Source organism: Solanum lycopersicum, chromosome 12 (assembly GCF_036512215.1).
Source record: "Solanum lycopersicum chromosome 12, SLM_r2.1".
In the NCBI taxonomy this organism is placed as follows: domain Eukaryota; kingdom Viridiplantae; phylum Streptophyta; class Magnoliopsida; order Solanales; family Solanaceae; genus Solanum; species Solanum lycopersicum.
The window spans coordinates 23,363,667-23,435,755 of NC_090811.1; the positions used below are offsets into that span (position 1 = coordinate 23,363,667).

General features: G+C 35.5%; 2 protein-coding genes across 4 annotated transcripts; both read left to right on the top strand.

Moving 5' to 3' along the window:
• Nucleotides 1-1,587: 1,587 nt before the first annotated feature.
• Nucleotides 1,588-43,171, top strand: LOC101262093 (pachytene checkpoint protein 2 homolog). 3 transcript variants are annotated; one of them, XM_026028686.2, is made up of 15 exons: nt 1,588-1,906; nt 1,985-2,048; nt 2,493-2,599; nt 2,712-2,779; nt 3,234-3,337; nt 3,414-3,518; nt 16,110-16,199; nt 16,292-16,367; nt 30,510-30,579; nt 30,671-30,741; nt 30,871-30,961; nt 42,241-42,282; nt 42,366-42,493; nt 42,551-42,679; nt 42,759-43,171. In XM_026028686.2, the coding sequence occupies exons 1-15, from the start codon at nt 1,786-1,788 to the stop codon at nt 42,897-42,899; spliced, it is 1,407 nt and encodes a 468-aa protein (XP_025884471.1). In that variant the 5' UTR covers nt 1,588-1,785; the 3' UTR covers nt 42,900-43,171. The 3 variants fall into 3 exon arrangements, with proteins under 3 accessions (XP_025884471.1, XP_004252693.1, XP_025884472.1); XM_004252645.5 differs by lacking the exon at nt 42,241-42,282; XM_026028687.2 differs by lacking the exons at nt 42,241-42,282; nt 42,366-42,493; nt 42,551-42,679; nt 42,759-43,171 and adding an exon at nt 38,280-38,556.
• On the top strand, nt 39,379-41,274 carry LOC104645183 (uncharacterized). The gene is made up of 4 exons (XM_069292769.1): nt 39,379-39,623; nt 39,705-40,409; nt 40,494-40,587; nt 40,668-41,274. Exons 1-3 carry the CDS (start codon nt 39,521-39,523, stop codon nt 40,523-40,525), a joined length of 840 nt encoding a protein of 279 aa, XP_069148870.1. The 5' UTR covers nt 39,379-39,520; the 3' UTR covers nt 40,526-40,587; nt 40,668-41,274.
• Nucleotides 43,172-72,089: the final 28,918 nt, after the last annotated feature.

Genomic DNA, 72,089 nt, shown 5'->3' on the forward strand with positions numbered 1-72,089 from the left:
TAATAAATAATAATGAAGTAACCTTGATTGCTACTTGTAACCCCCACATAGATTGCATGAAATACGGTCGGGATCCACATTTGTGGACCTTGAGGGATGCCTAACACCTTCCCCTCGAGGTAATTTGAAATCTTACCTGATCTCTGGCTCGTTGACCTTACCTAGACTTAGTTAGGTTAGATTGGTGCCCTAACGCGCCTTAATTCGTTAGGTGGCGACTCCTTAAACTCAAAAAATCTCAAAACAGTTGTTAAGTCATGCATAAAACCCGTTTTCACGAAAAAATGAGGCACGACACTGTTAAAATAATTTTGATGAGTTGGGTGCTATGAAAACTGTGAACTGTTAGGTTGGGCTGAATTTTATGCAGGTTGTAATTGTGAAGGTTCGATTGTTATGTAAGGAGTATCCGTATTTTATCCCAAAGATGAAGAGTTCTCATACCTTGTTATTTGTTGAAGATTGATGGAGAAAAGCACCCTTCTTGCTGCCTTAGAACCCTTACACTTTGGTATTCTATGGAGTTTCCTTGGGAGAGAGAAACTAGAGAAAAGGAAGAACAATTTGGGTTTGGGAATTTTGGGGTGTTAACTTGTGTTTAGGCTTAGGGCAGGTTATATTGTTAATTAACTAACCTAATTAACCACCCCCTAATCACTAATTAAATTCCTGACTAACTAACTTCATTCAATGAAGTCTTTAAAACATAACAGTAAAATTGTAGGCTGGTCTACGAGACCTCGACCTACGGTCCTAGGGCAGTCGATGCCCATGCTCCCCTAACCGTCCTACAGGTCCGTAATTTTTGTCAGAGAATTTGCAATTTGGCCTTTTCGTGAAAACAGTTAAGTGTCCAACAACGGAGGGATCGACACCCTGTCGTTCTACCTACGCCCCGTTGTTCTACCTACGCCCCGTCGATGGCAAGCGTAGGTATCTGCTGCCTGCACTGCCTCATGTGGCAGGTTTGGGTAAAAATGAAAGGGTCCTCTCCAAGGACCACCCTAGGGTGGTCCTTGGAGAGTCGTACCCAGACGTTTCAATCCTAAACCTATTTTAATATATGTTAGACACATTTTCACCAAATTTCATCCAATTTCGATTCCTAAAAATCCTGTGAAATAGGCTAAGACACACTAGCACCTTTTGCACTAATCTCCGACGTCATGACCGTTTCTTGACGTTTTGACTCTAAAACGCCTTGAATGACTTTTATACTTTATTATTGACCTTAAAACAATGTTACAAACCTTAGACACTCATGTGGGCTCTACACTAGGTCTTGAATATTTGGAGTGTTACAACAATATATTGATTTTTTCTTATTTAGATTAAATGCATTAGTTAAATAGCAATATATTGATTTTTTAATTTTGAATAATGCATTAGTTAAATGTATTATTTAGACAATGAACTAAGTTTATATATTGATTTATTTATATAACTATTCTATTATAACACGTCAAAATGATAAGTAAATGTTAACATTCTCAAATAAACCTTTCAATATTATCTTATAATAAGTTAAAATTTTAAATTCTCAATCAATTAATATTTATGATGACATTTGTTAAGTAACCGCAAAATGCTCGGGCAAGTATACACTAATAACTAAGATAATTGAAATGTTCTTACCAAACAATCCTACATTGTTTATATATTTCATTCCCGGGATCTCTTTTTACTTTAAGAAAGAATTCCTCCTAGGGTTTGCCAATTCTTCTTTCATTTTCCATTTCTGCATTTTTATAGTAAAAACATTTTAGCCAAATTTGTCACAACAAAATGAGTGCTCCAATGGAAATCTCCATGGTCAACGCTGCTGAAGTCAACACCAGCGAGCAAAACGGTGACCCTTCTCCATTGCCATCACCCACATTACCTGAAGAAAAAGTGCTTGTTTCAGGTACTCCACAATATTATACATTTCTGACATTATTTTATAATCTTTTAGAGCTGAAACATTTCAATTTTGTAATTGTAGTTGAAGTTTGCTTGAAGCCTTCAAGTACAGCTCGTATTGATGATGTTAGGTTATCCGTTGAGAGGTATGCAATTTTCAACATTTCTATCTAAGTTAAGTAACCCTTGAAGTATATACAAAGTGCCCCTTGGCCCGTAGGGGGTAAGAGGACAGTTGGTGTATACCATGTGGCTGTTTCCATGCAATTAAATGCCAAATTTGATTTGTTGACTAGCAAATATAGTGAGCTTCTACTGTTAGAAAACCCCCAATTACTGAATATTCAAGTTTTAATTGGCCCTAATAGAGCGAATTGGATGGTGAGTACTCATATGGCCAACCCAACTACTAACTAGTTTGGGGTTGAAGCATAGTTTCTATTGTTATTTTTGCATTTGACTTCTCTGGGAATTGTTAACGCACATGCTCTTTTATTTGGTGACATTTATGGCTAAAAGTTACTTTTCTTGTTACTCAATATCTCATTCAAAATTATGTTTTGGTTATATGGGCAAATCATCTTGTACAGAATGCTGGAAAAAAGGAGTATGAGCTATGTGAATGGTCCAATTCCAGTTCCAATTGATGATCTCTTTCTTGCTGAAAATGTGCTACACATATGTGTGTGTGACACAGGTATATAATCTTTTGTCTCTATAGACTCCGTTAGTGTAGCAAAAAGAAGCAAGGTAATGTTTACCAAGCTTACCCTTGGGTATAATGCACTGCCACATTTTTGCTCTTGTAGATGTCTGGCTGGAGAACCGAGATATCCTTCTATTCTGGCAAGTAAAACCAGTTGTTCATGTATTTCAGGTCTGCTTCTGTTACTAAAGTTATGTTACTCAAAATCCCAAGCCCTCTTGGCATTCCTGTTTCCTACCCTAGCTGGACAGATAAACCCTAAAGGATTGTACAGGAAACACTAGAAGTTGCTAAAATTTTTATCAAGTATTGAAACTGAATTTGGTACTCCTACCTGAGCCCAATGTAACATAAGTTCCATCTGTTCCATTGTTGTAGTTATCATTATATTTAACTGTTTCTATGAAAGGGTTATTTGATGTCTTGTTGTTCATAAATCTTTTCCAAGTAAACAACTGAAAAGAAGAAAAGAGAGGAAATAAGTAAAAAAGAAACGAGGAGTAATTGGAGGTGGAGTGAGCAATTGAGCATAGCCAACACTTTACACCTAATTTTTTACAGTTGATTTGTTCAATTTTATGACTTCTCTTCTATTTGAATTTGAATTGGACATTTCCTTTGTCAGCTTAGCGAGGAAGGACCATGTGAAGAATTAAGTGGGGATGGACAGCTTTCTACATTTAATGAATGGATTCTTCCTGCAAAAGAATTTAATGGAATGTGGGAAAGGTGTGTCACTTGCTGGCTGAAAAGAACCTAGATTTTTCAAGGAACCCAGATGTGATTTATCTTTTTATTTCTACAGCTTAATATACGAATCTGGTCTCAAGCAAAGATTGTTGCGATATGCTGCAAGTGCTTTGCTTTTCACTGAAAAGAGAGTAAATTCCTTCCTTGTATCCTGGAATCGGTAAGAAACTTGTTGACCGAATTCACAAATATTTTATCATGTCAAGCTGTGCCCGTCAACCTCGTGTCTGATTGTGGTATTTACTGTGCCTTGTATTCTTTGCTTGGTGATTTCCAATCACCAGTTCTCATTGAAGCTTAGTTCTATTTTATGTACTCTAGGCAATTGGAGGAAATTACGATTATGTAGCGTAGTGTGCAAAGACAGGTCTCTGTAAAATGCCCTGCATACTGTTAAAAGTCATCACCAACTTAATCTCCAAAAAAATGGAGAATCTAGAATGAAAGTTGTTGTGTGAGAAGTCCAGAAAGATCTTAGAAAGAACAACTCTAGAAATAAGTAGGAAGTGTAATTCTAGAACTAGATAGTTGATAACATTCCAGAAGAGAGTACTAAATACTCTCCCTAGATCCTTCCGTTACCACCCATAAAAAGAGGTAGTCCATCTAAGTTGTAAGTGTGCTCAAGTAAGCAAGAAACAGGAAAGAGTGCGAGAGCAAAGGTGAGAAAATAAGAGAAAGCAACAAAATAAGTTGCTAGAGTGCCAATGAAAGAAAAAATTAGTTTAAAGATTTGTTAGACCGAAGCTGGTCTTTAGTTTACAATAATAAAATTTAAATTGTGAGCAAAGAGTACAAGGCACTCTAGCAATTATGAATGTGGGCAAAGAATACAAGGTCACACTTCAAATTGTGAGCAAACAATTGTGAAATTGCCATTTAGTCGATCTCTATGTTGCCACACTAGCTGTATCATTGTGCTTGCTTAAAATTTGCTTGAATCACAGAAGCGCTAATAAAACAATATACGGATTAGTAGCTTTATAGGTTTACTTTGCGTTTCACAGAGAGAACTTACTCCTTTGTGTATGCATAAAGAGAGTTATATTTTAACTTGACAACAGTCTGAAGTTTCATTGTTGAAAAAGATCAGCATTTTGTCGATTTAACCAGCCCGCTTTAACATTTGGACTCAATGTGTGGTAATAACACAGTTGACTAGATATGGTGTTATATTTTGAGTGCATTTTCAGTTCTCACTTTTTTCATCTGTGTCTGCTCTAACCAGCATGTTGAACACATAAGACCATGGTAAAAAAGGTTTGCTATAGGCTCTCTGCTTTTACTTTACTGCTTGCTTATCAGGGGTTTTGCCAAATCAGTAAGATTCTTTACCTTATAAGAAAGATAAATGCCTTTCATAAAAAATAATTAGATCTAGGGTGTGTTCGGTATGAAGGAAAATGTTTTCCATGAAAAATGACTACAATGTAATCATGACTTTTATCTCTTCCAAGAAGAAAATGATTGGAAATGATACTGATATGTTGGTGACTTTCTTCTGAAATGTGGGATCTGACTTTTACCCAAATAGACACAACAAAGCTAAAATAAACAAAAAAAGGAATCATGGGATGATGGTTGTAGATAGTGAAAAAGAAGAGCAAAATGAAATAGTAATGCCTAATCTGATGATTTCACTAGCCTTCACATTTTTGGCTAGTGAGGTGATAATATCAGTATCATGGGCAAGAAATGTGAAGGGGTTTCCTATAGAGACTAGAAATTCAATTTCTAGCTATAAAGTAGTTGTTTGTTATTCTTTGTGTGAGAAATATAGGAGAAAAATATCATTGAATTGTTGTATCTATATTATTATATTGAGATCCTATTTTTGTTACCATTCTCAAAAAAATAATAATATTGAGATCCTATTTATAGACACTACATTAGGCTCCTTTTCCAACTAGGACACTAACATACAATCCTTTTCTAAATAGGATTTTATGTACTATTTTTGTTCCTATTCCTATTCTAAGTAGTGTTGTATATATTATTCTTTTTCCTATTCCTATTCTAACACTCCCTCGCAAGTTGGTGCATACAAATCATATGTACCTAGCTTGTTACAATGTAATTAAGGGGGACCAATGAGGGACTTGATGAGATATCTGCAAGTTGATCACTCGACTTCACATAATTGATAGTTAATCTCAATGTGTTTGTCTTTTCATGAAATACTGGATTTGATGCATAATGCCAATCAATCTCAATGTGCTTGGCCTTCTCATGAAATATTGTATTTGATGCATAATGTCGAAAAAATACAAAGTGATAAAAGTACAGAGTTGGACTTCCCAAACGAATCTTGAGAAGACTGTTTCAGTGCATAGAGTGATTTACACAATTGACATAGAAGACTACCAGACTCCTCCCTAGCAGTGTTGTGGACGACAAATGGCGACAAGGGCCTGACTCGCCATGAAGCGAGATGAGCAGTGATGCGCTCACCTTATTGAATTAAGGCGCTAATTAATACCAAACTTTTTAAATTTTAATTGCATATATAGATATCCAAATCATAGTAGCAATAACATATATTAGCATTTAGCAAATATTTCAATTCAAAAACTAATAGTAGATACTAATGTCTAGAATTTGAATAACTCAATAATTCAAAAGATAATTGACAAAAGCAATACTAGAACTCTAAAAGCCTATTCTTCAAGATTATCCAAATCTTGAAGAATGTTGGAGTGGGTAAAAGTCTCGCATTGATTAGGGAATGGACTAGTGATCTTATTATATGGACTTGGGCTATTCTCCCTCATGAGCTAACATTTGAGGTTGAGTTAGGCCAAGTGTCATATCTTTTCATGGTATAATGTCAGGTCCATACCCGTTTGGGCTCCCGATCCACGCTCCAGTCGAGCCTGGGTTTGAAGGAGTGTTAGAGTGGGTAAAAGTCTCACATTGGTTAGGAAATGGACAGGTGGTCTTCTTATATGAACTTGGGCAATACTTCCCTTGTGAGCTATCTTTTGGGTTTGAGTTAGACCCAAATGTCATATCTTTATAAAGATCAACATCCTCTTCATCACGACTTTTTTTGAAACTGGTAAGGTTGAATTCTTCAGTATTCATGGCTACCTCCAAAAAGGGATAATTATAGATTTCCTATCAAATCTATAATATGATCTATATCGTTTATACAAAGCTGTTTAACACCAAAAAAGTATTGATACTATCAATCCCATTTAAATTTGTGGATGAAATTGGATCTATCTTTAAAACATCTTTCATTTCTTTATTTCCAGACTAACCACCATATACATGATGGTATTAGCTTCCACCATCTCTTTTGACTCTTACTGCCCCCCTCCTAATCCAGCAACTCAAAATATCTGATGTATGTTCTGACATAGTCTAGTTCATGCTTGTGATGTTGAGAAATAGTTTCCAAATTTGACATTGTCTAGTTTCCAAATTTGAGCATTAAAATGAAAATGCAGGAAGAGATGGTTATTTGTTTTCCCTGTTAAGTTGCATAAAATACACTTAGGGACCAACTGCCTGCCTGCCTTTCTTCAGTATATCTTTTTCTGTTAAACATGGTCTATTTATCACTAATCAGGTTAAACACTTTACTTTTGTAGGATTGTCACTCTTCTAAAAGTAATTCCAATTATATTTTGGTCCCCTGTCATCCCCTTTAGTCCTCTTTTGTAGGCATTGTTGACTAAGAAGACTCCATCCTTACTATGTTTCCACAGGATCTTGTCTGTTGTTGTAGTTATAATCATTCCAACTAGTTTTCCCAGTAGCGCTGCCACTCCACCTCCCAATTATCAAGTAGTCTTCTTAATGATATGTCCCATCCCTGTTCTGTCCAACAATCACTAACTCTAGCATTAAGGTTCTCATGGAGTAGAAATAAATGTGGGAAAAAGTTCCCTAAGAGAGGTTCGGTCTATCAAGACATCTTTCCAAAATTTAGTTTTGTTTCCATTACCCACCTTGATATACATATTTCCTTTCATTTGTGACTATAGGTCCCTGATTGTCCTCCATACCCCCACCCCATATGGTTCAGGTGATTTCTATACACTAGGGGTTTAGTTCTCCATATTTTGCTACTATAACCTCCTTTTAAGAGCGACATCTTCCTCACTGTAACTCTACAACCATTTTATAAAAAGACTTTCGTTTTGCAACCTCAAATTTTTGATCCATATACCCCCTCTGTCTTTGCTAAGAAGTACATTCTTCTAGTTGACTAAGTTATAACCCTTTCCCTTTTTATTGATTTCCACTGAAAGTTTCTTCTAAGCTTGTCTAGTTTTCTCACCACCTCTGCATGGATTAGAAATAAAGGCATGACATAGGTTGACAAAGAGTCCAGAACAGAATTTATGAGGATCAATCTATCACCTAGGGATAGGTATTGTGCCTTCCATCTAGCAAGTTTTTTTCAAGTCTTCACAAGAATACCATTCCATATCTCCGTTGTTTTGTGTTTGCTACCCAGGGGCATGCCAGATATATTGTAGGAAAATGCTCCACTCTGCATCCCAATATATTTGCTAGTTGCTGGATCTGAGGGACCTCATTTATTAGACTACTTTTCCCCAGTTTACTTTTCAATGCTTCAAATGAAACCAAAATCACTCTAATGTAGCGAATTTGTCATGTTGTAGGTTCACAAAAGATGATAGTGTCATCCGTATAGAGCATATGGCACACTTCTTTTTCTTCCCATACTCTATCTCCGCCCTAAAAGTCTCTAATCCATCTGTTTTGTGTTGCAATCCTCCTCATACTATCAGAGCCTTCCATTGCCAAAACTAATAAGATAGTAGAGAGAGGAACACCCTGTCTCAACCCTCTTTCTAATTTTAAAAAAGCCGAGGGCTTCTCCATTCACAAGGATAGTAAACTTGACTGTTTTTATACATACCTTAATCCATTTTATCATGTTAAATAAGGTCTTAGGCCTAACTAATACCCCAAAAGCTAGCTCTAAGAGAGGAGGATTGCCTAAGCCTTATAAGGAGTCCACCTATCTCATTAACCATCGATGTGAGACTTTTGTTATTCTTTAACACCCCACCTCACGCCCAGTGCTTACTATCTGGTGTGTGAACAATTTTGATTTTTGGGGGTCTCATGATGAAGTGTGTGACCATCTCATCTAGAAGCTTAAGTTGTTAGAGAGAACACACTTTTATTATTTAATTATATTGTCAACACACCTTTCTACGTGCAGACCTGTTTTTTTATGATCAAGCACGTGTAAATTCTTTTTGATTGGGTGGCAATAAGATTCGATTTCAAACCTCAGCTTGCTCTGATACCATGTTAAATTAGGTCTTAGACCTAATCACACCCCTAAAGCTAGCTCAAGAGAAAGAAGATAGCCCAAGCCTTATAAGGAGTCCACCATCTCATTAACCATCAATTTTAGATTTTTGTTATTCTTTAACATATCTATTTGCTACCATATCCCATTTGTCTGAGAGCATTCAGAAGGAAAGACCAATTCATGTGGTCATAGACATCCGGAATATCCAATTTGCATATTAGACTAGAGGCTCATCCTTATTCTTGAGTCAATACATTCACTAGCAATGAGTGTTGCATCCTTGATTTGCCTTCCTTGTCTTTTTCTCCTCGGATTTTTCATCAATTAGTGTCCAAGTCCTACTTGAACTTGTTAATGTAGTTTGTACTCCTTTGCCCTTGTCAAGTGCTCTTGATCTTGAAGAAAATCCCCTAAGATGATGGATACTCTCGTCAGCTCCAATTGCGGTAGCAACACTACCCCAAGTAAGATCACCTTCCTTGTATACTAGTTCATCTTCTTGATCTTCGGGGGCATCCAACTAACCATTCATTTGACTCATCAATATTATCCAAGAGAATTGGATCAATGTTATCACAAGCATTATAATGACGTTTCAATGTTCGATAAGTCATCAACAGCCCCTTAAACTTGTCCACATAATTTATTTAGACACCTTAACTAGGACTTGTACCTATGAACACCTAAATTGTTCAGAACATGTACCTATTCAACACAAAATGCTGATATGGCAAAAAATGTGTTTTGCACTTCCGTGAAAAAGTTCAAAATAGCGTTTTTTAATTATTTTTTTTTCATTTTTTCTTCTTTTATTGACACTTGACACTATAATTAACTTAAAAACTTTTTCTTCTTTTATTTACACTTTTTTCAAAAAAGAAGAGCACCCCACCCTCTACTACTCATTTTCTTCAAAATTTAGTTTGCAAAACTTCTCCATTTTAGCTCCAACATTGTTTCTCTCTTTTTATATCTATAAAAAAAATTTCTTCCAAATCTGAAGATACATGAAAATCAACTATGAAGAAATCATACGCAGATTTGAAAGAAAGACTTTATTTTGAATGATTTGTTGCAAAACTCATAAAAACAATGGAACAAATATGAAGAAGAGAAGAAAGAAGATAAATGATTTCTAGTATAAAAATGTTAGCCGATATCTTTTATCACAATTTTCGAACAAATAGTTTTACTCAAGTTGAAATATATAATCATAAAATTTATCAAAAATGATATTCCAAAATTTGAAAGAATTGATTTTTGAGCTATCAATTTTGTTTTTTGTCATTGATGTAGAAATGAATAACCGCCGGCAAAATTTTCTTTCTTCTTCACTCTTAGTATGAAAATGTATCTTTTTGTTTTTAAAATAGGAAAAATAATCTTCAAGTTAGTTGATAAGAAATTAGTTTTTGTGATTTGAGAACAAATATGTTTTGAGAGGAAGATGAAGATGAAGATGAAGATGAAGATGAAAGAGGGTTGGGTTCTTAGAATAGGTTGACATTTCATTATTTTTTTTTTAAAAACTAGATATAAAATGTGTTTGAAATAATTTTAAATAAAATTTTATTTTTTTACAATTTTGGGGTTCCAGTGCCACATGTCATTTTTAATTAGTTATTTGCCACGTCAACGCAAGTGTATCACACACTCTTCATATTTTTTGATGATTTTAAAAAATATGCCTAATAGGAATAATTTTGAATAGGTGAAAGTATTCAATAGGTACTAGTCTTAGTTGAGGTGTCTAAATGAATTATGCGGACAACTTTAATGTGCCATCGATGACTTAAGCCTTTTATTGTACTTAGGAGCTGTTTGGTTACTATGTAAGCGTCCATCTAATACATGAATAACCAAGTTATTCATGTATTAATTTTACACATTGTTTGGTTTGTAAATTGAACAAAAGTTATGCATGTATTAATTGTATACCATGTTTGGTTGGTAAGTTCCAAATGTTGTATTAAAGTTATTCATGTATTGATTTTGTACCGTGTTTGGTTGTGTTTTAGTAATTCTACATAACTAATACTCACATAACTTAGAATTTATGTATAATCTTATGCATGGTAGAACGTGGAGTAAGTTACGTGGGTATTAGTTATAGATGAATCAAAATAAGGCCTAACCCATTGGTGGCCCCCTAAAATTGGCACTAATTTTCACTTAGACACGCCAACTAGACTTTGTTCATTTTAGACACCTCATGTCATGTACCTCTCTATTATTTTGACACTTTTGGCTGACATGACACAATGAGTGTCTAAAATGGACAAAGCCTAGTTGAGGTGTCTAAGTGAAAGTTAGTGCCAACTTTAGGGGGCCAGTGATGGAGTTAGACCTTAAAATAAAAAATTACATGTTTACCCCTAATTTGTTTACTTGTAAATAGTGTTTTATTAATTAATTTACAAAATTGAGGAGGTCGATTAAGCTGTAAATATTCGTCATGTTTATGGTTTTGTCATTTTATCCCCAACTAACATTTTATTATTGCTGCATCATAGTAGTTTTTGGTTAGTGGTGATATACGTCTTTGCTTTCTAGCTTGTTTATGAAGTAGCATTTTTTTAGATTTTACAAATTTCACATTTAAAAAAAAAATTAATTCAAAACAAATTAAATATTAAATAAGAAATAATTTATGTATTGTAATTTTACATAACCAAATCCTACATAAATAATAACTGCATGACTAATACCTACATAACTTATACCTGCATAACTATTACTTATATAACTAATAATACTTACATAACTAATACCTGCATTACTTATTCCTACATAACTAATACCTGCATAACTTATTCCTACATAACTAATACCTACAACTAATACCTGCATAATTCTACCACTAACCAAATGGCCCCTTAATGTACCGTAGATCATTGAGACGCGATAGCGCGAGCCTATTTCTCTTTTTTGGAATGAATTTGCGCATAAGTTATAGATATTAACTAATAGATACTAATAAAAATATGATATGGAAATTAGGATATAAAATATCCTTCTTACATTCTGATTTTGCTCACATTCGGATGATCTACAAGTTAGTCTTGATACTTTCATGGCAAACATTTGCAAGTCTGAAGTTTGATTACCAAATATTGACCACCATTCAACTATAAAAAATAAATTTAAAGGTTAATGAGTATAATAAGTCAAATAATTTAAGTAAAGTGATAGTATAAAGTATAAACTATAAAGAGCTAAATCAACTCACTTAGAGCCTGTTTGGCTCAGCTTAAAAGCTGATCAAACTGACTTAAAAGCTGGTTTTTGACTTATTTAACTGTTTAGCAATACTCAAAATAACTTATTTTAAGTTAAAAAAAACTTATTTTAAGCCAAAAGTTAAAAGCTGGGGTAGGGGTGTTTTTTTTTAAGCTTTATAAGTTGTTTTAAGTTGACCACATTTTTATCTTTTTGCTCTTAATATTTTTATACAATCTCCAAATTACCCATATAACCCTAACATATCTTTTTTCCATTTTTCCCTTTTCACGTTTGGTATAACAACTTCAGCACTTTTATCCAAACGCATAACTGTTTAATTTAAAAATAAGTTTCAGCACTTTCAAAAGTACTTTTTTAAAGCTGCTTTTATTAAGCCCATCCAAACGGGCCCTTACTCGGTAATCTTATGTCTTTGGCTCTTTGAGCCTGATCGCAACCAAATAGTCCATCCGCCATTTGTACTTAGGATGCTGAATGACTAGTAAATCTTGTATTGCTATATCGGATTGCTATATCGGTGTTCATCTTCTTAACACATGCATGATTATCCGTCCATAACCTAACTAGTATATTGCCATCGTTATGAGCTTTAACCTGGGTTCAAAGTATGGCCTACATCATGCAAAGGCCGATGGAGTTGGTCTGACCAGCTTGCATCAATAATTTCTCACACTTTCTGACATTGCTTCTTATCTCCATCAAAGCCATGCTTAATAGTTTCTTTGTCTCTATCCTTTGCTTCATATATGTAGCCCATTGGTGGTTTTTTCTCCCCATCCACCAAAAAAAGCACTTCTGTCAAAGAACCACAAACTGTAAGTTCCTGATCAACATCATTCTAAAAGTGGTCAGAAATAAGAAGGTTCACAACTTCTTTCCCGCAAAGTTTCCTTTGCAAATTTACTTGAGGTCCATTCGGTTAAGAAGACTAGAATTCTCAAGTTTTTCTTTTGGTTGTACATAACTCTCAAAGTTAAGAAGGCCATTGCAAATTTTGTCTTGGTTGGTATCACCAAATTTCTTTGATTGATGATTTTTCTATCAAGTTCAACAACAACAACCTTTGACTAGTGTAAGAATGGATTTTGATGGCCTTCTTAAAAACTGTTAAAATAATATTATAGTACTTGTAGCTAATGAGTATTTAATATTGGCTATAAAGCTGAGTTAGAGGATAGGAGAGTGAAACTGCCTGAAGCATATGGATTAATCTTGAATATGTCACCAATTATCAAGTTGATGCAATGAGCAGCAAATGAAATCCAATAAATGTGTGGGTACGCACCCATCATCATGCTTCCCGTTTTAACATTCTCACTAGCATTATCAGTGACAAATTGTACAATATTTTCTGAATGTAGGAGGCTCATATCGAGGCCATATTGTCCTAATGCCTCAATAAATTTATTTAATGATTTGTAATTAACACACAATTAAATGGGAGCCCGACATCGTACATCCATTATGCAAAAACACTTACCGCTCTCTCTTATAATTTTCTTTATTTCATCAATTCCTGCATATGCTTCCTTTTTGAAGCCTCCTTTTTGTTGTGATTTTTGTGGAAAATAGAGATTCATAGGGCCTTTCGTCACGTTCCGCGCCGTTGATGATGCACTTCCGCTAGAAGACATCTTTTAAGTTTTGGAGGGAGACATCATTTCAGTATATTCATCTATATCATCATCATCATCAATATTAACAAATCTTCTGCCTCACTTCTTATATTTCATGTCTAAACTCTAACGGACAAATTGGACATTGTTTTCCATTTTGTTTCCACCCACTAAATGTTGCTTGTGTTGAGTAATACCACTATTAATAGTACCTTTTCAAAAAATACATACAATTGAATCCGTTGATGATCCTTGAGTACCATAATTCCATCAAATGTCTCTATTTTGTTAGCATCCGATGCCATCGAATTCACTATTTACGGACAAATAAATACTATATTGATTAGTGTAAAAAACTAAATTAAGTAGGGAAGAAATAATTACTAAGGATTAAATTTTTTTTTAAAAATATTGGCAGATTGTAGATTGCAGTGAGCACTACAACAAAATCACTACCACTAAAAACAGAGCGAGTTCACTAGTCACTACCACAACCACTGAAAACAGAGCATAGTCTCAACCACTCACTATTGAAAAACAGAGCAGACGAAGAGAAGAACTTGGAGATAAGAAGAAGAGAAGAACTGAAGAAGAAAACAAAAAAAAAGGTCTTGTACCTGAGCTGAAGGAGCAACGTTCGTGATTCGTGAAGACGGTCTCCAGGGTTCGCGCGACTTGCGAAAAACTGAGGAGAAGAGGAGAGGTCTTGCGAAGGTGAAGGTTTGCAAAAACACCGAAGAAACCCTCATTTTGGCTTTCAATTATTAAATCAGACCTTTTAAGAAATAATTAAAAAAATGGGTGACGCCTATCGCCTTTTCACGCCATGTCGTCTTTCTCCTTACTAAAGTCGCATCGCCTCGTTGGAGATGGGCGACGACACATCACCTTGCTTTGCGTCGCATTGTCACCAAAGGCGAAAGGCGAGCGCCTTTCATAACACTGCCCCTAGCAACAAAACCAGATAATTGCTCCAGATAGATTTCTTCCTCGAGATCATCATGAAAAAAAACATTTCTTAATGTCCAATTAGTTAAAAGACCAATGGAAAATGACAACCATAGATAGAGAGAAACGAATATATGCTATTTGACGGTATGACCCTACTTGAAAAAAAGGAGAAATTATATGGGTTGAGACGGGATGGTGACACAACTCTATGAAAATCAGATTTGAGGAGTCATAGAAAATAACGAATAGAAGTATGCAAATCAAATCTAAGGAGTCACCAGGAAGACACACAGTGCTATGCAATTCAGATATGAGAAAGTAGTTCAGAAAAATCCACGATACTACACAAATTAAATATGAAAAGTACTCTAGAGAGATGCATGCACGGGTGCTATGCAAATCAAATATGAAAAAGAAGTAGTCACCATAAAGATGGTACAAGTGTTACACAAATTAAATATGAAAAAGTAGTCACCGGAAAGATGACACGATGTTACACATATTAAAATTGAAAAAGTAGTTACCGTAATGATGGGATGGTGCTACACAAATAAGATATGAGAAAATAGTCACCGAAATGATACAGGATGACCCAACTTTTGGTGGAAGCTTTTTGATTCTCTAACAAGATTGTAGAGACTCTGATACCATGTGAAAAATATAGGAGAAACATATTATTGAATTGTTGTATCTACATTATTACTTTGAGATCCTGTTTGTAGACAGTGCATTTACTCCTACTAGGACACTACAATACAATCCTTTTCTTCTATATACTATTTTTATTCTCAGTAGTATTGTATATATTATTCTTGTTCATATTTCAGTTCTAACACTTAAAAAATTGAGAATTAAACTTAAGTGGTTTGATTTTGAACTTTTTTTTATTATGCCTGAATGCATTGTTTATATTTTGTGAATCTTTTCCTCTTGGGAAGAAAAAGAACTTTTAGTAGTCTTCTAAATATGCCAAGATTTGTGAAAGAACTAGATTTATTGCAGACATTTTGAAGCATGTTGAGTGCATGTTGCTGTCAGATAATATTGCTGCTCATAACTACATTCTATTTTGTTTGACCTAAGAGTCAACCATATTTTCTTTGAACATGATCTATTTCGTTACTTTTAAGTAAATATTCGTAGTTAATAGCATTTTTTGCTAGTTTCTAGATCAAGAATTTATTTGAAAAATTAATGTCCATTGGTAAACTGAAAATTGATCAAATCTACGTCTGTGAACGTGAATTATGTATTCGGGCAGAGTAGTAATCAGATCCTGATTTTGTGGTTTCTTCTCCCTTACAATTCTCTTTTGTATAACCTTTATTATCTTATGGATGTATCAAAACTGAGCTTTCCTCAATTGTGTTTATTTTTTCCTGCATTCAGTATCCAGTTATGTCTTTTTTTCTGAACAGGTTAACATGTAGTATAAACCAGAAATACACCAATGGTGTGTTTTGGTGTATTTCAGTAGTAATTACATCAGTAGTATAGAGGGAAAAATAATAACGATCTATCACCTATACCCCTCATAAACTGTCTAAAACTTGGGTAATGTCCCCAATCTCCTTAGGAAAATCATGAATACCTTTCAGTATCCAGTTATCTCACTGATCAATTTTCTAATTGTTTGTAGCATTATTCTTCTGCATGGACCTCCAGGAACAGGAAAGACATCTTTATGCAAAGCATTAGCACAAAAACTTTCCATACGTTTTAGCTTTAGGTTTGTACAAAACTAATACTTTACTGGATGTCTCAGCACTTGGATACTTTGCTGACCTCTTATTCCTGTTGAATAATACTCTCATAAATCAGATATCCAAGGAGCCAATTGGTCGAAGTCAATGCACATTCATTGTTCAGTAAATGGTTTTCTGAAAGTGGCAAGCTGGTACGTTTCACAGTACACTCTGAGATAACTATTCAGCTCTTGTATAGTCAATGTTCTGATTAAGTAATGAACTACTTTTTTGAGTAGAAATGTTCATGATATCATCCTTGACAACTCTCTACATTAGTAAGTCAAGCTTAGACTTGGAAATGAATTTGAAATCCACACTTCGAACCTACACAATTTAAGACTAATTTAGTTTGTTGGAAAGGGATACCGTGCTGGGGATTGGAGATTCTGCTTTAGGCATTGATCAGACTAATAGTAATTTCCTTTACTTGATTATGATATGTGTTACGACCCGATTTCGGAAACTAAAAAGTTTTTAAATGATTTCGCAACTTTGGCAATTTTGTTAAGTTTTTGGAAAAATTACAATTTTAGGGAGTCGCCACTTATTTTTTTAGGAAAAAATAAGAAAACCATTTCAAAGGGAACTTTTTGAAAGAAAACATTTAAATAAATCAGAATCGGGTAAGGGTTCAACTAATTCTCTAAGGAAGGGTTTAGGCATCTTAGTGAATTCGCTATCACGTGGTTTACCGACGGATTTAAAAGTTTGGCTATTTTAAAAAGAAAACGTAGATTACTTGAAAAATCTTATTTATTAATTTAATTTTGAAAAATGAGAAATCTTTTAATACTTGTACATTTGTATTATCCCAAATAATGAAATAATCCAAATATTAATGTGACGAAAGTAAAATTCTAACTTAACAATTGATCCGAGTCAAATTTTTGAGTCGAATAATCGACACAATCACTTAAACGTTGATTTGAAGACTATGACAGAATATGGATAATTCTCAAGTTAGTCTTGAAGCTTAGATTGCCTAACTTTAAACGCGTTTGTGAATTTAAACTTGAATAACAAAATAAAAATATTTCTCCCAAAGATTCATCTAGCTTAACAATAAATAAATAAAAAAGTTAACGATCACAACACACAATGATAAGAGAAAAAGAGAAACCAAACTAGACAATATAACAATAACAAGATAAGAGAAAACTAGGCTTTTTGCCCAACTTTCGGCCTTTATTTGGCAGCTGCTGCTGTGCTCAAATTAGACTTTTTAAAGTCCGATTTTTTATTTCCCAGCCCTTTGGACTATTGTTAATGCTGCTAAGTTAAAATTGGGTTCTTTTGAGTCCCATTTTTATTTTCCAGCCACTATAAACCACTGCTACTGCTGTCTTATTGAGTTTTTAACCCAATAATATTAAGCTTTCCTCTCAAGGGCTTGGAGATCGACTCGATGAGAGGACAATGCAAGAGATGGTGGAGTCCAATGGACTCGAAGGGGGGATTTCATCCAAAGAAAACAAAGAAGAATTAGTAACTAATCAAGAAGGGGGTTGATACTAGTTTAACATGTAAATAAACGAAATCAAGGAGTACAACTATCAATCCTAATAGGCTAATACATTTACCTCATTATGCGAAACAGATTCAATAAAATCACAATTTAATGTAAGCCGAAGTTGGTCAGCAACTAAGTGGAACTAAACACACATTCATAAGCTTACTGGAAATATTTTTTACAGGTGACAACAACAAATGGATAAAATGAACAGCCAATGCTAATAGCAATTAGTCTCCTGGAAACAAATTTGAACTAAAAGAAATTCCTTCATGCTCATGGCAAAGTAGTAACGCAACTTAAATGAGAAGAGAATTAAACTACAACAAGCATAACCAACGAAATAAAGGCTCAAACAGATACGAAAGGAGAACTTTAAACAGCCCCCAAGTCTACAGTAACAAATTGTGAGAGCATATGCAGCAACCAAGAACAACATTGACTTTAAGCTAAATAAAGACACATTTCCGAACCAACACTAAAAAGGCTCATAACTTTAGGAGTCACTTTAAACCAACTGTTGCTGAAATGTACTCTAAACCATACCAAAACACATGTTAGAAGCAAATAAACAGATATCAATTATGAAGAAGCATGAACAATGACACTAAGACCAAAGAGAACACTAGAATTTTTTTTTCAAAGCAACAACACTTAACAGAGAACCTGAACTAATATATTTTATATTTCTATGAATCAGTTGTATAAACACGAAATCGAATGCTTATCATTGCAGGAACAAGCATAAGGACCAAGATGAACATTAATATTTAAGACCAATTCAGGAGAGCAACACGAATAGAACATCAAAAAAGCTAGGAAAATTTACAACTAACAGTACATAAAACAGTAGGAACAAGAGAAACATTATTAATTACTAAAATGTCAAACCAAAACCTAACACTTGAAAACTAAAACAAAGCTAATAACACATAATGCTAACAATGCAACAACAGAACACAAAGAAGAACTAGGAATTAAACAAAGCTAAAAAAAGAATTTACCTCCTTCCAGGCAGCAAACTGGACGACGAGTTTGACGAAGACGAATTCACTTCCTTCAACTCGAACAACCACACAATTTTAAACTATTGAGCTTGAGAATTCCCAAACCTTTTAGGCGCACTCTCAGGTCTCAAAAATCGTCCCCTTATAAGCAGTCAAGAGAAGTCTATTTATAAGGGGGGAAATGGAGAAGAAAAAGGGGTGTGGATCGATGTGGGAAAAACTAAAGTTTCAAATTTTCTGGAGTGAATAAGGTTACACAGCTGGAAGGTGTACAATTCTAGTACTAATCCAACGGGAAAAGGATTTTAACGCTTGATTCTTGAGAAGGACGATTGAGGTATCAGGATCGTGACACCTGTCTCGTTTGTACGATTTGCATACAAAAAGAATAAGGGAGACAGTAGAGGATGATGCAGCGAGATGGGCCTCACAATTCTGGGCTGGGTCACTGTTAGACACGAGTTTTCTGGGTTTGGGTCGTCTGGTTCACGCTGGATGCTGGAAGAACAAGAACGAAGTCGCAGGGGTGTTTGGTGTATTGTATGCATCTGGAGCGGGTCGGGTATTTTAAAAGAATAGTGGGCTGAGTCATTGCAAAGGGGCTGAAAATGGATCTTTGGGCTCATCAAGTTAAGGGTCCAATTGGATATCAAAAGGAGAAGGTCCCTTGGTCTTATATTTCATTAATTCAAATTGGTTTAGTTCAAATTTGATGAAATGGAAACGAGATAAATTATGAATCTAATTAATTGTTTAAGCTTCTTAACTTCGACAACATAAAATAATTATTTCAAAGAGAAATATCTTTTATTAAATTGTGATCAATTTTAAAGGAAATAAGATACATACTTAATTGAAACTCTATTTTTGGTAAACATGACTTTCTGAATACTTATTCAAAACAAAAATTGAAACTTTATATATATAGAGATATATTTTAAAGAAAAAATAGAAAAATTGCATTGAAAATGATTTCAAATGTATTTTTAATTTTTTCGAAATAATAACTTCAAATTGTTTGAAATTTAAGAAGTTTAAAAATTAATTAAATAGCTGATGGCAAAATTGGGTGGCAACAATATGATTTCTCAATTACATTTATTCATGAAGAAAAGCCTTTTCGACATCATAGCCCAACGGAGCACTTGCCAAATGTAGAAGTTACAGACTATAAGTCTTCACATTGCTGAAACCAATCGAAATATATTCTTTATATTGTCTTATATGTTTTTAATGCTTTTTCTGCCACTTGGCAGCGACTGAGTCCATGGAGGACAATGAATTTGAAGAGCACACAACTAGAGTTTGGAATTGTTGGTTAACTGGATTGGATATTTGTGGATTTTGTTTCGATACTTGAAATGTTAGGATTTCTTTTCAACTTTGAACTCCACCATAGGATATGTTGCCTAATTCATTGTCAGTTTGACTTCAGGGTTTGAAATCATATATTTCACGTTCATACTTCCTAATGATGCTCGAATAATTGCAACAATGGAGTCTACATGTGCAATTGGTGAGAGAGTGAACAGTGGTCAAGATGATTGATTGTTTAACATACAAACATAAGAGCCAAGCTGACAATACAATAAGGGCACCTTCTTCTATTAGTTATGTCGGGGATTATCATGTAGGAATTGTTCTTACAATAAATGAGAATGAAGGCTTTGTTATGGGATGAATAATGTCGTATGGATTTTTATCAATTTCAAAAAATAAAATAAAATGTTGTAGGGACTTTTATGCTGTTGTGAATAATGTAGGGATTGCTACCTAAGGTACTTTTTTTTTTGAGAAAAAGGTAACTTGATTGCTACCTAAGGTACTTTAAGTGCAGTTTTAACTTAAATTCTTTTCGCCTCGTATCGCTAATACATGTGTTTTTATTTCACATTCTATCCGACATAAACTAATTCGTAGATTCCTAATGCGGGTATTAAGACCACCAACCAAACACTACATTAGTTAATCACGAAATTCCTTTTCTTATAACCAACTAAATGCTACATTTGTCATGTAACAATTATTTTCTTGGTCCCTCCACCCAAGCGACTCTTTATATGCTCAAGTTTTCATATTAAGTTGTATCTCTTAACTTTATTGTCTTGGTCATCCTTGTCTTGCATGGGCTGCATATTTGGCAAATATTGTCAAACAATCAATTATGCCGGTCAAGGTGTCTTTGATAGTGCCAAAATTTTTCTTCAAAAAGGATAGTGCGATCGCTAATTGTAAATATCCATAACGTCTCTGAATAGAATACTTCTTAAATATTATTCCCATCATTTTAATTAATGTGAGGGCATTTTACTGTGCATGAGTTTAAGAAATGTAGAAAGACTTTTGGATGTAGTCTTAAGTATGTCATGAGATTTTTTTAGACAAGTAACAATTATTTTCAATAAGTACTTAGCCACCTAGAAAAAGATGCTAAGTTGTAAATTTTACTAGCATCAAAAGGGTGCTTAAACTCTTGCCCAGAGCCCTATAGAATTATACATTGCCAATTAAATCTACTAAGTCCTACTACCGTTTGGGGTGACCCAGTGGTTTGAGCTTCCATGTTGGAGTTCTCAAGTTCAAAACCCTTGCTAGCGAAAGCAAGGGATTTGCCTTCTGGGTCGAGCCCTGGTACGGGTTACCTCTCCTATGTGGTTTGCTAGCTATTGCATAAAAATGGAGATTTTACCCTGTGCGCATCCAAATGGTGGTAGCGGCTGCGGGTTTCCCTTGTTATAAAAAAAAATCTACAAAGTCCTACTTCGTGCCACATATTCTGTTTATACCAAATAAAGATCAAGCTAAGACAATTCAGCCTAATTTTTTGGATAGAACTGCTAGTGCCTTCAAAATGTGTGCCATTCTTTTCTTTACACACTCCACCAAATGCAAGAATGAATGATCTTCCACCAATTCTTCTCCTCACCATTGTTCCCGATACTCCACCAATTGATCAGTCGTGCCTAAGTAGAACTGGGTACTACCCAAGTTATTCCCGTAATATGTTGTGAGATTTCTATGGCTGTAAAAGCACGCCATTGTAAACTGGAAAATTATAAGTTGAATCCTTTTCAAATAGGTAAGTGTTGTTTTTATTGTCTAGTGCAGTTTACCTCTCCTATGTGGTTTGCGAGTTATTGCATAGGAGTGAGTTTTTTACCCTGTGCGCATCTAAAAGGTAGTGGCAACGGGTTTCCCTTGTTACAAAAAAAATACAAAAACATATACTATGTGTCCTACCTATACTAAGCAAAAAGTAACAAACTGTAGTACGATTTATCTAACTACAAAGTTGTCCCTCTTGGATGATTTTAGAATATCCATTATGCCGCTACCAACTGAAAATGTTCAGCGGCTATAAGAGGCTCCAACAAATATTTGATCAATGGTTTGAGATGGCTCTGTTTGTCCAAGCATGCTTTGTACTCAGTTTAGTATTAGGTCCTTCATTTTTTAGTTTGGTTGAATGGAATTAGAATCTGTAATATCTTCTATCTTGTCCTTTTTTCTTCTCTGCTTTTCTTGTTTGCTCGATTCTGTGTATGATGCGTGATCCCTCAAGTTGGAGGAAAGAGGGTCAATCCCTAATTTGCCGAGAGTTGAATTGTGGGTTGGCTCGAAAATGGGCGTTCTGCAAGTTATGAAGAAGGAACAAAGAAAGAAATCAAGTCAGAGAGAAATATTTGTCTAACAAAGTGACAATCTAATCGACATGCTTAGTTTGCTAGTGGAATACATAATTTTGAGCAATATGAAGCGCTGCCTGTCTGTTAGAGTAGGGAGTGAAGTATTTATCGAGATATCTTTGACAAGATGGAGTAACCAAGTTATTTATGTAACAACCCTGCTCATATATCAATATTCAACATTAAATGATGAAACTGTTGCAAAAGATTGTTTGATGAAATAGATGCTGGCTGAATGTTGAGTGTCTAAACAAGAAGCCAATTCGCACCGCACACAAGCATGCGATGTAACATGGAATGGATCTGCTTCACTCTCAGTGAAGCTTCCAGCGATCAGAAGAAAACAATCAGAAGATGGAAAACTGCAGAAAAAGAGGCGGAGCATTTCTGTACTAGGAAACATAATGAATATGGAAGATTTATAAGTATCATTTCCATCAATAATGGGGGTAGGTCCATACTGGTCCCAGAATTAGCCTTGAATGCTGGATGGCATGACATAGCATTTAAAATTGAAAGGTTCATTAAATGCTCTAAAAGAATGGAAGTGCCAGGACCTCCTAAATTAACTAAAGCCAAATACCCTTATGCAAAGGCAATTAAGGATAGTAAATGGCAATCAGAGACTATAAAGGAGGCAGAGATTACGAACAATGCTAGCATTATTGAAGTCCACACACATGCTGAAGACCAAAGAATGGGCTTCTAGAAAGCCTAGTTGGTCATCTGGAAGGACAGATGTAGGAAAAGCCAACTTTGCCTGAGATAAGAAGATGGTCATCAACACTCTGGAAAAAGGCATTTGGAGTTAACATCTATGAAATGTATGGCGGTATGTTTCTATTTGAGTTCCCTAACGTAAACATGGCGGCAGTGGAACTGGAAGAATCACAAATTCAATCTTGAATGGTGGAATCCGATGGTGGGTTGCCTCCCCAATAATACTCTGAAGATGGAAACATGGATCAGAATAGTTGAAATCCCCCTTCACCTATGGTCGGAGAGAGTATTTCAAGAAATCGTAAACTTATGTGGAGGTTGGGTGGTCACAGAAGAAGAAACAGAACTAAAAAATCATATGAAGTGGGCAAGAATTCTGGTTGCAAATGATGGAAAAAACATTCCCAAAGAAGTTTCAATCTCCAGAAATGGAGTAATATTCCACTTTCCGATATTGGTTGAGTGCCAAGTAAGAGTAGAATTACAATCGGAATCTTTGCAAACTGAAAATAGAGTCACAGGAGAAGATAGAGCACATAGAGAAGATTGAGCACATAATTACCCGGTACATGCCTTTACACAACTGTCTGAAGGTGGTAAAGGTTGTGGTGAAGTCAGTAGTAAAGCATGTGGAAAAGTACAATCCCAGCAGTTTAAGGATTTTGTATCAGAGGAACAAGTGGATACAGTTGTAAAAAGAAGAGAGAGGGGGCCACACGTGGGGCACACATCTTATTTAATTGAGGGAGAAACTTTAGGCCATCAACAACCCAATAGAAAGAGGAAATTTTACAAGAATGGGCCTGACTTTTCAAGTCAAGTCATTTTTAATGACAACTTGTAAAAGCCCAATACCACATAACAATGTTAATTTCCTAGAAATCCCAGAGTTGCAATACAATCAAGAAACAGAAAGAACAACCACACAGAACTTGATCAAATTGCCCATGCAGAGTAGGAGATGGCAAACATGGTCAGGGAATCAATTATCGAATCTCAACGCCAATTAATAGAGATTGATGATAATGAACTAAGGGGGGAGATTTCAGAAAAGGAGGAGGATAATCATTCGATCAATCTTATAAAGGACTGGGAGATTGAGGAACCACAACCGCTGCAAATTCAACAGCAAGAAGAAAAAAGAAATAAGGAGAGGGAGACTTCAAACTGGGTACGACAAAACATGATCCAAGTTGGGTAAAGTTTTGGCTGTTGACTTCCAGGGCCATGAAGAAGAGGCCTTGGAGCTACTACTTCAAGTAGACAACTCAAGACAAGCCAGAAGAATGGAAGTAGAGGCTGTATGCAAGAAAACAAGATGCAGAGGTTCCCAAGAGTTAAAAAGTCTAGTAAGCTTTGATGTGAAATTTAAAAATAGTGGAACCAGGTGTATGGGGAGAAACTTGCTCATTAGTGATTAATGAAGTTTAAATTGGTTACATGGAATGTAAGGGGACTGAATAATAAGGATAAGAGAAGATTAGTCAAAAGTGTTATGGGGGATGGAATGTAGACATCATTTGTTTGCAAGAAACAAAGTTAGAGGGGGATGTGATAGAGGAGATTAGGCAAATTTGGGGAGGGAGATGAGTTAAATATGCATGTCAGGAAGCTAGTGGGACAAGAGGGGGAATTTTAATGTTGTGGGACAGTAGAGGGGGATATTCTGGAGACTGACATCTACACTATAGCTTGCAAATTTGAAGCTCAACTTCAAAATTTTAGTTGTCACATTACAGGGTGTATGCCCCCAACTGTTATGTAGAAAGAAGACTTGTTTGGGAGGAAATAAGGGCGATAAGAAGTTTAATAGAAGGGCCTTGGGCTGTGTGTGGAGATTTCAACGTGTTGAGGTTCATCTCAGAGAAGAGAAACTGTTTGAGAAAAACAAAAGACATGAGAGAATTTTCAGATTTCATAGAAGATCTGAAGTTGCTTGACACTCAACTAGAGAATGGTCAGTATACTTGGTTCAAAGGAGACAATCAAGACATAGCCTCCAGAATTGATAGGATTCTAAAATCAAAAGAATGGGATGAAATCTTCAACAACATCAAACAAATAGCTTTACAAAGGCTCGGATCAGACCACAATCCTATTACATTGCTTGGGGAGTGTGGAACCAAAACAAAAATTATTTCAAGTTTGAAAACTGGTGGTTAGAAACAGATGGGTTCACAAACAGAATCAAAGAATGGTGGGACACTATCAGCTTCTCTGGGAGACCAAATTTCATACTTGCTTCAAAACTTAAGGCATTAAAAGAAAAGCTTAAGGTCTGGAGCAGGAGTGATCAAGCGAACCTGGGAGCTAAAAGGAGGAACTTAGAGAGCAGACCTACAGGAAGGAAGTCATTAAAGCTAAATATGAAGAGGAAGATAACTAGATGACCAAAGAAGTGACTACATCATATGGGGTTAGTGTATGGAGATCCATTAGATCTCTGTGGTCCGAGTTTAAGGCTAACACAAATCAAAGTGAGGAATGGAGAGAAAATAGAATTCTGGAAAGATGCTTGCTATGAGGCAGGTAGGCTAGAGGCCTTGTATCCTGATATATACTCTCTCGTATCTCACTAACAGAAGACTATAGTAGATCACTGGACTCCTCAAGGTTGAACTTTATCTTTAGAAGACAATTAAATGATTGGGAGATTCAAAGGGTATCAGATTTTTTCAACACCATTGGGCAATTTAATGGACTGGAAGGAGGTCAGGACATTTTGTGGTGGAAAGGCAATCGAAAGGGCAGCTTTAAGGTGGGCTGTGCATACAACTGGTTGAACCACACCAAGCAACCTCAAAGTCACTGGCCATGGAGAGGAATTTGGAAGTCAAAAATTCCACTCAAAGTGGCATGTTTTGTTTGGTTGTTAGCCAAGTAGGCTGTACTAACTCAAGACAACTTAAAGAAAAGGGGGATACCATTATGTTCTAGATTTTTCTTTTGTGGGGAAACTGCTGAGACAATTAACCATCTCTTTCTACACTGCAAGATGACAAGTCAACTATGGAGGTTATTCCTGAGCCTTTTTGGGTATGTCATGGACCATACCTGCCAAGAGTCACAGAAGTAATTCAGAGTTGGGAGGAAGCAGGAAAGCAATCCAAGAATAGAGACTGATGGAGAATTGTCCCAGCTAGCATATGGTGGGCAATATGGAAGGAAAGGAACTCTAGAGCTTTCGATAGTGTTGAGAATAGTATGCAAAAAGTCAAACTAAATTGTCTTATGCTACTATGTTTTTGGTGTAATCAATTATATTCAAATGATACTAATTCCTTAATTGATGTACTAGACTCAATTTAGTTAAAGATAGTAGAATTTGAAGTACATGTTGTAAATACTGATCAATGTACTGGCTTTTGAGGAATAGACAAAGTTACCATTTTCAAAAAACAAACAAACAAGAAGAAGCACTTGATTGTAGAAATTTGATTGTCGGAAAACTCATATCTTGCCGAAAATTCGCTGAGCCTTGAAATAGCCGAAACTCTAATTACGACGATCGGATCTGGTAAAAAACAATACGGGTCTGGTCGGAATTGCTGGACGACCCCATAAGAAAAATTGACACAAATCAGACCAACAACCACCAGAAATTAACGTACAGTGACTTGTTTGCTCACTAGATTTTTCTCACTAATGCTTTAGTACTATGTGAGAAATATTGGAAAAGAATAAAAGTTACCACTTTCAAAAAAAACATTGGAAAAAATATTATTGAATTTTATATCTACATTATTACACTGACATTCTATTTATAGACACTACATTAGGATTTCTATTCCTATTCTAAGTAGGATTGTATATACATATTCCTCTTCTAAAAATATCAAAAAGTGGATTTTTGTCATTAGAACTGTCCATATCCATGTCATGGCTAGAGATGATTTAAAGCTGTGAAAGCATTGCTGTTAATACTTAACAGATAAGTTCAAGCCTCACTAAATATATCAACCATAGTGAAGAAATATATATATAACCATTATGAGTGGGACTCTTGTATGGGCCCCTGGTGTTAGTGTGTATCATCTCAAAACAGATTTAGTGGTGAAATTACTATTAGGAAAAACTAATTTAGTTTGTCTAGCTATTCGGTAAACATCACACGGATAATGAAAATCAAATAAAGATGGAATAGAATTGATATTCTTCATTTCAGAAGATGAATTTGAACTCAAAATTAAAGAGTAATCAGGCTGAAAAACAGTAGAAAAGAAGACTAAGGTGCCAAAGCCTTGCATTGTTATTTTCTTTTACAGGAAATGAAACTGAACTCAAAATTGAAGGGTAACCAGATTGAAAAACAATAGAAAAGGAAACATATTTGTTTTGTGAGAACTTGGGCTGGGTAGAGATTGGTGTTGATATAGGCCATCCTTAATGTCACCAAAGTCGTGAGCCCTCTTCACTGAAGGTGGCTGCAACATCCATCCACAATAAGAAATTATTAAGAGACAGTTCATCTATTTACAAAGTTTATGAACTGAGACCAAATTAAACCTAAAGGAGGAGACAGAACATTTTTTGAGAATGAAATTAGAGTAAATAGGCACATTGCCAAGATGACTTGCCTTGACTTACATGTGAAATTAGGAACTTGACATTTATTGACTTGATAAAGGCATCAATTATTGACTGGATAAAGGCATCAATTTAGAAAAGGTTGAGGAATAAGTGGCTATATTTCAGCACTCTAGAATCTAAGATCTAGGACATAGATTTTGTGGAAACAGAAGAAGAAACTGAATTTGTGAAGATTATACCAGAACAGGTAGCACCATTGACAAGGAGTTTGAAGATCCTGGCTGTACAAACTTCACTTGTTGGAGAAGCTGCACTAGTAGGAGAACTGCTCCTCAGTGAGCTGTTGTTCTGTGTTCCCTGCTTCAGTCACATTGAGTTTTTCACCATTTCCTTCAACTAAAGAACTGCATTGCTCTCGACAGGTCCTTGCTACCTCTTGGATTTCATAAACTATCCAATAATCCAATATCATTTATCAACATTGTGCCAAGGTTTTTGCAGTGACAGCAAAACAAGTTACTCTTTCTTTTGAATTCAAAATTTCCTAGCTTCTTTCCAGTAGAGTTCTGATTAGTTGCCAATAAAGAGGAGTTTCTTGGGTACTGCAAGTTCACAAGAATCTCACAGTGCTTTTCATTTTGGATTAGCAAGGAATAAGCCTGATTTAAATTTGGCACTGCTGCAGTGGTGAAATCATGATGATATTTGTCTTCATGGAAGCATAAGTTTCATTCACCCCCATGAGGAATTGAATCAGCCCTCCATCTTGAAATGATGTTGTCATTTTAGTCTTTCCACAACACATAAGAGTCACATGAGCTGCTTTGATTTTAAGAATGATTGTTGTCAAAGGCGCACTTAAGCCCTGAAGTGAGGCTCAAAACGCGTTGAGCACTTCGCCTTGCTTAATGTGCACTTTAGTTTCATCGAGAACACTCCAAGGCATACTTTTCCTCATGAATGAGCATTTCCTAAAGAGGCGACACTAAACCATTGATATTTCACTTTATCTTAAAAATAATTAATTTCTTTGTCCATATATTTCTGTCCAATTAGCAGTTTGAAATCCTTTTGCCTTATTAGTCTCTTCCATTGGGGCAACTTATCCCATGTAGATGATATATTACCGCTCCTAGATTTCATTAGCTCTCTCAGTATGGCTTAGCGGCCATTCTTTTGCTTGTGGTTAACTCCCTAGTTAAATAGGTGTTTTTGTTCTCAAGAGTTGACCATATTTTTGTGTATGTAATTTGCATCTCCATGATGCCTTTCTAATACAACATCTTACTTTATCAAAAAATAACAATAATTGTTTTTCATTCTTCTAATTATTAGTATTTGACTAAACATACACTCCCTTTGTCTATTTCATGTGGCATCCTTTCATTTTTAGTTCATCCCAAGAAAAATGTCACCTTACTATAATTGGATATCATTTAACTTTAGGACTCTCTTTTTACCCTTAATGTTCATTTTTTTCTTAAATACCCCGTCAAGTCAAAGGGTGTCATATAAAATGAGACAGAGTGCAATCTTTCCCCTCTTATTATCCTCCCTTATTACATTGTGCAATGTTCATTGTTCCTCCATTTTACCATTCTCCTTTTCTGTATCCACCTTGAAAATTGGTAGTTTGGACTGGACAACCATGATAGATGCATCATAGGAATTTACCTTTGGTAGTGCAGATGTGATGCACAATAATCTTGCAAATACTTCTTCCAAGGTAGGAACATATGGGCTAGAAAGGATTTGGTCACGAACTGAGGTTAGAACTGCTCGCAACCCAATCAAAGCCAAGACACGAAGAACCTGTCTCCTTGTGTCTCCTGATCATCTAATATGGTAGTACAAGGCATAAGATAATCAAATTTATCCCTTTGAGATTCTACCCGACCCAAATAACTTGCCATGTCTTGTTGATTTCATCGTAGATGAACAATATCTAAAACAACTTTGTAGATGAGTAGTATATCATTTGTATACAATGTTTTTGCTTAGTTCAACACTTTGCAACAGGTCTTACAAAACAAATTTAACAACATAGGATCAAGTGAATTCCACAGAAGACTACACCATTGTGCATCTATTTTGACCCAAGCAAGTCTATCAGTTGGTCCATTATTAGTACTGTTTTTGAGCAAGTGATCTTCAAATCCTTTACCTAGAAACGACAATTTCACAAAGGTTGCGGAAGAGGTGTGATTACCACTACCATATAATTTTATTGTTGTAAATTGCAAGAAATAACAAATTTTAGTACTATCTATTCAATTACAAAATTGCCCCTTGTGGATAATTTTAGATTATCCTTTATGCTACAACTGTTGAAAATGATCGGACGACTATAAGAAGCACCAGAAAATCATTTATCAATGGTTGAGATGACTCCATTTGTCCCACCATGCTTTGTACCTAGAGACTGTTCGAATCGACTTATTTTAGGTGCTTTTAAGCCAAAACAAACACTTATGTAGTGGTTGGGTAAGAAAAAAAAGTGCTTTTAACCTCTTGTTTTTAAGCCAAAATAACAAAAATAAACTGAAGACTTTAAACCATTCACTTCGGTCCTTCAATTTTTAGTTTGGTCTGACTGCAATTAAAAAAGGGAGGCCAGGTGCACTAAAACTTACTTTATGCACGGGTCCATAGAAGGGCGGGACAAAAGGGTCTATTGTACGCAACCAATTTGGCTTGAAAGGAATTATAATTCCCAAATTTATTCCATCTTCTTCCCATTGCATGCTTGCTCGTCTTATTTGCTCAATTCTGTGTCACCATTGCTGTGTGAGTTATTTATTTCCAATGAAGTGACTTAGACTTGTATTTCAACCTTAGGTTGCGAAGCTGTTCTCGAAGATCGAAGAAATGGTAGAGGAAGAAACCAATCTGGTATTTGTTTTAATTGGTGAGAATTATAATAACTGAAGAATTCAGTTATAGTGATGAACTATTTAATTATCTTTCAGCATAGTAACTCCTTGCCCTTATTTTAACAGATGAAGTTGAAAGCCTTGCCGCTGCTAGAAAAGCTGCTTTGTCTGGCTCTGAACCTTCAGATTCTATCAGGGTACCAATATATTTTGTATTAACAATAAACTTAGACCCTATTGAGATTTCTTTTTGTTGAAGAACTGATGTGTTTTTTGTATTAAGCTGCATATTGGTTTATCCTTTGACTCATGCTATAACTTGTCAGGTAGTGAACGCTCTGTTGACCCAGCTTGACAAGTTGAAGTCCGCGCCAAATGTCATAATTCTGACAACGTCCAATATCACTGCTGCTATTGGTAATCCTGTCATTAAATTCAGATGCTATATAAGGAGAGTTCATCTCATCATCTTCATGCAAATATTGTTAGTTTATCAGTTAGATATTTTTAAATCTATGCACTGGCCACTGGCTAGAGAATATAAAATTTCCACATTTAGCCTCCAACATCAATCTTATGCCCATAATTATTGCTTCCTCTGTCCTAATTTGTCACTTTCCTTTTTAGTCAGTCCCATAAAGAATGACACATTTCTAAGGAAATGTTTTGAGAAAATAGCTGAATCATCCCCTCCTCTCTCTCCCCCCCCCCCCCCCCCCCAAATCTATAACTGAATTTTCAACTACACACTTATATTTCATGTGGGTCCTGTACCCCCTTGGACTCTTTAAAAGCAAAATAAAATATACCCCACCATTACCCACAACTATTAACATTGCAAACGCTATCAAAATCACCAAATAATCATTAAAACTATTACTCATATGGTTGGAAAAATCAAATCTTCATTAATCTCCTTGATCCAGTAAAATTCATTAACCTTCAAATCTTATCTTTAGTCTTTATTATTGTTTGATGAAGAATATTGTTGGTTTCTTTGACCCGAAGGAGGGATGATAAGTGCTGATATGGGTCTTTGATTGAGATTTGATTTGTGGGTTATAGAAGTTGGGGGATGGGGGTGACTAGGGAGGAATGGGGTGGAGAGAGATTAAAGATTAAAGGGAGTTTACTGTGAGAAAACATGTCTGAAGACTATGGAGAAGTGTGAAGAGTGAAAATGATGATGAAGAACGTGAATTACCTTATCTTTTTTTCTTTGATATACATGGTATTTGGTAGTTGACAGCGCGTGTGCATCACTACATGTTAAGAATATGGTTGTCTAGTCTTAGAGTGGTGTACATATTCCGCTTTATATTAGTCTAACGGGGCAATAGGACTTCGTGAAATATAAGTGTGTAGTTGAGAATCTGATTACAGGTTGGGGGGCATTTGGCTATTTTCTTAAAATGTCTTCTTGGAAAACAAGTTGGTTTCTAATTTATTCTCATGTTTGGTTGGTGAGTAAAAAATATTTCTCAATATTCATTTGATAAATGAAAACATTTTTTTATAAAATATCTTTATTTTTGGCTATAGAAAAGAAAATACTTTTTAGCAAAATAGTTTCACCCAAAAATCAACCTCAATAATTGATTCGGGACCCAACTCAACAGCCAATCTTGGACCTGATCTCGACTCCTGACCTGGGATACGACCCGGACACTAACACCCTAATCAGGACACAGCTCTAGTGAACTATCAAGGATCGTACCTCGAGAGTCGACCTAGAACTTGACCTTGACTCTTGATCTAGAACTCGACATTCAAACGGTAACCCGACCTCGACATCATACCTGATGAAATCCCACAAGTGAGGTGTGGGGAGGGTAGAACATACGCAAACCTTATCGCTACCTCATGAAGATAAAAAACTTGTTTTGAGGGCTGCGCGTTCGGTCGGTTTGGTTCGGTTTTCTAAATTTTGGTTCAGTTTTTCGATTCGGTTTGACATATGTGAAACCAAACCAAACTGAAAAAAATTCAGTTTGGTTCGGTTATTATAATATTGGTTCGGTTTATTTCGGTTTGGTTTCCGGTTTAACCAAATTTAATTAAAAGTCGTCTGTGGACTTTAGTAGTTGTCTAACCAAATTTATTTCAGACATGTTGGCTTTAGTACTTGTTTTCTAAACACCACAAGACAGTACAAAAAGTAACAAACATTTGATGTTGTAGAAACTAAACGTTCTGCACAAAGGCTAAAATGATGTTGTAGAGTCTTAAAATTAATTTAGGAAGTAAACACTAAGAATGTGTACTATGGACCAAAATGAACTATCTTTGCCATGTTTATGTCTCCAAATTTCACCAACAGACAACAAATGGATGTCTTCTTGTCTCAAAACACATTTTGCCAACTTTATGACAAACGGGAATTATAAAGGTCAATATATGCTCCAAAATCATTAAAGGCTCATTGAGAAAGATTAGCTATGAACTTCTTCTCACAGTAAAAGAACACTCACATTGCTCACATAGAAACCATAAGAACCAATGTTTGTGAGATAATCACTGCCAAAATATGTATGTATAGAATAAATTACTTCTTCTAGAGGAAACTCAAAGCAACTAAATTGGTCTACAAAGATCTCAAATAAAGAGTAGTCTCTAGGATGAGTCCCTACTACTTGGTCTTTGCAACTTGTGTCTGTCTCACTGGAGCTACTAGTCTACTATGAGCCTCCGACTTACAAGTTACGAGTTACGAGAGTTGAGAGATGAGAGATAAGATTTGCGGGCTTGCGACATATGTTGAGAGATGAGCGACAACCACTAAATCTGATGTTAGGACTTAGGGCAATCAATTTAGGGCTTGCTAAATTTTGATTGGAATTGGGTTGGGTATGGGCTGAGAATTTTAATTAAGGTTGTGGACTTGTGGGCTATGAACTATAACTTGTAATTGGGCCTGCTGGTAATGGGATAAAGAATATGTACATATAATTTTGATTTTTTTGGTTAACCAAATTTTTAAAGCTAAAAACCAAAAATCAAACCGAAAAACTAAAATATTGAAAATCAAAACCGAAACCGATCGAAATAACCGAAAAACTGAAATTGAAATTCAAAAAAAATCGGTTCGGTCATTTTTTTCGGTTTTAACCATATTATGCCCAACCCTACTTGTTTTTAAAAGACCCTTAGCTCTAGTGCAACAAATCCTGGTATACTGCTGAAGGAGTCAATTAAGAAAATATAGCAAATGACAAGGAAACAATGGAAAAGTCTACCCGAGAGGAGCCAAAATAAAATGAAATTATGTGTAATCGAAACACTATAAACTACATACTAGGATTGATTAATAAAGAGAAAAGACATAAAGTCAACACTTAAGTTGTCCGGAATTTTCAAAAAGACATCTTAACTTTGTAACCGTCCTATTACCCCACTAAACTATTTTGAATGAATATAATTATATCATTTTTTGTCCACCTGACATAGAGAGTGGTGTGCACTCTCTCAAAGAGAGTAAACAACCTATAATAAATAATATAATTTTATTTTTTTTAAGTACTTTATTATAAAATATATTTTTCTTGTTATTTTAATTTTTTTTTACTTTTTATTTTTTCTTTCTCTTTTCTTCTTTCTTCTTTCTTCTTCAAAAATCCATTCTCATGTCCATCCATTAAAGCTTACCACAACTTCACCTTTCTTTTTTATTACTATTAATTTTACTCTCTTTAATTTTAAAATTTTATCTAAATATTTTCTTAAATTTCGAACAATTTGATAAACTCATTAGATTTCATGATGATCAGGAAGTATCATATAATTTCTTTTTATCCGATTTCAATTAAGTTTTTCACTTCGGGAATTAATTGATTCTTTTAAAATTATCATTTCTAATTTTGAATCTTGTATGAAAATGAGTAGTTTATGATACCTTCTAAATTTTCTTAGAAAAATAATTAATTTTGCTATTAATAATTCAATAAAGTTTAAAAAAATAATATGAATTCTATAAAGAATTTGACCAGAAGAAGAAAAACAAAATAAAAAATGGGAGTAGGGTTCAATTTGACATGGGGTGTAGAAGGTGAAGAAAAAAAGATAGTAGAGGAATGAATCACTTGAAAGTGGGAGGTGGGAGATGAAGTGAAATTTAAGATAAATCAAAATTAAAAGTCAAAAAGTAAGAGAGAGAGAGAAATAAAGTTTTAAAAAAAAGATAAAGGAAAAACTTAAGATAAAAAAATAAATTTTAAATTAAATTAACATGTGTCATGTAATGATTGGTGTGTGAAACACTTGCTTCTTAAAACTTGGGGCTGATCGAAAAATGGTATAATAATATATTTTCAAAATTGTTTAGTGGTGTAATAGGACAGTTGCAAAGTTAAAGTGTCTTTTTGCAAATCCTAGATAACATGAGTGGTGATTTTCTGTCTTTTCTCATTAATGAATAAAATCTACAATATTAAACTATGATAAAACTACCGTAATACCACTAGTACCATCGCCAATACCCGTAGCCTAAGCAAGACGTCGCTACACTACCTTCTACCCTAATATGTGCCCTCCACACCCTCCTATCTAGGGTCATATCTCTTGATAGCTGAAGCTGCGTCATATCATGTCTTATCACCTCTCTCCAATACTTATTCGGGCTACCTGTGCCTCTCTTCATTCCCTCTATAACCAACCTCTCGCACATCCTCACCTTGGTGTCTATACATCTCTTCACATATCCAAACCATCTTAATTTCATTTCCCTCATCTTGGCCATTATGAAGGCCATTCCCACCTTATGTCTGATTTCTTCATTTCTAATCTTATTGCTCCTAGTATGACCTCACATCTACCTCAACATACACATCTCCGTAACATGCATCTTTGAACTTGAGAGTTTTTGACTAGCAAACACTCAGCCCCATACAACAATGTCAGTCAAACCACCACTATAGAAAAATATTTGAGTTTTGATGGTACCTCTTTATAACACAAGACCTCGGAGGCAAGACTCCAGCTCATTCATGCTGCACCAGTACAATGTGTGATATCACCATTGATGTCCCCACCCTCCCGAACTATAGACCCAAGACACTTGATTGTATCCCTCTTGTACATTTTGTGTGTCAAGCCTCATTTCCAAACCTACCTCATACGTCACCTCAATTAATTTGCACTCCACATATTCAGTCATGGTCCGATTCCACCTAAACTCTTTAGCCTCCCAACAGTTGATTCAACATTTGACCTTGAGGCCCGATCCCGAATATCCGACTTGAGGTCCGATACCAAAACTAGGATCCAATTTTCAAAATAGGATTCAATATCTAACGCAAGATCCATCCATGTTACCCAACTCAAGACCCGACATTAAACTCGAGACTTGGCCAAAGACCTGCCTTTTGGAATTCGGACATGACCCCAACACTCGACCTCGATTCCTAATCCAATGCTCAATCATGACACTCAATTAGAGATGTGAATTTTGGATCAGAATCCGACTTAGACACCCGACCTAAGACTCAAATTCCTCAACGAGAGCCAATCTCGACACACAACTTGAGACTCAAACTTACCCTATTTTGACACTCAACCCCGACTCTCGATCCAAGACTCGACTCCCAAATCAGGACATGACCCCAACACTTACCCCGATGACTGCTACAGGTGCTGATCCTGACATACGATTGAGATTCACCTTTGATAGTTGACCCTATCTCGACACCTAACTTTGGATTAGGATTCTAGACTAGGCCAACCTTAGATAACCTCGACACCCAACATGAGACCTAACCTCAAGACTCGACTTGAGACCTAACTCGACTCTTGAACCAATATCCAACTTTGAAATCGAGTCTTGGCCCCAACATTCAATCTAGCATTTGACCTTGAATCTTCACTGAAGACCCAACACCAAACACATGATCCAATCCTAACTTGATCGTACCTAGGACTCGGGATGTGGGCCTCGCATTGAGGTTAGGAGACATGAATTAAGTCCTAAAATGAGAAATTCAGGTGTGTGCTTTGAAAAGAGTTCTGAAAAATGTTTTTCTTACTTTTTGGAGGTAAGTCATTTTCTTTAAATTTGAGGAAAATAAGTTAATTTAGAAAATATTTGTAGAAACTCTTAAAAAACCCAACCAAACACACTGTTTGTAACAGTTTAATTTGAAAATACTCATTTTATCCTTAAAGAAATGATTTATAGCCAGACAAACATCTATCACTGACCACAAGTTTAAAGTCTTTGTTTCTTAAACTCCGTGCCAAGTCAAAGGGAGTATCCTTTTTGTTCTACTTCCTGGGTCTCAATTTATATGATGGTGTTTGACTAAGCATGCCGATGGTTTATCAACATCTCTAACCCACAAATGTAGGGGTAAGGTTTGTGTACACCCCGCACTCCCCAAACTCCAGTTGTAAGATTATATAGAGTATGTAGTTGTATTTGTTTGATTGAACATAGAGTTTAAAAAAATAACATACTTAGTGTGATTTTACAAGTGGGGTCTAGGGAGGGTAACATCATATATATAGAGGTTATTTCCAGTAGACCTCCGATTTAAAAAAAGTTTGCCAACCAGTTTGAGAAAGGGAATACAAATATGAGAGCAATAACAAAAATAAAATAGTGCGAAAAGGGAAGTAGTAGTACTACACGACGAAAAGGAGGAAGAACAATAACTACAATTGAAAGAAGTATGCTATGTTTTTCGACGCATACTAAAAAGAAAAAGTATGATACATAAATTGGAAGAGAGGTAGTATGATTTCTGAAAATAAATAATTGTCTCCTCTCTAATTTTATACATTACGTTAGTTTTATTAAAGATGGAAAATTCAAAAAAACTCTTAAGGTTTGTTGGGCTTTAGATGAAAAGCGCAAATAAAACGTGACCTTTAATGAAAAAAGGTGTAAATTAATTTTTTTTACAATACATGATGTCCAAAGACTAGTAATTATAAGTATGAATAACAATATGTAGGATAGAATTGATAAATAGTTATGATAATATGAAATATCAATTACTTAGTGTTGCCTTCTTAGGATTACATTCATTGGCGAGAAAAAAGTATGTCTTAGAGCCTTGATGATAACACTGAAGTGCCAACCCAAGCTAATCGGAACACTCGACATGTTGCGCACCTTTGATAGTGACAACACTTCATTACGTTTTGATGCAGACTGGTGTGATTACTCTCTGCTAGGAAAATTCTTTAGTCACCCAAATTGATAGGATAAATCAGGGAGTTGAATTAGAGCCCATTTGGATTGGCTTAAAAATAATTGATTTCAAGTCAAAAATAAAAAAGTCAAACTTAAAGACTTTTGAGTCAAAAAATTAAAGTAGGGGGAGACCTACTTTTGGTTTTTGTCTTATATAATGTCATTTTAAACTTATTTCAAGTTATTTTTGATCTAATCATATACTTCCTAACTTATTTTAACCAGTGTTACAAAAGGCGAGCGCCTCCTCGCCATTGGCGAGAGGCGATGCTTCCTCGCCATTCTCCATTGCGGCGAGGCGAGATCAAAATGGCGATGTGTAGCGACGTATGGCGACAGCAAAGGCGCCACCTTTTTAATTTAAAAAATTTGAAAATATTTGACTTAATAATATTAGTCAAAATTAGGTTTTTTTTATACTTTTGAAATTGCTGCTTTCTCCCTCGCGATTGACTTCTTCTCAGCTTTTCCATCGCGACTCTCTTCTCCCTCACTGCCTTCTCTCTCGCGGCAGACTTCTCAAGTTCTCCCTCGCTCTTTTCTCAGTCGCGACAGACTTCTCCAGTTCTCCCTCGCGATTCTGTTCTCCAGTTCTCCCTCGCGACTGTCTTCTCAGTTGTCCCCTTGCGACTCTCTGCTGCTGCGGCCTGCGAGGTATATCGTTTTTCTCTGTTCTTCTTCTTCAATTTTTTCCTGTTCTTCAAAAAAAAAATTCAGTTCTGTTTTTCTCGTCTAAGCAGTGCTTACTGCTTTGTGTGATTTTTTTTTAAAATTATAGGCAGTCAATTAAAAAAAAAATCTTTCCAGTTTCCTAATTATTTATTCCAATATTCCTAAACAGTGAATTAATTGAATTCAATAACCAATGGCGGATGCTAGCAAAAAGAGGGACATTGGATGAAATTATGACACTCAAGGAGCGACGAAAGATTCGGTTAATTGTAACTTTTGTGGGAGTACTTTTAATGGTGGAATAATTCGACACAAACAACATTTAGTGGGTGATTTCCAGAATGTTAAACAATGTGCCGCTTGTCCGTCGGAGATTAGAGAAGAAATAAGGGCTTATATGCAAAACAAAATCGCTAATAATCCCAAATGTTAAGTGAGGTAGCCGGAAGAATATATTGATGTTGATGATCTTGATGAAATGGATGATTATGAGGAAATGATGCCTCCCTCCAAAACTCAAAAGATATCTTCTAGTGGAGGTTCATCCACCGCACGGAATGTGACGAAAGGACCTTTGAACCTTTATTTTTCACAAAAATCAACACAAAAAGGAGGCTTTGAAAAAGGAGGAGGAATTGATGAAACAAAGAAAATTCTAAGAGTGTGCAGTAAGTGCTTTTGCAATTTGGATGTATGATGCCGGGCTCCCTTTTAATTGCGTCAATCTTAAATCGTTCGATAAATTTATTGAGGCGGTTGGACAACATGGCCCCGAAATGAAGCCTCCTACATTCCATGAAGTTAGAGTCACTCATCTTAAAAAAGAGGTGGATAAAATAGAAAAAATTGTTGATGAGCATAAAGTGCAATGAACAAAGTTTGGATGTTCCATTATTATGGACAAATGGACGGCACGAAATGGCAAAATGATCATCAATATTTTGGTGAATTCTCCAATCGGTAGTGTATTTCTTGGTTCTGTTGATGCTAGCAATGGATCTAAGGATAACACAAAAATGTAGAAGTTATTTGAAAGCACTATCGAGAGAATTGGACCGGAAAATGTTGTACAAATTGTCACCGATAATGCTAGTGAGAATGTCACAGCCGGAAGTATGATGATGGGTGCGTACCCACACATTTATTGGACTCCATGTGCCGCTCATTGCATCAACTTAATATTTTGTGACATATTCAAGGTTAAGCCATATGCTTCCGGTAATCAACCTATCCTTTACCTTTCTTTATAGTCAATAATTCATTAGCTACTAATTAATATAATTAATCTTTCTGTAACAGTTTTCAAGAAGGCCATCAGAATCCATTCTTACATTAGTCAAAGACCATTGTTGTTAAACTTGATGAGAAAATTCACCAAAGAAAGAAATTTGGTGAAACAGGCCAAGACAAGATTTGCAACGACATTCTTAACTTTGAGAGTTATGTACATACAAAGAAAAAACTTGAGAACTTTAGTCCTCTCAACCGAATGGAATTCAAGTAAATTTGCAAAGGAAGTTTTGAGGAAAGAAGTTGCCAATCTTATTATTCCTGTCCAGTTTTGGAATGATGTTGTTCGGAAACTTACAGTTTTGTGGCCCTTTGACAAAAGTGCTTCGTTTGGTGGATGGGGAGAAAAAACTACCATTGGTTATATTTATGAAGCAATGGATAGAGCCAAAGAAGCTATTGCACATGGTTTTCGTGGAGTTAAGAAGCAATATGAGAAAGTGTATGAAATTATTGATGCAAGGTGGTCAGAACAACTCCATCGGCCTTTGCATGCTGGGGGCCATGTTTTGAACCCAGTATTATATTATAAAGCTCAACAAGAGGGAACTTTAGCAAAGTCTCTGTGGACCGAGTATATTGCATGTGTTGAGAAGTTGGTCCATGATACAACAATACCAGATGCACTAGTCGCTGAGCTTCCTAAGTACAAAATGGCGGATGGACTATTTGGTTGTGGTCCGGCTAAAAATGCTAGAGACACAAGGTCACCGGGTAAGTGGTTTGATTTGACTGATTTATAGTCACTAACCTTTAAATTTATTTTATTATAGTTGAATGTTGGTCACTATTTGATAGTGAAACACCAAACTTGCAAGAGTTTGCCATGAAAGTATTAAGCCTAACTTGTAGCTCATTCGGATGTGAGCAAAATTGGAGTTTGTTTGAACATGTAAGTAAAAATTTATATCCTAATTTTCACATTATATTATTATCAATATCAACTAGTTAATATCAATAACTTATGCACAGATTCATTCCAAAAAGAGGAATAGGCTTACACTATGGCGTCTCAAATGATCTAGTGTACATTACAATAGAACATTGAAACGTCGTTATGATGCTCGTGATCTTATTGATCCAATTCGCTTGGATAACATAGATGATTCAAATGAACGGTTAGTTAGATGCCTCGAAGATCAAGATGATGAACTAGTATATGAGGATGATGATCTTTGTTGCTGCGACAAATGGAGCGGACGAGAGTATCTATCATCTTAGCGGACTTTCTTCAAGATCAAGAGCACTTGACAAGGGCAAAGGAGTAGAAAGTACATCTACAAGTTCATCTTCAAGTAGGACTCAGACACTAATTGATGAATAATATGAGGAGGAAGAAGATTAAGAGCAATATAATGATGTAGAGGATTTTGATCTTCAAGAGTTGGATAATTTTGAAGAAGAATAGACTTTTAAAGTTTTAGTTTATTGTATTTTGAATTGTTTGATCTTTAAAGTTTTAGACATTTTAGTATCTACGATTGGTTTTTGAATTGAATATTTGCTAATATGTGTTATTGCTATTAAGATTTTGGATAAAATATACAATTAAATATTTTTAATTTTTGGTATTAATTGACGCCTTGATTAAAAAAGGCAAGCGCCTCGCCGCCTGGCGAGACAGACCCTTTTCGCCTTTTGTCGCCTCTCGCCGTCCACAACACTGATTTTAACTCATTTTTTACTTATTTGAAGTTATTTTAATCTTGTCAAATACTTCATAACTTATTTTAAGTCATTTTTGACTTAGTTGAAGTTATTTTTATATTTGCCACAGAGTTCCAGAAGTCAAAAACTGACATAAAAGTAGGTTTGGCCAATTTTTAAGTCAATCGAAACACCTTCTCAGCAATCCTGCTCCTACTGTCCAGTTTCCGGTAATATTTCGGGTTTCCATATGGGCCTGAAATTCCTATCGTAAGTTTCGATTATTGATCTTTACCACCACCCAGTATTGATCTACCCAGCACTTTGGAATGTTTAGTGTCTTTTGTCAAATTGTGGTACAAGATGTCATCTACGCTTTTGTTTCACGTCATAACTAAGAACTATCTCGGCTGATCGACAAAACTGAAGTATTTGAACAATATAATGTAGATGTCTAGTTCTCCAAGTATTCTGCTGTAAGTAGTCATGCAAACTGAAATACGAAAGGCTATATATTGCTTTGACAATGGAATTGCAAGCACGGTGACTCTAGAGTTTCTTTAATTGTCTGAGATCACTGTGTGCAGATTCTAGTTCATATAATAATATCAACTTCACTTTGTTGTTTTATCCTTTCTTTTTTCCTTTTCAAAAAGCATGTGTGGATGATCTTGCATGTGTTTGTTCCTCCCTTTTTGAATCTTTTTTACAAGTGCCATGTTCAAATTTTTCTACCATCGGTTTCTTCTGCTATTAAAATTTCAAACCAGTACCAGCTGTACAATATGTAATGCATGTTTAGCATTGCTAGATTGAATATCTTCATTTGAAAGCTGCCGTAATGTACACTAGAAGATGAAAATCTGGAATTTTCATGAAAATTAAACTGATGTTACAGTGCAATTGGTGCATTTTCCCTTTTACTTCCATTTTCTGCCAGGTACATGCTTACCACCATCTCCTGATCAGATTCACATGAGTTGCAATTTATTTCTAAAAGATGTAACCTTCATGGGATTGCAGATATAGCTTTCGTGGATCGTGCTGACATTAAGGCTTATGTTGGACCACCTACGCTTCAAGCACGTTATGAGATACTCCGATCATGCTTGCAAGAGCTATTGCGTACTGGAATTTTGTCAAATTCGCAGGTACTACTTGTTGGTCTTTGGTTAGCAATTCTTTACAAATGACTGGAGTATATGCAGGATGGAGGTTGCCTTGTTCTTCCAAGTTATGCTAGTTTGAAGGAGAAGATGAGTGAAGTAGTTTCAACTGAGTCTCAAATGTTTCCACATCTTGGTAAACAATTGCTTGAAGCTGCAGAGGCCTGTGAGGTAAAGATTTGCCCTTTATTTCCAGTCAAGTAAATGCAGCAGCATATAATTGTGATGAACGAATATGTGTATCTTTCAGGGTATGAGTGGAAGATCACTTAGAAAGCTACCATTCTTGGCACATGCTGCACTTGCTAATCCTTACAGTTGTGAACCTGGCAAATTTTTGCATGTAATGATGCAAACAGCTAAAAGAGAGCGTTCAGAGCTGTCTGAGTGATTTTTTCCCCATTAATTGTTAAAAATCCTGCTTCTGTTAGCAAGCTCAACTATAAAGCAAACGGGGAGAGAAATTATCATATGCATAGTTACTTGAGCCAGAAAGAAAGAAGCTCTTTGGGGAGGAGAGTTGAGAGGTTTTTGGGCAATGTGATATATTTGAAAGTTAATGTATTCTTGCTTGTTGTAACATCCATTGAGCTACGAGCTGCATCTGCATATATAAAACTTTAGCTGATTAATGGCATATATATATATATCGTATCCCCATCAGATATTGATTGAACAAGTCAGTCATCGTGGGTCGAATTAACTTTCGTTTACCAAGCAGGGTTGACGCTCTGATTATGTCAGCCATTGAGCATTAATGAAGTTGATAATAGACCCCACCCCGTTTTATTTTGGCATCACAAATTGTTGCAAATGATGTCAATATTATATTCTATGTATATAGAAAATTAGGGTTATTAACTGAGTTTGAGTTTAAGAAATTTGCTTAATCGTGTCTGATACAATCGCACTCAATCACCACGATAGAACTTAGTCTAGGACTTGAAAGCTCGAAAAAGATGGAACTATTACAGGATATAATCGAGATATAAATTAAGATGTAAAGAAAGAGAGAAAAAGAGATTGATATATTTCATGAATACTTGAACCAGTAAATATGCCATGCATTTATACAACTCATCAATGAGTGAAATGAATTATAGATGAATACCCAACTAACTAACTACTTCCGTGACATTGACCAACTTCTTGACAATGAACGATGTTAATTGTCTACCAGTTCTAGCAGATTTCTTGCGACTTCATATACTTGCATCAATACCGTTTGTTTGAAGAATAGCCTTGTCCTCGAGGCTGGAATGAAGGAAATCGATGCTGCAACTTTGTGAAGGTTTCCCATGTGACTTGAGCTTCATTAATGCCCATCCATTTAACCAACACATTAGAAACAACCTTATTGCATATCTTAATCATTCTCCTTTCTAATATAGCCTCAGGCAATAGACAGTAAGGACTAGACACGTAACACTGGGGGTGGGGGGGGGGGTGGGTGAGGACAACAAGTACTTCATGACATTTTTGAGTTGTGAAACATGGAAAGTAGGACGGATCAATACATATGCTGACAATAAAAGCTTATAAGCAACTTCTCCAATCTTAGCACCAATCATGTAGGGACCAAAGTACTTAGCAGCTAGCTTGTTAAAGGGTCGAGAGGCCATAAAAAACTATTTGTAAGGCTGAAGCTTTAGATAGACCCAATCCCCTACACTAATAAGCTTGTCAGACTGGTGCTTATTCGCCATATATCTCATTCTTTGTTGAGCCCTGGACAATTGGAACTTGAGCAATGCAATAATAGTTTCCCTTTCCTCCAAAGATCTATCAACCATCTTATTAGAGGACTCACAAGCCAAATAGGGAAGATGAATATTTGGTTTTTGACCATAAAAAGCTTCTAAAGGGGAACACTTGAGAGGTGAGTGATAGGTTGTGTTGTACCACCACTCATCAAGAGGTAAGTGAGCCACCTATTCCAAAGGTTTGTCTAAGCAAAAACACATTAGATAAGTCTCCAAGGTCCAATTCAAGACCTCATTCTGACCATCTGTTTGAGAATGGTAAGCTGTAGACTTATGCAATCGAACTCCTTTGAATGTGAACAGTTCTTGCCAGAAGGAACTTAAGAAACAAGATCCTTATCACTGACTATAGTAAAGGGCATACCATGCAACCTAAACACAATGTCCAAGAAGCTATGAGCTACAATCTGAGCAGTGTAAGGATGTTGTAAGGCAATGAAATGGAAATACTTACTCAACCTATCAACCACCACTAGAATGACATCCTTGCCTTTAGATTTAGGTAAACCCTCAATGAAATTCAAGTTGATGTCAGTCCAACACCTTTAGGAATGGGTAGAGGTTGAATGAAGCCCGGATAAGCTGAGGCATCATACTTGTGTCTTTGGCATACATCACATCTATTAATAAAGCTCCTAACATCTGTAACCATAATCTTCTAGTAAAATAAGGATTGCAATCTCCTAACGGTAGAATCCCTCCAAGAGCACCCTGAGGTGTAGAATGCGAAAACTGAATAATGTGGTCTGTCATCCGTTGGTCAGACCCCACCACCAATCTTCACTGCCACCTAATCTGAGAGTTAATCCAAGTAAAAGATTTATAAAAATTCACTATCAGCTTAGTGATCAAGGTTTGCAAGGCCTCATTAGAAGCCTAAGATTGTTGAATCTGGCAGAAGAGTGTGTCATGAGGGGTAAGAAAAGATAAGGACAATAATTTTGCACAATGATTTCTAGAGAGAGCATCAACAACTTTGTTGTCCAGTCATTTTTTGTATTCAATAGTGAAACTAAAAGCCATAAGCTTTGAGATACTGGCTACCTGAAAATCAGTGTATAGCTTGCTCCAATAGATGTTTCAATGCCTTTTGATCAGTCCTGACTATGAAGGGTCTACTTAACAAGTAATGTGACCATTTGGTTACAACAAAAACCAATGCCAGTAATTCTCTATCATAAACACATATGGACTGATGTCTAGGGGCTAATGTTTTACTAATATAGGTAATAGGGTGCCCCTGCTGCATTAGGACAATAACAATACCTGTTCCACTTGCATTTGTCTCAATAACAAAGGTTCATCATAATTTGGCAGAGCCAAGACATGAGCAGTCACCAAGGCTTCCTTGAGAGTAAGGAAGGCTGTAATAACTTCTTCATTCCAAGCAAAACTGAAGTAAGTCATGTAGGGATCTGCATATAGTTCCAAATCTTTTGATGAATCTCTTATAATACCCTGCTAGACCAATGAAACCTCTGAGGTGTTTGATGGTAGTAGGTAATTCCCAAGCTTGAACTGCAGATATCTTCTTAGGGTCAGTTGCTAATCCCTTAGCACTAGTAAAATGTCCTAAGTACTCCACTTCTTTGACCCCAAAAGCACACTTAGACGCTTTAGAATACAATTGATGATTCTTCATCAATTCAAACACAGTTCTCAAGTGATCCACATGAACAAACATATTTATGCTATAAACCAAATATCATCAAAGAAAACTAATACTTATATCCTGAGTAGTGGTTTGAAAACTGAATTCATAAGGCTTTGGAATGATGAGGGAGCAATGGTGAACCCAAAGGGCATTACCAAGAATTCATAATGACCATCATGAGTTTTGAAGGCTATTTTATGCACATCAAATTCAGCCATTCTCATTGATGATAGCCAACCCTAATATCAATTTTAGAGAATACCTCAGCACCCCCAATTCATTCAATAAATCTTTAATAATAGGGAATGGGAATTTATCTTTCACACTTACATAATTCAAATCCATGTAATCAATACAAAGTCTCCAACTACCATCCTTTTTCCAAATAACACAACTAGGGATGCATATGGACTAGTACTGTGCTGTACAACCCCTTGATCTAGCATCTCCTGCACCAACTTTTCAATAATATCCTTCTTCACTCTCGGAAACCTGTAAGGTTTCTTACTAACAGGTCCTGCATTCTGTATGAGTAGTATTCTGTGATCATAGGGTCCTTTGTGAGGTGGTAATGAAGTAGGGATATCAAATATACCCTTGTATTGTTCCATTAAAGTAACTAAAACAACTGGTATGCCATTAACAGTGGTTGTGATAGCCTGGATGTGGTGACACTGGAATGTAACATGCGAGTTTAAAGACAACATATAAAATTGAACTTATTCTTCAGGTTTTTTATTCAACACCTTATCCTTAGTAGTCCTGACTTGAGTGGTTGCCACCCTAAACACACGTTTCTTCCCTTGGTGCCTGAATTCAATGGTCATTTTGCAAAATTAAAGAGAATTCTTCCCTATGTATTCAACCATTTGACACACAATACTATATCAATATTTCCTAATGGCAGTAATAGGAAATAAGAAGAAAATGTAGTTCTATGCAACAACCACTATATATTTATACAAATGGACGCAATTTGTACCTTTCTCCCATCAGCTAGACTAATAGATTGTTCCATGATTATGTTGGCCTTCTATCTTAGCAGTCTTGCCATTTCTTCCTCAATAAATTGTTGGTACTTCCTGTATCAATGAGGATCTGTAATGATCTTTTCTCACGATAACCAGTGACTCTCATGGTCTAGTACCCAGTGACCCCAGTGAAAGCTTTAAAGAAATTGTCATACATTCCTCAGGACTAGCAATGCTATCAATTGCTTCTTGGTCCTGGAACTGATTTGGTTCCATACCCTGTTCCATAGTTATATCTCCTTCCTCACACAATTCTACTAATCACAACTACTTCTTGTCCTTACACACATGCCCCCTTTCATACGTCTCATCACAAAGGAAACACAATCCTTTGGACCTTTTCTCATCCAGCACTGCAGTTAAGAGCTTGTTCCATTCACATTGGCCTGAAATCAACTAGGCTTGTTATAGGAATTATCAAAAGGTTTCTTGTAACTAGTCTGGTATAGGCCTCTGTTAATATGATTTCTATAGAGGTTTAGAGTTGGAAATATGGGATTCTAAAATTTTTCAGAAGGTCTAATTCCCCAAGATTGAGCTTGTACCTCAAAAATTTCCTCCTGTAATCTAGCAAACTTGTAAGCCTACATCAAGGTTTTTGGGGCCTGCATCTATACTGATTTGTTCAATTCAAGTTTGAGACCTCCCAAAATACAACTGATGGCATTTTCATTAGACAAATTCACCCTAGTTAGCAACCTATCAAACTCCACTTGGTAAGCTCTTACATTACTAGTCTGTTCCAGGTGCTTAATGCATTCCATTGGATCTTCATATCCATCCCCAAACCTTTCATTCAAAGATAAAATATACTCTGTCCAAGTAGGATCTACAACAGTGTTCCTAGCTTTCATATAAGACCAATGCCAAGCTATAACTTCCCATCTGTTGAGGTGACCTTGACCCTCTCACTATTAGAAATTTCATTCATGGAAAAGAACTGATCCACCTTATACAACCATGTTTTAAGATCTTGCCGAGAAAATTTAGGGACATTTAACCTAGAGCATTGAGTAAGGAAATTACCAATTACTCCAGTTTGAATGTATCGACTTGTGTTCAACTGCCTCGATTATCTAGAATTGTAACCTCTAGCAGAAGATTCATGTCTGGAATTATCCAATTCCTTGTCACTCTGCTTCATACCACAAATGGCTTGCTTGATTTCCAAAAATTCCTTATCCGTTCTTACATTTCGATCATTCATACCCTTCATCAATTTTTGCAATTGTTTTTGAATCTGCACGAATTGTTGTCTGCCTCGTCTGTCGATCCTTCTGTGTTATTATTGCGAGTCAAAACCATGCCAAGGAATGGAAACTCTGATACCAATTGATGCAATCACACTCAATCACCACAATAGTGGTTAGTCTACGAGCTGAAAGCTCGAAGAAGATGGAACTAATACAGGGTATAACCGAGATTTTAGTTTAAAAGATGTAAAGGAAGAGAGAAAGAAGAGATAGATATATTTCATGAATACTTGAACCAACACATATGTTATGCATTTATACAACTCATAAATGAGTGAAATGAATTAAAGATGAATACCAACTAGCTATCTAACTACTTTCCTGACATTGACTAACTAACTTCTTGATAGTGAACAGTGTTAACTGTCTAACAATTCTAACAGCTTCCTAACACAATCCTAACGACTTCATATACTTGTATCAGCATCTCTGAAAAAGTAATTTGTACACCAATGCTTTATATAATGTCCTTCTTAACTTAGACAAGGAAGAATAGCTAGGTAGAGTTTTGCCAAATTGCAACTAATCGAGGAAATTATTTTGTAATGTGAAGTATGATGATATTCAAATTTCTTAAAAAGATGACATCATAATGGCTCTAGTGTAGAACATTGTATCCAAGGGTGTTATTGGGTAAAGTGTACCAAAATTCCTTTTGACGTACAAATTAGAAAACATAGATTTATAAGTTGTATGCACTAAAATTGGAGGCAAAAGTCTTGGGTGTAAATTGTAAGTCCCATTCAAATAAAGCGTTCACATCTTTGCAATTCAATTTGTTGCTTCAAAAGTATTTTTCTTTAATGATATTATATTTTTTTCTATCATGTTTTCATGTTGTATTCTTTTTTTCTTAAAATACATAATGAGAAAAGAGCTTGATATATCCCTCCACTTCACATGATATATCTATCATTACAAAAGTGGTTGACATATACCCCAACCATTACAAAATGGTTCACATATATTCCTACCATTACAAAAGTTTTTCACATATATTCCTATCGTTACAAAAATGACTCATATATATCCATATCACTACAAATATGACTCTCATATACCCGTTTCATCTAATGGAATAGACTTTTTTTAGTTTAATTTTTAAAAAATTCACATAGGGGTATGTTTTTTTTTTAAAAATAAAACTAAAAAAATAAATCACGCCTTGAAGGCCATATTATTGATAAAACCAAAATAATAACACAAGCAACTAAAGGGTCCAGGACCAACAACAATCCAAACTCGACAAAAAAACAACCTAATCAACAAGAATTAGGGGTCTGGAAAACAAAAGTGCACCACCCTTCTCATTGAAACTTTATCTTCTTCATAGAGAAAAATAAGCTTTGATGTGGGGGCGAACAGAGGTAAATGGCCAGCAGAGAACTCGAAATACTAGTCACATTTTGATTCAAGAGAAAGCTAGCTTGAGTAGAAGTCATTGGCGATGCTTAAAACTCTTATAAACGCATTCACTCTAGCTCAGTGAAGGATCGTGCAATGTAGCTTCTACAAGACAAAAGTCATGACCTGAGAGCACCCCCTAGTTGTAACACGGTGTACTTGAGCCCGAAGGGGTCTTATACAAATGTCATAACATTCATTGCATTCAATAAGGAAAGTAGTGCGAAATAAAATACTTATTTCAAATCCAAACATTCAAAATTTATTTAAAAACACTTTAGAACACAAAGGAAGTATAAATCTCACATGGCCATCTAAAAAAAGTCTTAAAAACATAAGTTGGGACACGACCCTTTACATTTGAAAAGACTATAATGTCTATTACATGAATAAAAGCAAGCTTTAAAAGACACTTGTCCTCGGTCAATGAGGACATACCACTCTTAGCCTTAGAGAAGACTCATTCAAAGCACTTCAATCTAGATGGAAGAAATTAGTTGCAGGAACCTACACTTGTAGTAAAATAAGAAAAAATGCATTAGAACATAAAAATGTACTAAGTATTATGACTATGCAAAAATATGATTTATAAGGGACATTTTGGTTAGAAACCATGCAATATGCCACTTTTTAGAAACATCATGTACAATAGCATAAAAGAAATACAAGACAAGTATAATCACTATACAAGTCATAATATAACACTTTGACAATATCAACATTAAAACCTTTACCTTCACCTTAAACCTTCACTTTTATATGACCCTTATGCTATACCTTGTGCAATGCATGGATGTCATCCCATACCACCATCCACACCATGTCCCCACATTAAGGCCACCAAGAGTGAACTTACCATTCCTTCCTTTTCACCCTTTTCACAATATCCATACAACAAGACATATCATTTCGTAAGGCATGATAAGGGAAAATAACTCATAATATAACCCAAGTATAACATTTATATCATATTAAACATTGAAGAGCCAAAATTCTTTAATAACTTCATTAAGGCCACATTCATATCATAGTCACTAAGATTTAGAGAAACTCACTATGATTCTCTGAAAGCCTACTCGTGCATTTTATAGGTAACATCCCATACTAATAGATACACTTCGTAGAACCTATCAAGAAACCAAAATGAAATTTCACATGATGGGAAGTAAGTGTTTAACCAACATAAACCATGAAAGCTTGTCATGGAATCCGGTGTCATAAGTCCCCACACAATAAAGAGGTGGTCTACTTTCCTAAGGAAGACTAGTACATATACTTAAGTTGAACCACTAACTAGACCTATGCGGGTACATACTTTATGGAATAAGGTAGACGATCATTGATACTCATGCCTAACTTTGGGGGATTATTCATTTAATAAAATCCTCATCTGGTTCTTATCTTATATTCCCATCAAATAGTTCATTACTTTGACATTATCACATACGAGAGGTGCCATTGGCCTACTGAATCCAACTACATTTATTAAAACATGATAGGGTGCCTTAAGCCTATCGATTTTAGGTCCATTTTGGAAAGCTCATTAACTCCTCTTGAATGAGTGCCATAGGTCTACCAGTTAAAAGCTCATCACTAACCTTCAAGGAAAGGTGCCATAATCCTACTGATCCCAAGTTTCATTGCCATCATTAATGGAAGGGTTCCATAAGCCTACCGATCAAAAGTTTCATTATTATCATGAGTGGAAGGGTGCCAATAGCCTACCAATCCAAGTATTCAACAATCAACAATACATTCATTTTTACAAGAAAAATTCATAAGCTCTACCAATTTGAGGTATACAATATATTGAAGAATCCTTCATATTCTATCATTAACATTCATAAGTGTCAAATTGAGAAGGGTCAACTGATGAGTGGCCCCTTAAATTTGAAAAAAATTCGTTTAGACAGCATAAATGTACTCTGTTCATTTTAAACACTTTATATAGGATTGCACAGTGTAATTCAGACACTTTGTACTGACTCATTATAACAATTACGCAATATGAAATTAAAACGCGTTTGAGGAGTTCTTTTAGTGATTTTTTTCTCTTTCTTCTTCTTACTCACTCTCTCTGCGCAATCTTCCACCACCCTCCATTGAATTTCTTTTCACTCCTACTTCTTCCTCCTCAGTCTTTCTCTCTTCCACCATAGACCGCCCCTCATCATTACACAACTTTTGAGAAAACATATGGTTTTTATTGGGTTTAATTTATATATTACTTAGTTTTTTTCCTATTTCTTGTAAATTAAATTTGTTTTTCTATCCAGCATTCAATACTAATACAAAATACCAAAATAGACAATAATTTTATGTTTTTCACTTCTTTTCCACTATAGTAGATGAATATATCAAAAAGTGAAATTTTTATATTTGTATCCCCAGCCACAAGTTATAATGACTTCTGGTAAAAAAAGTAAAAAAATACATAATAGAAAATAAAAAAAGATGGATAAGGGGAGATTATACATAGATAATGGAGGAGAAAAGATTTTATTTAAAAATGAAATGAAATTACTGAGAAGATAAAGATAATTATTTCAAGGCACAAAATAAGAAGAAGATAAAGAAGAAATTTATAAAGAACGAAATGGTTGGAGAACTTTTATGTTCCTGCTGGAAATAGGAAGAATAAAATGAAGAAAGGGGGTCTGGGGGCATGGGATTACAGATCACGAGAAAAAAAAATAACACTGGTTTTTTATTCTATTTTTTTTACAAAAATCTACTTGTAACTTAAAGATTGGAACTTTTTTTCCGACAAGGGCATTTATCAACACACATTTAAGTTACATATGAAAATATAGAAAAAGTGTCAAAATGACACGATAAAGGATTACTATAGGTGTTCAAAATGAACAAAGTCTAGTTAAAGTGTCTAAGTGAAATTGATGCCAACTTTAACGGACTGTCGATGGGTACAGCCAATTGAGAAATAACCTTTCAATAATTACACATTTACATTAATAACATGGTCACATTAGCTTCATTAAATTCTTATTCATACATAGATTATCATGATAACACTTCAATTTCTCATATCATGCCTTCAAATCCACGATGACAGTGTTCATAATAAGTAAACACCCCACCTTTAAAGTTGATCAATATTACAAGGTAAATAAACATCTCCACTGTAAGACCCCCAAAATGAGTTAGGCTTTATAGAGCCTAACATGTTTTTAATAAGGGTATAAGGTCCTAAAATAGTTTATAATGTGGTATTGATTCAATGTATAAAGTTTGAGGAGATTTGAAAGCCAAATGTCAAGGGACGATCAAGACGTTCAACGACTAGTCAGCAAAAGGGCATATATGCTTTTATGTGTTTTTGAATGTATAACGAGCTTATGAAGTCTAATGATGTTTATAGTCAGTATATGGAGTTTCATGATGTTTGTAGGTCAAACATCCAAGAACGTCTAAGACGTTCGAAAGTAAGCCCTTGAGACGTTCACGTGTGTCTTGAGTGTGCCTTGCATGTTTGGATGTGTTTTACGTGTTCATTTTGGGTGAAACTTTCATGGAATGTTTTCAACATGTTAGGGTGTATATTTACATTGAAAATGTTAGGGTACGACTTCCCAAGATCCCCGCAAGAGTCCCTCAAGAAGGATCCAAAGGCTGTCAAGACACTACCTTGGTAGTGTCAATCGACGAGCCAAATGATGCCTCATCGATGGGGAGGTGTCGATGGACACTTATACTGGATAATTATTAGCCTCATGATAGCCTTAAAACCAAACGCTGAAGGCATAAGATGGTCCGTCGATGGACCAACGCCCTATCGTTGGGTCCGTCGATGCTGGCCATCAGTTACTGCCATGCACACTGCCTATTTATGGGGTGAATGGGAAATTCACCCCACGTGATAACCTTAACCTAGGTGGTTTGTTTAACATTATTTTTGGGTATATCAGGTTGGTTAAAAACGTGAATATTCAATACCCTATCCTCCTATCAAAATCAAACCTCCCTCAACCAAAATATCCTCTCTAGAAACCTCCATTGAAGGTGAAGTTCAAGGTCAACTTGTAGATTGGATTCTCATGGGTTCTTAACCAATTTTTAGTGGGTTATTCATCTAATAAAGGTATGGTTATCCTTCATTTCTAGTTAATCTTTCATCTAGAGAGTCCTTTTCAAAGTTTTCAAAGAAGCTCCATGACCAAATCTCTTCTTCTTTAATCTAGCCATGTGTTCTGTCTTAAATTGATTTCAAAAGCATAATATGAATGTATTGATGATTATATAATAATTTGGACGTGATTTTCAATCCAATTTCATGATAAACACATGCTCTTTCACACACTCAATTTTAGCCTATGTATGACTTTATGATCTTGATCTTATGCATATCGATTTGTGATTCAATTATGTTAATATGCTTATACCCAGTGTATAGTATGTCTATTGATGATTAATTGTTGAGGAATTATCCATGAGGGTTAAGTTTGAAGGTTTTTGGATAAGGCTAGTTTATCATGTAATAGCTTGTGATCTTGACGTTGTGATGTATGTTATGTGACTCGATCATGGTGAATTGTCTTAAATACTTCCTATATGTGTAATATGATGATAATTAAGTATAATTTGATCCAATAGGAATGGATATCAATTGAATTAGTAAAATTGATTTAGGTCCTTCAAGCCTATAGACTCGATAGAATAATTTATAGGTTATAATCTATATTCTAGGGTGAATGAAGCATGATTTAGATATGATTTTATATCTCTTAGATACTTCCCTAAATGTATATTATTTATAAAATATGATTGATGAACAAGACTAGGGAAATTGGTTGATGATCTATAACTCTCTACTTTTTAGTATATATGTGATGTATGGTATTAGATTGTAGTATTATCTTGTAGCGACTTGTACATGATTTATTTTATGATTATGGTACTTTAGACATTGCCCTATACTTGAATTGTTGATGAAAGAGTAGTAATTGTCAATTATGATCAAAGGCTAAAGGATTGGTGAGGATTGCTCTACTCTTCTACTTCTCTACCTCTCTATAGTGTTGTTGATGAATCCTTGTATGGCATTGTGTGGTAAGGTCCACTTATGGTGGAGGTGTTTAATTTATTGTCATTATATATGTGTTGACCATGGATTTGAAGGCAAAAATTGAGGAATATATGAGTCTGTGGTTATGATGATCACAGTATGTTTAACTTGGGCCTAGCTTTCTATTCTAGTTGTGAATCTAGATTATGTAGTTAGTGTTATAAACATGAAAATAGCCATGTTAAGATCATGTATAGGTGCTTCAATTGATGAGTTATAATGGTTGATGAACCATACCCATGTATCCATATGTAAATGTATGAATAGTTAATGTTAGGAGTCTTAAAGTGTAATATGAAGTTAGCTTGCCTCCTATGATAAATTATGTTGTGTGGTCTATGCTTGAAAGTGTAATGTGGTCTTAAGAGGGTGGCCGCCTCAATGTTTTATTGATAGCCATTATGTGATCAGTTTACCAATGTGCACACACTCACACATTATGCAGGCTTATAATGTAGTAAAGGTTCATAATGTCTAATGAAAGGTTGATCTCATATTCACTAAATGTATACTACTATGCAAGTAAGGTAAATGTATGTGTAGTGTAACACTTTGAAAATCAAAGATGTATTCTAGAGCCTAACATAAGTGTAATAAGGTGTAGACACAATTTTAAGGTCATTAGTGTAATAAGGTGTAGACACAATTTTAAGGTCAATTCTAATGAATACAAGTCATTTAGGAAGTCTAGAAACCAAAACGTAAAACAATGTCCATGACATCCGGAAACTAGTTCAATGACATACTAGCGTGCTTTAGCCTATTTAACTAGATTTTAGAAGTCGGAAAAATGACAAAAATTAGTGGAAGGGTGTATAACATGTGTTTAAGTAGATTTATGGTCGAAACGTACGGGTAAGACTCCCCAAGGACCAATTAAGGGCCTATGAGAAGGACCCTTTCGTTTTGGGGTCAAAAGACTGCCTGGGCAGTGTGCACCCATGAAGTTAATCGACAAGGCGTGTGTGGATTTATAGGGCATTGATGCCATCCGTAGACCAACACTGATTTATTTTGGCAAATGGTCTATTTGGAAGAGTCTCTAAACTTGCCTACAGATGTGCAACACGGAAAGGGTAGGGGTCGTCGACTCATAGTCCGTTGGTCAAGGTCTCGTCTGTGAGGGTTGAAATTTTCTGCACATTTTAAGTTAGTTGCAATTAATTATTAAATGGTTAGTTAATTAGTTGGAGGATTATGGAGGTCTAATCAAATTAGTTAACACCCTACATAAAGTCCTAACCTGATTAAGACTAACAAAACTCTTTTAACTCACAAACCCAAACTCTCTTCCTTCTCTTTTCTTTCTCTCTATTGAAGAACTCCATTGAAGACCAATCTAGGGGAGGGTTTAAGGAATGCAAATAGTCAAGTTTCATCATCAATATTCATCAATTAGAAGGGTATTAGATCTATTTCATCTTTGAGACCTCTTCCCTTAAAGGGTTCACTCAAATTGATTTCCAAAGTTGAGTTTACGAGTGAGTTTCATCAAACCTCGACATTGATGTTATGAATTGATTTATTTATGAATTTTTTGTATTATAAATATATTGACATGTATTCTAATTTAATTATGATATATCTTGATGTTTTGGTCTAGCTTGTAGAAGATGACCTTTACCCCTTAACCCTAGGTTATGATCTTGATATGAATATATTGGTTCAATTGACTTGGTTGTTGGTTGAATTATTACTAGATGAATTTTTTATGAAAATCATGAATTAATTAGGGTTATTTAGAGTCCTTTCATGCTAGTTCTTGAGAAGTGATCTAGGTTACGAAGTATGTTGTGAGTTTGACCAAAATAATCTTGTCTTAAGCTATGATCTAGTATTGAATTGTGATTTTGTCATTCTACTAGCCTTCCTCTATGGCTTTCCAAAGAGGAAGATCAACCTATAGTTCCACATATGATATTGACTCCCAGATGAGGGATACTCATCCAATGGATTCCCATGAGAGGAGGCCCCAATTGCCAAGTGGTATATAGAGGGATTATACCTATCTCTTAGTTTTTGAACTAGTTTTCCCCCATATAAAGACTAGCTAGTGGATCCACCTAGAAATCTACGTTTATGTTTGGTTTTCTTTGGCCGGTAGACCACCTTCCTCGGTGTAAGGTTTTCCAACACCGAATTCCACACCTATCTCTTGTTGTCTATATCGGTTAAGTCAAGTGTTCCTCAAACTAAAATGAAGTAATGAAGTGCAAACCAACTAGGGTAACTTAAGAGGTTTGACATAGGTTAGGTACGGGTATGAGACTCTACCTATGCCTTGTTCTAGTTTTCCTTGAGGGAAGCCTTAGGAGGTTTTTCTTATGTATGAATATGCTTATTATGGTATGTGATATGTATATGATGAACTTGCACATTGTTGATACTATGTGTTGATTAGTATTACTTATGATTAGGTGTAGGTCTACATTGTTTAAGATGATATGTTTTCTTAAATGATATGCTATGTGAAGTAGGATGTTGGTCATGATTTTTGTTGGTTACTTGATTGAGTAAGGTTATGGGGCTTTGTTTTGTCATTGCACTTGTTGACTTGATAGAGATTCATGATCAATTGTCTTACTTTTGCTATGTTTTAATGAACTGTATTCATGTTGTTGCTATTATGACTTGATGATAGAGTTACTTGACTATGTTTTCAATTATATGATATGCATGTTGACTTGACTAGTTTTGATGTTGTTGATCTTGTGATGTACATGTGTATGACTTAATTAACATGTCCAATTGATTGGTATGGTCTTGTTGAATGTACATAAAGTTTTTTAATGAAAAGTGCATGCTTATTGAAATGTCCCTTTTCTTAGAATGTTTTCATAGTATGTGTTCATGTGGTCTCATATGAAGTTGTTTTAGTATTAAGACTCTTATGTTTCTTTCCTTTAATTTGAGTACTAAGCATTTGTATGACCTATATGTGTTCTTGTTTCATTAATGTACGGGGTAGGCCCAATTTGATATACTCTTTTTAGATGGTTATGAGATGAGCCGAATATTTTGAGACTATATTATCTTCTATATATCTATGTGCAATAAAAGTGTAATACTAAGTAATAGTCTTAATTGAAGGGTCTATATATATATACACTATATTTATATACACACACTATGTGCATAGTATTTCTATAGATGATGAATTGTTGAGGAATGATCCATGAGGGTTACGTTTGAAGGTTTTTGAATAAGGATAGTTTATCATGTAGTAAATTGTGGTCTTGACGTTGTGATGGATGTTATGTGACTCGATCATGGTGAATTGTCTTAACTACTTCCTATATGTGTAATATGATGATAATTAAGTATAATTGATCCAATAGGAATGGATATCAATTGATTTGGTAAAATTGATTTAGGTCCTTCTAGCCTATAGACTTGATAGAGTAATTTATAGGTTGTAATCTATATTCTACAGTGAATGAAGCATGATTTAGATATGATTTTATATCTCTTAAATATTTCGCTAAATGTATATTATTTATAAAATATGATTGATGAACTAGACTAGGGAAATTGGTTGATGATCTATAACTCTCTACTTTTTAGTATATATGTGATGTATGGTATTAGATTGTAGTATTATCTTGTATCGACTTGTACATGATTTATTTTATGATTATGGTACTTTAGACACTGCCCTATACTTGAATTGTTGATGAAAGAGTAGTAATGGTCAATGATGATTAAAGGCTAAAGGATTGGTAAGGATTGCTCTACTCTTCTACTTCTCTACCTCTCTATAGTATTGTTGATGAATCCTTGTATGGCATTGTGTGGTAAGGTCCACTTATGGTGGAGGTGTTTACTTTATTGTCATTATATATGTGTTGACCATGGACTTGAAGGAAAAAATTGATAAATATATGAGTGTGTGGTTATGATGATCACACTATGTTTAACTTGTGCGTAGCTTTCTATTCTAATTGTGAATCTAGGTTATGTAGCTAGTGTTATAAACATGTAAATAGCCATGTTAAGATCATGTATAGGTGCTTCCATTGATGAGTTATAATGGTTGATGAACCATACCCATGTACCCATATGTAAATGTATAAATAGTTAATGTTAGGAGTCTAAAAGTGTAATATGATGTTAGCTTGCCTCCTATGCTAAATTCTGTTGTGTGGTCTATGATTGAAAATGGAATGTGGTCTTAAAAGGGTGGCCACCTCAATGTTTTATTGATAGCCATTATGTGATCAGTGTACCAATGTGCACACACTCACACATTATGCATGCTTATAATGTAGTAAAGGTTCATAGTGTCTAATGAAAGGTTGATCTCATATTCACTAAATGTCTACTACTATGCAAGTAAGGTAAATGTATGTGCAGTGTAACGTTTTAAAAATCAAAGATGTATTCTAGAGCCTAACATAAGTTTAATAAGGTGTAGACACAATTTTAAGGTCCATTCTAATGAATACAAGTCATTTAGGAAGTCTAGAAACCAAAACCTAAAAAAACGTCCATGACATCCGGAAACTAGTTCAATGAGGTACTAGCGTGCCTTAGACAATTTAACTAGCTTTTAGAAGTCGGAAAGATGATGAGATTTAGTGGAAGGGTGTATAACATGCTTTTAAAAAGATTTATGGTGAAACGTCCAGGTACGACTCCCCAAGGACCAATTAAGGGCCTATGAGGAGGACCCTTTCGTTTTGGGGTCAAAAGACTGCCTGGGCAGTGTGCACCCATGAAGTTAATCGACAAGTCTTGTGGATTTATAGGGCATTGATGCCATCCGTAGAACAACATTGATCCATTTTGTCAAATGGTCTATTGGGAAGAGTCTCTGAACTTGCCTACAGATGTGCAACACGGAAAGGGTAGGGGTCGTCGACTCACAGTCCGTTGGTCAAGGTCTTGTCTGTGAGGGCTGAGATTTTCTGCACATTTTAAGTTAGTTGCAATTAATTAATTAAATGGTTAGTTAATTAGTTGGGGGATTATGGAGGTCTAATTAAATTATTTAACACCCTACATAAAGTCCTAACCTGATTAAGACTAACAAAACTCTCATAACTCACAAACCCAAACTCTGTTCCTTTTCTTTTCTTTTTCTCTCTATTGAAGAACTCCATTGAAGACCAATCTAGGGGAGGGTTTAAGAGCTGCAAATAGTCAAGTTTCATCATCAATCCTTATCAATTAGAAGGGTATGAGATCTATTTCATCTTTGAGACCTCTTTACTCAAAGGGTTCCATTAAATTGATTTCCAAAGTTGAGTTTACAAGTGAGTTTCATCCAACCTCGACATTGATGTTATGAATTGATTTATTTATGATTTATTTTGTATTATGAATATATTGACATGTATTCTAATTTAATTATGATATATATTGATGTTGTGGTCTAGCTTGTAGAAGATGAGCTTTACCCCTTAACCCTAGGTTATGGTCTTGATATGAATATATTGGTTCAATTGACTTGGTTGTTGGTTGAATTATTACTAGATGAATTTGTTATGATAATTCATGAATTAATTAGGGTTATTTAGAGTCCATTCACGCTAGTTCTTGAGAAGTGATCTAGGTTATGAAGTATGTTGTGAGTTTGACCCAAATAATCTTGTCTTAAGCTATGATCTAGTATTGAATTGTGATGTAGTGATTCTACTAGCCTTCCTCTATGGCTTTCCATAGAGGAAGATCAACCTATAGTTCCACATATGATATTGACTCCCAGATGAGGGATACTCATCCAATGGATTCCCATTAGAGGAGGCCCCAATTGCCAAGTGGTATATAGAGGGATTATACCTATTTCTTAGTTTTTGAACTAGTTTTCCCCCATAAAAAGACTAGCTAGTGGATCCACCTAGAAATCTACGTTTATGTTTTGTTTTCTTTGGCCGGTAGACCACCTTCCTCGGTGTAAGGTTTTCCAACACCGAATTCCACACCTATCTCTTGTTGTCTATGTCGGTTATGTCAAGTGTTCCTCAAACTAAAATGAAGTAATGAAGTACAAACCAACTAGGGTAACTTAAGAGGTTTGACATAGGTTAGGTACGGGTATGAGACTCTACCTATGCCTTGTTCTAGTTTTCCTTGAGGGAAGCCTTAGGAGGTTTTTCTTATGTATGAATATGCTTATTATGGTATGTGATATGTATATGATGAACTTGCACATTGTTGATACTATGTGTTGATTAGTGTTACTTATGATTAGGTGAGGTCTACATTGTTTAAAATGATATGTACTCTTAAATGATATGCTATGTGAAGTAGGATATTGGTCATGATTTTTGTTGGTTACTTTATTGAGTAGGTTATGGGTCTTTGTTTTGTCATTGCACTTGGTGACTTGATAGAAATTCATGATCAATTGTCTTGCTTTTGCTATGTTTTAATGAACTGTATTCATGTTTGTTGCTATTATGACTTGATGATAGAGTTACTTGAGTATGTATTCAATTATATGATATGCATGTTGACTTGACTAGTTTTGATGTTGTTGATCCTGTGATGTACATGCGTATGACTTAATTAACATGTCCAATTGATTGGTATGGTCTTGTTGAATGTACATAAAGGTTTTTAATGAAAAGTGCATGCTTATTGAAATGTCCCTTTTCTTAGCATGTTTTCATAGTATATGTGCATGTGGTCTCATATGAAGTTGTTTTAGTATTAAGACTCTTATGTTTCTTTGCTTTCATTTGAGTACTAAGCATTTGTATGACCTATATATGGTCTTGTTTCATTAATGTACGGGGTAGGTCCAATTTGATATACTCTTTTTAGATGGTTATGAGATGAGCCGAATATTTTGAGAATATATTATCTTCTGTATATCTATGTGCAATAAAAGTATAATACTAAGTAATATTCTTAATTGAAGGGTCTCTATATATATATATACACACACACACACTATATATATATATACACACACTATGTGTATGTAGAGTTCTATGAAACCTCCAAGTAGAGTTAATAAAAAGTTTTAAATTTTTGCTAAATTTGACCTATGAATGTAATAATGTAAGCTAAGAGTATAGTATTAGTCCTCAAAGAGGATGGTGACGCCAGTTACGTCTAGGGGGTATTCCCAAATTTGACAAACTTGATTTCAGAGCATGAGGTTGAATTTGTTTAAGTCGATGTCTCTCTCTCAACCATGTCTATGTAGGTTCATATTCATAATTGTGAAGCGCGACACACTTATGATTAGGAATATATATGATTCTTAGGAAACTCTCCGTTTCTTGGAAGTCAAATATCGTGCCTTTAGAGTGTTAGCTCCATGTGCTTTTGCATCTTATCATGATATTGTGATTGTAATGTCCCTCAAAATGAGCTAAGTTAAGCTAGATCCTAACACTTTTGTCATGATGTTTTAGAGTCATAAAATGGTTAATAATAGTGTTCTTAGGCAGTATATAAAGTTTGGAAGTGCTTGGAGGTCAAATGTCTAAGAACGTCCAAGACGTTCTGAAACTTGCCGAACTTGAACTAGTGTGTCATAGTGTTTTGTTGTGATGTTTTGGGGGATGGTTTGAAGGTGAAATTCAGTACCAAGAGTTCCTACGCATATCCTTACATGCAAAGGGTCGAAATTTCAATAAACGATGCCCCGGGGACCATCGAAAGGGTTCCTAAGGAGGACCCAAACATGGGCCAGCGAAGCAGCCAAACAGCCAAGATTTGGCATGCTTCTGCGCGACGCACAACTGTCATGCAATAGGAAAAATTCTTGTTCTGTGATGCGGAGTTGTCAGGAACCATTCTGTCCAAGAATTTCAGAAAAATAATATTTGGAAGTGTCTCTGCGACGCGCAGTAAAGTCCCATATTTTGTTGCGTCGTTTTTAAGAAAAAATTGAGTTGGATAAATTGTCAATAATGTAATGGTATTTTAGGTAATTTATGGGTATATTATGGAAGGTTATAAGACCTATTTAAACCCCTAAACTCACCTATTAAATCAAAAACCCTCATCTCAAAACAAAACCTCTCCATTCACTCTCTCCAATACTCCATTGTTGAAGCTTTGAAGCTCCAAGGAATAAGATAGATTTCTCAAGTTTTTCTCCATCAATATTGTGTGCTTTTCATCACAATTAAGGTATGGTTATTCACACTTGAAATATCTTTCTTCAAGGAGTCAATTTCAATGATTTTCAAAGATGATCAAAACCAAGAATTATCCAATTTCATAATCTATACAAGGGTTCTTGCATAAATGGTTATGAATAAATGTTTTAGAATTGAATTGATGTTAATGCAATGTTTTAAAGCTATAATTCTTATGAACCCATGCAAGCCATGCAGTTCTTATTTTTATTATTTTATGGGTTAAGTGATCATGTCTCTATACTTCTGAATTATAGTACAGTTTTCTATGGGCTATCTATGATTTAATGATTATGTGCAATTGAAGTATAATTGGTCTGAGATTGTTAAATATATATTGAATTGACCGACTTTCATATAGTAGTATTATTTATACTTTGAATTGATGTTCATGGCCATGGATAAGGGCCTTATGGCATTAAATTGGATGACTTAGCTACAGATTGAAGTGGTAAGAATGGAGTGGTGGTACGCTACCCTAATTATCTTTATTTTATGTTAATTAGATTTCAATTATGTTGTGGTTTGTATGGTCCACCTATGGTGGCAGAGTTATGTGTTTTACTTGCAATTGATGTGGCCTTGTCGGCGTTACATTATGTAATATGATGATCATGGCCTTGTTGGCAATTACTTGAAGTGTTATGGTGATGTGCATAGTTTATTATGTGAAGTATGATCTTATCTATATTACATGCTAGTAATGTGAAAGTTTGATGTTGTTAGGTGATCATGTAAGGCTATTACTATGTGTTCATGTGTGTTGTTTTAGAGTTGATACATGATTATTCCTACTTGACTATATGAGTCTACAATGTTTATATTGATGATGGTATAATAATCTGTAGGATAACATAAATATGATAAGGGTCATTCCTAAGTGCTTCAGAGAATGATATGCTATATGTGCTAAATTGAATTATTGATTTGTCTTGTTGTGGTAGACTTGTGTCCCTTACTTAATAAGTGTATATGATGAATATGAACATCTTGACATAGTAGGCTTAGGAACCTTTGTCTTGTATGTGTATGGATGAATTTTGAATGAAGTCTAAGATCGGTAGACCTAAGATGGTGCCCTTTTAACCATGACTAATATGTGGAACCTTCTATATACATAGAAGGTTAAGAATGAGCTATCCTTATAGACCATTGAGTGGAAATGAGCTATCCTTATAGACCATTGAGTGGCATCCCTAGTGGAACCATCTTTGGTAGGTGTATTATGACTAGGTAATGACTATGAGATGGTACCTTTTCATATGCTCCTTTATATTGAACTTACTCTATGAGAAAAAAAGGCTAGCATCGAGTGAATATGTTATGGTTTGTAGATCTACTTAATAAGGAGACTAGATCATAATGTACCGCTACTTGAGAATGAGACTAGAATACATAAAAGACCTTGATATTCCTTAATCATGTGCTAACATGTGATGTGTCCTAGTTCTACCCTTTGCAAGTAGAACACCCTCCTTCGGAGTAGGTTTATGACTCTAAATTCCATGCCTAGCTAGTATGGTCTATATCGGTTATTGCCTATTCTAATCATATGACATACCTGCTAGTGTTAGATAAGTACTAGGAAGTTTAGGTAGTGGAATGGGACGCTATCTAGACATTTCACGACTAGACTTTGAAGATGTTAGTATGTGAGTCCCTAGGTCTTTCCAAGACCATTATGTGAAGTGTCTAATGAATGAAATGTCTTCTTATTGACTGAAAGATTATGAATTTAGCTAATGTATGTTGAATAGAATGTGCTATATATGACGGTAAGTTTGAGGGTTGCTTAGGTAAGCTTGAAGAGGGTGTATTGGCGGTCTCTTCTTGTCCTACTTAGGTGAATCGTAGAGTAACCTTAGGTGGAGAGTTAATGAAAGGAAAAGGGAAAAATCTTATCTTAGGTAGTATTAAGGTTCATTTAGGTGTTCTTAGAGAGGGTGTATGGGCATTCTCTCTTTGTCTCACTTAAGTGAGTCTTAGGATAATCTTTGGTGAGAGGGATGCAAGCTAAAAGAGGTTAATGTGAAGTTGAACTTAGTTCACTGTAAAGTGACATAGTTCATTGTAATATTTCTTAACTTTTTGATGAAATGCTTATGTGATATCTTATATGTTTCAAAGGTGTTAAATGTTGTACTTTTACTTATATTATGATGTTTTACTCAAGAAGATCAAGTTTTATACAAATGTCCATTTATCATGATTTTATGCATTATGCCATACTTAGACAAGTGTTTGTACTAATTCCATACATTTTGTCTATCTCTAAAGATGTAGGTGGCGTTTGAGAGGAGTCTGGATTTGAAGCTTGGATTAGTGTTCATTCAAGTAAAGAGTTTGAGGACATCTTGATGTTTAGATTTCCTTATTGAAAGTATTGTGATAGACTTAGCTATTTTCCTATATGTTGAAGTATGGGCAGTGTCCCAATATATTTGTATGTCTAAGATTGTGACTTTAAGACTTAGCCTTTCATTATATTTTTATATAAAAGAGATATTTTGAAGTAATAATATTTTCTGTGAAAAGTTTTCCGCACTACTTTCATACATGTATGCAATGAATGATACGAAAGGGCTTTTCTTAGACCACAGAGTGGTCCACGATGCCGTGTTTTGATGCAAGGATGCCCTAACTTCTAAGGAGTACTCCCAGGTTGTTACAGTGATTATAGGCAATGAATACTTAAAGGAATGCGGCATGAAGACTTAAAGAAGAGATTGCCAATGCGGGAGTTCCTCCCCATAGTGATCAAGTTCCTCTTCTTGAGGAAGATGTGAATGATGACCAACCACGATTGATCCTCCTCCTCTTACGGATGAGGCCATAAGGGATGATTTTTTCAAAAGGACCGACCATTACTACCCAAGCACAAGCCATTACTACTCAAGCCCATTCCATGACGACCCAAGCTAATTGAGAGGTTGTACCCCTAGCATACCAACAAGTTGCTACTTTGGCCTCCTATCTAGGGATTTCACTAGGATGAATCCTTCTATTTTCTAGGGGTCCAAGGTTGAAAAAGACCCCTAAGAGTTCATTGATGAAATCTACAAGATCCTTTATGCTATGGGGTTTTCTACTAGTGAGTAGGCCGATTTAGCCTCTTATAAACTCAAGGATGTGGCTAGAGCATGGTACGTCCAATAGAGGGACAATAGGCCTTTAAGAGGTGGACCCATGACTTGGGAAGTGTTCAAGAAGGATTTTCTTGATCGATTCTTTCCTAGGGAGAAGAAGGAATCTAAAGCGGTGGAGTTCATCAAACTTCGTCAAGGAGGTATGAGTGTTCTTGAATACTCCTTGAAATTCACTAAATTGTCAAAATATGCTCCTTCATTGGTTTCCGATCCTAGGGATGAAATGAGCCCTTTTATAACGGAGGTGTTGGATATTTGCAAGAGTAGTCTTATTCGGCTATGCTACATGAAAACATTAAAATTTGTAGTCTCATGGTTCATGCTCAACATGTGGAAGAGGCAAGGTCTAAGAGGAAGAGTAGAAATGCCAAGAGGGCAAGATCTTTTGATGGTGGTTTCTCAAAGGGAAAGCTTGAGATTCAAGACAAGCCTAAGTTTAAAAAGAGGGTTTCTAATCAAGTTCCTTCTTATTTCCATAAATCTAGGGAAGATAGGGTTACTAATTCTAAATTCAATAAGGAAAGGGATACTAGTTAACCAAACAAGAAGCCTACTTATGCCAAATGTGGGAAAGGTCATGTAGGGGAATGCTTAGTTGGAACAGGTAATTGTTTTGGTTGTGGCAATAGCGGCCACAAGATTAGCGATTGCCCTAATGTGAAGAGTCAAGACAACAGTAGTGGGCAAGCAAGTGGTTCAAATGAGGCTCCGAAGAAGAATCACTTTTATGCTCTCTACTGTAGGGGTGAGCGAGAGCTTCTCTCGACGTGGTGACCGATATGTTGAAAGTCTTCTCTATTGATGTATATGCCTTACTTTATCATAGTACTACCTTATCATTTGTTACTCCTTTAGTATCTAAAAAATTTGACATTTTGCCCGATATCTTGCATGAACTTTTTATAGTGTCTACCCCAGTGGGTGACTCGGTTGTTGCAAAAAGGGTGTATAGAAATTTTCCTATAATTTTCCCAATAGAGTTTCTTATGTTGATCTAGTAGAACTTGATATGCTTGATTTTGATGTCATTTTGGGTATGGATTGGTTGCATGCTTGCTTTGCCTCTATAGAATATAGAACGATAATGGTGAAGTTTAACTTTCCAAATGAGCTTGTTTTAGAGTGGAAGGGGGGAAATTCTATTCCTAGAGGTCGTATCATCTCTTGTCTGAAATCATGAAAAATGATATCTAAAGGGTGTTTATAGCATATAGTAAGAGTCCAAGATCTAGACTCCGAAATTCCTCCCATTGAATCATTCCCTATAGTGAGGGAATTTCTGGAGATCTTTCCTAGTGATCTTCCTGGTATTCCTCCCCAACGGGAAATTGATTTTTGAATAAACTTGTTATTGGATACAAATCCCATTTCCATTCCTCCTTATCAGATGGCTCTGGCCAAACTGAAAGAGTTGAAGGCTCAACTCAAAGATTTACTAGACAAACGCTGCATTAGATGTAGTAATTATCCATGGGGTGCTCCTATTTTGTTTGTGAGGAAGAAGGATGGGTCCCTTAGAGTGTGCATTGATTATTACCAACTCAATAAAGTCACTATTAAGAATAAGTATCCTCTCCCTTTGATTGACGACTTGTTTGATCAACTCCAAGGGTAAAGCTACTTTTCTAAGATTGAGTTGAGATCTGGGTATCACCAATTTAGGTTAAGAGGTGAGGATATACCAAAGATAGCATTTCAGACTCGATATGGTCATTATGAGTTATTAGTAATTTTTTTGGTATCACGAATGCCCCAGCGACATTGGTGGATCTCATGAATAGGGTGTTTCGATGTTACCTAGATTCATTTGTCATTGTCTTCATTGACAATATCTTGGAATATTCAAAAAAATAAGGATGATCACATGAACCATTTAAGGGTGGTGTTGCAAGTGCTCAAGGAGATCAATTATTTTCCAAGTATAGCAAGTGTAAGATTTGGTTGAGGTCGGTGGCTTTTCTTGGTCATATCATCTCTAGTCAGGGAGTTGAGGTTGATCCAAGGAAAATCGACGCGGTTGAAAATTGGCCTAGACCATTGACTCCATCTGACATTAGTAGTTTCTTGGGTCTAGCGGGTTATTATCGGAGGTTTGTGGATGGTTTTGCGTTCATTGGAGCTCCCTTGACTACTTTGACCAAAAAGAGTAAGAAATTTGAGTGGTCGGAGGTATGTGAGAGAAGATTCCAAATCTTGAAAGATAGGCTTACTTCCGCTCTAGTGTTGACTTTACCAGAGGGTACAAAGGTTTTCATTGTGTGTTGTGATGCATCACGAGTGGGTTAAGGTTGTGTGCTTATGAAACATTGGAAGGTGGTAGCCTATGCTTCTAGGCAACTTAAGGTGCATGAGAGAAACTATCAAACTCATGATCTGGAGTTTACAGTCGTGGTATTTGCCTTGAAAATATAGAGGAATTACTTGTATGGTGTTCATGTTGATGTGTATGCCAACCACAAGAGTATCCAATATTTATTTACTCAAAAGGAGTTGAATCTCCGACAAAGAAGGTGGTTGGAATTGTTGAAATATTACGACATGAGTGCTCTCTATCACCCCGGCAAGGCCAATGTGGTTGCGGATGCTCTAAGTTTTATGACCATGGATAGTGTATCTCGCATAGAGGAAGCCAATAAAGACCTAGTGAGAGATGTTTATTGGTTGGATAGATTGGGTGTGAGGTTGGAATATCCTTCGAATGGTGATTTTATGGTCTATCATAACTCCGAGTCATCCTTGGTGGTTGAGGTGAAGTCCAAAAGACACCTTGATCAATTATTGATGGAGTTGAAAGAAGTTCTTGGTAAGCTTAATGAGTCATTCTCCTTAGGGGGGATGGTGTCTTGAGGTATCAAGAAAGGTTGTCTGTTCCTAATGTAGATGGGTTGAGGAACTGGATTATTGAGGAAGCCCATGGATCCTGTTACTCCATTCATCTGGGTTCGACAAAAATGTACCATGACCTTAGGGAAGAAATTTGGTGGGAAGGTTTGAAAAAGGACATAGTGGTGTTTGTTGCTAAGTTTCCAAATTGCCAACAAGTGAAAGCTGAACATCAAAAAAGGGGTGTCTTACTACAAGAAGTTCAAGTTCCTACTTGGAAGTGGGAAGACATCAATATGGATTTTGTATTAGGTTTGCCTGGGACTCAAAGGCAATATTACTCTATATGGGTGGTTGTGTATAGGTTGACCAAGTCCACTCATTTTATGCCCACCAAGTCTACTTATTCAGCGAAAGATTATGCAAGGATCTTCATAGATGAGATTGTGTATCTCCATGGTATTCCGTTATTCATCATATAGAATAGCGGTGCACAATTCACATCTAGGTTTCAGAGGTCATTACAAGAAGGGTTGGATACTAAGGTGAAGCTACGTACCAATTTTCATCCCCAAACAGATGGTCAAGTAGAATGTACTATTCAAAGACTTGAAGATATGCTTAGGGATCTTATCATTGATTCACGGGAAATTAGGACTAGCATTTGCCTATTCAGCTGTTTGCCTACAATAATAGTTTCCATTCATCCATATCCATGGCTCCTTGTGAAGCCTTGTATGGTATGAGGTGTAGGTCTCCTATTGGATGGTTGAAGTGGGCGAGCCTTCCTTTATTTATCCCAATTTGATTTATAAGACTTTGGAGAAAGTTCATATCATTAAGAACTAGTTGCAAAGGACCTATAGTCGGCAAAAGTGTTATGCCGATCATAGGAGAAGGGATTTAGAGTTTGATGAAGGTGATAAAGTGTATTTAAAAAATTTTCCTATGAAAGGGGTGGTTAGGTTTGTAAAGAAAGGGAAGTTGAGTCCTCCTTATGTGGATCCCTATGACATCTTTCAAAGGGTTACTAAGGTTGTCTATGAGTTAAGGTTGCCTAGTGAATTGACTTCAGTTCATACGGTTTTCCATGTTTCCCTGCTTAAAGTGTATCGGGGATCCTGAGGCTATTCTTGTTATTGAGAGTCTTGGTGTGAAGGATAAGCTCTATAATGAGGAGGTTCCAGTTCAAATCTTTGATAGGCAAGTAAATAAGTTACGGAATAAAGAGGTGGCTTCAATAAAGGTGTTATGGAAGAATCACCTAGTTGAGGGTGCAACATGGGAGGCCGAGGCCGACATGAAGTATTGTTACCCTCATCTATTTGATAACTAAGGTTAGTAGTTCTTACTAATTATGAAAATAATGACTAAAAATTGAAATTCTTGGATCTTGGTGATGTTTTGCAAAATGTGCATTTTTGGATGTTGTTACAGTGATTACAGTGAAGAATGTTAAGAAAAAAAAAGTAAAAACAAATTTGCAATTTTACTTGTTTTTAGTTGTGTTATGAATTTTTATATGGTGAGTTTTTATGAAATAATATGTATCATGTTGGTAAGTTGAACTTTGACATAATTGACTCATAAATGATATGTTGAGGTCTTGTTGTTGTGAGAAGGATATTCCTCATAATGTAATGTTGAGACTTATATGTGGTAATTTAAGTTTTGAATTTCCTTCTATAAGTGATATGGTTGATGCTTTTATCTATTGTTGTTTGTTGGGCTTCTAGTCTTGAGTATATTCCTTCCTTTAAAAGATTTTTAGTGTCATTCGGGGACGAATGTTCCTAAAGGGGGGATACTGTAACACTTAAAAAATATAAAACATATTCTAGAGCCTAACATAAGTTTCATAGGGTTTAGACACTGTTTTAAGGTCAATTCTAATTAATATATGTTATTTAGAAAGGTTAGAAACCAAAACGTCCAAGAACGCCCGGAAACTAGTCTAATGATGTACTAGCATCCTAAGACTATTTGACTAGCTTATAGAAGTCGAAAAATGATGAAAATTGGTGGAAGGGTGTATAACATGTGTTTAATCTTATCAATGGTTGAAATGTCAAGGTATGACTCCCCAAGGACCAACCGAGGTCCCTTGAGGAGGACCCTTTCATTTTGGGGTCAAAAGACTGCCTGCACAGTGTGCACCCACAAAGTGAATCGACTAGGTGTGTGTGGATCGATCGGGCATTGATGTCATCCGTCGACCAACACTTATCCATTTTTTAAATGGTTCAATTGGACCAGAGTCTGAACTTACCTATGGATGTGCATCATGGTAAGGGTAGGGGTCTCAACTCACAGACAGACTATTGCTCGAGGTCTCGTCTGTGAAGGCTGAGATTTCTTGCACGTTTTAAGTTAGTTCCAATCAATTAATTAATGGGTTAGTTAATTAGTTGGGGGATTATAGATGTATAATTAAATTAATTATCACCTTATATAAAGTCCTAACCTAATTAAAACAAACAAAACTCTCATAACTCAAACCCAAACTCTCTTCCTTCTCTCTTCTTTCCGCTCTAGTGAAGAACTACATTGAAGACCAAGCTAAGAGACAGTTTATGGGATGCAAAGAGTAAAGTTTCATAATCAATATTCATAAATTAGCAAGGTATGAGATCTTTTTCACCTTTGAGACCTCTTTCCTCAAAGGGTTCCATCAGATTGATTTCGAAAGTTGAGTTTTCAAGTGGATTTCATCCAATCTCAAAATTAATGTTAATAATTGATTTTTTATGATTTATTTTGGATATTATGGATATATTAACATTTATTCTAACTTAATTATGATATATCTTGATGTTTTGGTCTAGGTTGTAGAAGATGACATTTACCCCTCAACCCTAGGTTATGATCTTGATATGAATTAGGTTATATGGGTTCAATTGAATTGGTTAATGGTTGAGACTATTATATGATGATTTTATACTAATCATGAATGAATTAGGGTGATTTATATTTATTTCATTCTATTTCTTTAGAAGTGATCTAGGTTATGAAGTATGTTGTGAGTTTGACCCAAGTGTCTTGTCTTAAGCTATGATCTAGTATTGAATTGTGATGTAGTGATTCTACTAGACTTGTTATTATGTTGGTAATTGAATTATGATGATGTTTTACCCTAATTGGGTTGAATGAAGGGTTGATTATAAGACCTTGATATTAAGTCATGATGTTGTATTGTAGTATGACTTTTTTTAGGATTGATAGGTGGTGTGATTTTTTGTTGAAATATCTTGACTACAATTTGTGAGGTGTTGGCTTAAGATGTAAATGTTATAAAGATGGTGAATGATTTACCAATATGCCTTAT

What these genes read in the sequence shown, in the direction of transcription:
- LOC101262093 (XM_026028686.2), top strand. Translation starts at nt 1,786, where the DNA reads ATGAGTGCTCCAATGGAAATCTCCATGGTCAACGCTGCTGAAGTCAAC. An exon ending in CATATGTGTGTGTGACACAG is followed by an intron (nt 2,600 to 2,711) that starts GTATATAATCTT and finishes TTGCTCTTGTAG; the next exon opens with ATGTCTGGCTGGAGAACCGA. An exon ending in AACCTTCAGATTCTATCAGG is followed by an intron (nt 30,742 to 30,870) that starts GTACCAATATAT and finishes ATAACTTGTCAG; the next exon opens with GTAGTGAACGCTCTGTTGAC.
- LOC104645183 (XM_069292769.1), top strand. Translation starts at nt 39,521, where the DNA reads ATGATGATGGGTGCGTACCCACACATTTATTGGACTCCATGTGCCGCT. An exon ending in GGTTAAGCCATATGCTTCCG is followed by an intron (nt 39,624 to 39,704) that starts GTAATCAACCTA and finishes TTTCTGTAACAG; the next exon opens with TTTTCAAGAAGGCCATCAGA. An exon ending in TAGAGACACAAGGTCACCGG is followed by an intron (nt 40,410 to 40,493) that starts GTAAGTGGTTTG and finishes ACTATTTGATAG; the next exon opens with TGAAACACCAAACTTGCAAG.